Source organism: Xiphias gladius, chromosome 3 (genome assembly GCF_016859285.1).
Source record: "Xiphias gladius isolate SHS-SW01 ecotype Sanya breed wild chromosome 3, ASM1685928v1, whole genome shotgun sequence".
In the NCBI taxonomy this organism is placed as follows: Eukaryota; Metazoa; Chordata; class Actinopteri; order Istiophoriformes; family Xiphiidae; genus Xiphias; species Xiphias gladius.
This window is the reverse complement of record NC_053402.1, coordinates 18,768,335-18,839,503: the sequence shown is the minus strand read 5'-3', so window position 1 is coordinate 18,839,503 and position 71,169 is coordinate 18,768,335. Positions and strand designations below refer to the sequence as shown.

Sequence of the window (71,169 nt, the reverse complement as noted above, 5' to 3'; positions counted from 1 at the left end):
CTTCCATGCTTATCTAATGTAACTGTAATCTTAATCCGAAAGTAGCGACTTTAGTAACTGAAGCTGTCAAATAAATGCAGTCCAGTAAAAAAGTAGGCTACAATATTTCTTTATAATATTAAGTATAAAGTAGTATCAACATGGAATTAATCAAGTGAAGTACAAAGTCGTACTTCCGTACTTGAGTAAATGTACTCGGTAACCTTCCGTCACAGCAGGTCATAGAGAAGTAAGAATGTTAGCGCGAAGAGGGATGCTGAACAGTCGACATCGTGTCGGGATGAGCGACGGGTTAAAGTGTGGTGAAACTCAAGAGAGTGACGTCACACATGGAGGTGAGATTTAGTGGATCCGCGGAGAGCACCTGCCAGAGGTCAACAGCAGCACAGTGCGGAGGGAGAGTGTGATTCTACATATCTTGTTAGAATTATTTCAGGTCATCTCAGCCTCGTCTGATCGTCAGGGTGAGTGCGAGACCGGGTGAGATTTAAGGCAGGAGAAGACGGGATGTACCCGAGGGCAGATAACAAATGTGTTGAACCAGTGAAAATGATTGAGATCCACAGTACGGTAAGAAGATAATAATCACCGGAGCCCAAGCTCAATCACAAAGCAGGATCTTTCAAATAAAAATATTAACGGTTTACCTCATCAAGCACCTTGTAATTCCAGCATGTGCTCTCGGAGCTAAATGAAAACCTCTATCACAGTCTGTGTCTTTTTCCCTGCTCTGCCCTTCTCCATGTCTACTCAGTGGCTCTCTATAAATACATAAGTTGCTGTTTCCAAGGTAACAACTCTACGGAGAATTGGCCACCTGAAACCTAGATGGAGTGGAAAAGGACGGCGAAGAGGGGTCTGTAGGCTCTCTGATTGTCAGGAAAATACCCTCATCTTCACTGTCGATCTCGGTCCTGCGCCATGGCCCCCCGGGACCGATAGTCTTCATTAGCCCAACATGTCACAAGTCGTGCCTCCGGCGTGTGATAGAGAAGCGTGTCTAAAAGTCATTCCCATTATTGTCAGATATGTGTTTGCGGTCTGATCTGTGGCTGGGTTTGATCACTTGTATATCGAGCTTGTCTCAACTCACTGCCCAAAAATGCTGGAGTACTTCTCTCTACATCTCTTGTGTGAAGTTGCCAGAGCTGAAGGTCTCTCTTGAACTCTACCTGGAAGCTGTCGAGACTTACTTATTACCAGATTTGAACTCCGGACACGCTGCCAAACTGCATGTTATATCCAACTCATCGCTGTGACTATTACAGATTACAGTGGTGGAAAGTAACGAGGTACATTTACTCAAGTACAATTCTGAGATCCTTAAACTGCGCTTGAATATTTAAATTTTATGCTCATTTACACTGTCACTCCACCACATTTCAGAGTTATGTATTGTACTTTTTAGTACACTACATTTATGTGGTACCTGTAGTTACTTTGCAGGTGAAGATTTTAAAAAGGGTAAATCAGTGATTTGTTACACAGTGAATTAAACCAACCAATAAATCATCAATAAATATAATAATAATATAATATATAAAAATGTATCAATGCAAAACCCATTTTGGCTAAACAGTGAGTCATTTTACTTTTATACTTCAAGCACATTTTCTAAAAAAAAACACTTTTAAGATTTTGAATGCAAGAGTTTCTCTTGTAACAGACTATTTTTAAATTGTGGTATAGCCACGTTAATTGACATTAACTGTATGTAACATACAGAACTTATAAATAAAGGCCTGTTTTAGAAACAGGGGTCCCGTTTCTGCCTTCCAGAGATGAGTTATAACAGGGCAGACATAATAGCGCACTAACACTTCCAGTGAATACTCTCTCTTTCCTGAGTGCTTTATCGTGAAGGTTCAGCTGGAAGTATTAGTACGGTGTCTGTATTCAGCATCACGACTGTTTGCTGCCCTCAAGTCGTCACAGTGAGGAGCTCCAAGACTAAATTAAATTCTAATCTAACAAACAGTATTAATATTAGTATCATCATTGTGAAACTTAATATTTACAAGTCATTATTAGTGGGATGATTATAATTAACAGCAGTCAAATTAGTGCCTATGGTAACTGTTATAAATAAGAGCTTTCTGCGTGCGGGAGACATGTTCACGCCAGCATCAAGGCAGACATGGTTATTGTACTGTCACTTCTGGTGAATACCTAAACACACCACCAGACTTGAATGGTGATTTGTTCAGTAGTGGACGCAGTTAAAAGTCTTCTCCACATTCTACAGTGTCAATAATACAGATATCTATCCTGATTCTTAGCATTATTTAGATGCAGCAACAAGGATATTCATAATCATGTTAGTGGTTAAGTCAGGTCAGTTTTATTTATACCGCCCAATATCACAAGGGTGCCTCGAGGGGGCTTTTTACAACCTGCGCCGCGTGTCCTTCGACCCTCCACCCGGATAAGGAAGAGCTCCCCAAAATCGCCTCACTCCGGACAGACGTGCAATGATGCCCTGTACACAGAACGCACACAATATGGAAAATCAGGATGAAGTTATTGGTGGATTGTTAGAGTCTATGTTATCGTTAGACACGCACACAGCCATCAAACAAAATGCAAGCTCCTGCACCGTGCAGTGCCTCCCGATACACAGAGCTGGAACGAATACCGTCTTTGTGAGTGTTTCTGCTCACGTCCCAATGAGATACTCTGCAGTGGACGGAGTATCGGGCCCCCTGGCCAGATGTTCATTGACAGTTGAGCCGAGCGTGGTCGGAAATCGCGAGTGTTCGCTGCCCTCCAGTGGTCGCTGGCAGGAACTGCACCACTATGTTAAAACCATTTATTTAGATTCTTCGTTCAATTTCCGACGACCAGTGGAGTCAATATCAGTTTTAATAAGTTTTCTCGTGGGTAGACCTCTCTGCCTCCTAAGGATGTTCATACTAGTGTCGAGGTGGGCGTAAACAGCCCTGCTAACACTTAGAACTAACGTGACCCTTTAGGGCAGGTGATTAACCGATAATCAAAATAGTTGCCAATTAATTTTTTAGCTCATATTTCAGCTCTTTCAGCTTAATATTTTTAGTTTTGACATGTCTGCTTCTCCAGATTCACTCCGTTCAGGTTCAAAGTCTTGCTCGGGGCAAATGCCTAAAAGGGATCCGATCTTACGTTACATTAAATATTTAATGTGTTTTACTAAATTGTAAATAAAATTTCCGAAGCGCCTTGGTTAGTGTGTGTGTGCGCACGAGTAAAGGGTATGTCAGCAGAAAGGACGGGGTAAAAATATCCACTGATAGAGCCTGCCTTTATTCACCACTCGTTAAAAAGTGGTGATCAGTTAACTTCAGGTGTGCTGGCGGTGTGTTATCTTCGCACTACAGCTCTAGTGTGCTGTTACTGGGAAGAGGCTGGTTGGAAACATACCATCGTTCTTCTTTTCCAAGCCCATTGCATATTTACTGTAAAGACAGAATTATTGTTCTGAGGCTTTAATACTGCAATTAACATTAAAGAATTAAATCACCACAATTAGTTCATTGGTAGTCATATATAAATATTTTTTTTAAACTGATGGCACACTGGAAGGAAATTGAGATTAAGAGTGATGGGAGGAGCTGGCAGAGAATTGCCATTAAAGCTATAGATGCTGCCAGATTATCTTCACATTGTCAGTCTGATTTTACTACAAAAGAAAAAAAAAAAAAATCTTCTCATGAACATTTGCAAAGACCTGAGAAGTGCTGTGCAGAACTTTTCACAGGACTGTGGATTTTCCAGACAAATGTCTTGACTCTCAGGGGAAAGAAAATCTGAACAAAACAAAAACTGAAGTCTGCTGGAAACAATTTTTGCTGAACAAACGTTATTTGCCCAGTAAAAATAACCTCAGGGGACAGACCGGTATTGTTCAGAGCCGGCTGATTGACAGGTATTACACTGAGGATGGTGACAGTGTCGTTTTTGTACATTTTACTGAGCAGGAAAACAAAATCCAAAAGGCAGCTCCCATTCTTGACACCTGTCACGCCTTTGATAGGATCGAAAGCATTAGATATATGCCAATTTCTGTCAGGAGGGGGCTGATATGATCCACACTAAACAGAACACATGGTTTAACAGGTTAAAAAAAACAAACAAAAAAAACCATAACGACTAAGGGTGAATAGTTTAATTTTCAGTCAATCAGTGCTGTGATAATCCGAACTGTGGTATGACTGCAGACTGTGACTGTGAACCATCACTGTCATGTTCTTTATTTTGAAAGTTCAGTTTCTATGTGAATTTTGCTGACTGAACTAGAGGCATTTAAATGATTATATTCATCACTGTGATGGATGCATTTTTCATACAAACACCTTTAAATTTATTTTTCAATTAATCCAATGAGGAGGCCAGCGAGGCAGGTGTACAATAGAGATCTCTTTTATTATAGTGCATTTATCAGATGTTATAAGATGAGTTAAAAAAAAAAAAAAAAAAAAAAGCATAAAAGGTACTAAAGAAATACATATGCACATACCTTGTCATTTGTACAGAAACGGTCTTGAAAATTAAAGCTTCAACATCTGAATACGGGTAGGTGGATGATGTCATGTTAAAATACATTTTCTTACAGATTATTATATACATTTGTATTTCTTGCTGCATACCAGATTATGTAACGCATCTGTGAACTCTGAGGATGTTTAGGAAATAGCATAACGTAAGGACAAAGAAAGCCCAAAAGATTAGTAATTCAGTTACTCAAAATTTCCAAGAAACCATCTAAATATCCAGTTGTAGAAATACAAAAAAGGGAAAATTAATTTCCCTTTAGAGGTCAGTGTGATGTTATGACCTTAAAGTCATCTTCACTCAGTAAGGGGTGTGCATTGTTCAAGATTGTTTTCTTATCAATTGCAGAAGCAGTGGGGATCAACGGATGTGTGGGAAACTATTCTATCACTGGCTGAACTGGTGTAACATTCTCACTTGCAAATTTTAACTGTCTGCTGGTATTGAGCAATGGGAAGGGCTATCGTCTATGGGTTCACTGCAAAAGCTGATGGATAAACTGCTGTCCTCGCACAGGCCCTGTGTTGTGCAAGCGGCATCAGAGGGACATGATGTAAATAACACCGGGGGAAGCACCCTGGGTACATGCGCGGGAAAACATCATAAAGCCTGAAGCGTTGAGGAGGCATTTACAGTGCTGAATCATACAGCGGGCTGGAGCAAGCACTTCCAATTCAACTGTACCGTCTTATCAAAGCGCTGACAATTTTGTGAAGTTTTGGATTGGTTTGCAGGCGGAGGTGACCTCACATTCTGCAAACCAATCCAAAACTGAGTCCAAGTACAATAAGCCATTCCTGAATCCAACCAATTGGTCCCGAGAACATTTTACTCAAAAGGCTGCACACCTGGCGCGTCCGCTCATGCTAAAGTAAACCAGGTCATGCGTGCATCAACAGTGACATTAAAAAAAAAAGGAGAAAAAAAAACAACAAAGAAACTAAAATAAAATATAGAACACACCCTAACAAAAAGGACTACATACAAGAGAAAATAAGACTATCAGTAAATAAAAAGCCAGAGTGGGAGCAACTCAAAAAAAGAAAAGAAAAAAAAAAGCCTCGTCATTCGAATGGAGTGGATGTAGCTGGAACCCACACAGATGAAGCTGTAGCTACACTCAACACACCTCCACACATGTAAACACATCCTGAAAACATTTATTGCCTTTTCTAAACGCCGCTATTACAGATCTTTTTAAAACCTCTGTGCGTAGAACACGCGGCCTATTGAAAAGAAATATCAGGGTCAGGTAGACAGGACTAAAGTGGATTTAAAATCCTAAAATGGTTCAACAAATGTTGTACAGATGCTGAATACGACTGCATCCTGACTGTTAAGAGGACCTACAGGATATGGATTTAAGAATTCAATCATAAATTCTGAAAAATTAAACTGTAAGAGGGAATCAACAAGCATCCAGTGTTTGCTGCAACAGTTAAAACTTAAATCTGCAACGATTTATTTTCAAAATAAAGTGAACTGATCTTGGATGTCAGGCATTTTAATTTATCAAACATGACAGGTTACACTGTGGTATATTGTGTGTCATTGCCGGGCGACTACACATCTATCATTGTTTTTGTTTGTTTGTTGTTGTTGTTTTTTTTAAACAAATGTTCTTGACAGGTGACACACAGAACTCGCCCTGTGTCGTCCTTTGCTTTGTGGAAACCAGTACCTTTGGAAGTGCTGACACTGGAGGGAGGAGGTGTTTGAGAGTCAACTGTGTTCAAGGCACAGCAGGGCTGCTCCCACTCGGCTCACACATAGGAATACACATTCATTCATCCAAAAATACTCATCCAAACACACCCATACAGTACACAGATGCAGGGGAGCACTGGCCAAAGTCCAACTCTTCAGAGGAAAGAGAGGAAAAGAGTGAGTGAGTGAGACCAGGGCCAGTGCAGTCTCCCATTACACTGCAGACAGAGATGACAGACAGGAGGGTTAGTGATGGATCATTTTGCGTTTTTCAGCTGGCTTGAAAGCCAGTCCAGACCCTCATAGAGACCATCTCCACTAGTGGCGCATGTGGCCTGGATATACCAGTTACGGTGGCGCAGGGAGTGCAGGGTGAGCTTGTCTGTGATCTCAGCTGCATTCATGGCATTGGGCAGGTCCTGAAAGCAGAAAACACAACAGTAAATAAACGAGGAAAATAACAAACAACTAACATTCCCTGTTAAGGTTTGCACGATCTTTTTAAAGGCCACTTGCTGTCACCAATAGCTTAATAAATATCATAAGCAGATGACTGATTCAATACACTGGATCGGTATCAGTTTTTTTAATCACAGTTTTAAAATTGTAATAATGCAACTTTATGAAACCTCCAGCAGGGATGACTCATAACAATGATATAATTGAAATCTGCACAAGCCTGTCAAGTTTGTGAATGAGTGTCTCCACGCAAAGTTAAGAAGTGATATGCAATTCCAGCTACAACTGCAGCAATTAAGCTTCTCAAATGTGAATATTTTCTGGTTTTCTTACTCTTCTATGATAGTAACCTGAGTATCTCTGGGTTTTTGGAGAGATGGTCAGGGAAAACAATAATTTTTTAATATACATGTTTTAGACCAAATGATTAATTAATCAGCAAACTAATCGATAATGAAAATAATCATTAGTTTAAAGGGTCTAGGTCCAGACTAACATCACTCACTGTTGCCCAGTGAGAGTTCACACTGAGGAAGGAGCACTGGACTTGGTTCATTACTTAGTACTGGCCAATTATAACCCGGTTTCTGTATCAGTATCTGTATCAGCTAAGTAATGCTAATATCAGTACATCCCTACCGATGTGATCCCCCCCCCCCAACCTTCATTAAATCGGACGAGAGCTGATCACACTCACACCTGGGCCCTGCTACTCAAATGTGGTTCAACTAACCCGGGCCACCATATTGTTGTCAGGCTAAAATGCTCCTGTTCATTCTCATCCAGCTGATTTGGTTCTTGCGAGTTGAAATCGTGATCAGCATCCACGTGACTGGCTGAGTACTGAACATGTGTGACTGCAGTTACATGAGGTGGATGTGTTGGTAATGGTACTGGGACACTAGATTCATGGAATCAAGTCTGCTGGTGTTATTTTAATGTACACTGTGCGCCACTGTGTTTCCACTATCACTCTTCCCTAGTTTTTAATACAAGTAATTATTATGAGTAAATACGGTTAGACTGTGAGTGATGTCGTATGCACAATTAAGCAGATTTAATTTACTTTTCGTTTCCAATTTAAAAACTTCCAATTTTAAATTATCTTAGTGTTACAACCCACATAAATACAATATATCCTTAAGATGCAAGTTTAGTTCATAAATTTCAGAGTTCAAGTGAAAAAAAAAAAAAAATAATTAGATGATTGTTAAGACACGTTTTCTGTTTGTATCTGCCTTAACAGTCAGAAAAGTTTTAATTGAGTTTTAAAGTTTGTTCTTTTTTTATTCTGTTGTTTATCTCATCATATAGATATTTAATTATTTATTGTGAAAATTAAATTGCAATAACTCAACCAACAGATTGTAATAATTCTCAATACTCTGCATGTTCTCATCTACTACTTATCATACTAATGATTTGTTTCTACCAAAAGGGTTCATATATGGGTTTTTTTCTTTGATCATACTCATCAAATGGTAGTGGGCCAAACCCCTGTTCAGTAAATTCACTGGTTGACAATGATCAGTTGATGGGTTGCAAGTTCTCCCACTAATGATGTTTGTTTTGAAAAAAAAGGTATTGACACAAATTCACCTGTTTGTTGGCAAACACAAGCAGCACGGCATCCCTCAGCTCGTCCTCGGCCAGCATTCGCATCAGCTCCTCCTTCGCCTCACCTACTCGTTCCCTGTCATTACTGTCCACTACAAAGATAAGGCCTGAAAATGGAAAAGAGGCGAAGTTTGTATCAAGGAAGTGGATACCGGTCTATGTGCGTAATGGAGGATTCAACCGACAATGGGCTAATGCTGGTGCAACCGTAACCCTTTGAGAGATGTGGAAACATCAGGAAGACTCTTACCTTGTGTGTTTTGGAAGTAATGCCTCCAGAGTGGCCTGATCTTGTCCTGACCACCGACATCCCACACTGTAAAACTGATGTTTTTGAATTCTACCGTTTCAACATTAAAACCTGAGGATGAAGGAGGACAAACAGAGAGAAGATGAATTAACAGAATTAAAGATGTCTGAGTTTTCACACTGCATGGTCTTCTCACCAGTACCAAGTTATCGGTCACTGAAAGGGTTAGGCTCATGAGGATGCAGGAGAGGACTCACCGATGGTAGGGATTGTGGTAACAATTTCTCCCAGTTTGAGCTTGTACAAGATGGTGGTCTTTCCAGCAGCATCCAGTCCTACCATCAGGATCCTCATCTCTTTCTTGCCAAACAATCCTCTAAACAGGCTACCCAAATTCCCCATCCTTGCTCACCTGCAGAAGGACAACGGATAAATGTGGTACCACACTGCAAACAATGACAGAGGGATTATCAAAGGGTTTTAGAAGCTGATGTCGTTGTCTGTCTGCTAGGGACAGCTGGCAATGTTGCCACAGACAGCACTAAACACCACCTCGTATAAAGCCCTTCAAAACCGAATACAAATGCGTATGTGCATTTTAATGACTGTAGAAAATGCTCTTCTGCTATTTCTCAAGTTCCTCTTAGCCCTTCTTATGAAAAACACAAATCCCCCCAAAAATTTGCCCTCTGAGCACACTGCTGTGAATGCTCGTCACAAGCAAAACAAAGTGAATGAAAAGGCCACTAACAGATGGTAACAAGCTAGTGATGTAAGTGCTGAGGTAAACAAGTTAAACCATAATCCTTATTAATCTGCTGGCAGAGATGACTGTCTTTACATCAAAGTAAATTAGCCACTTTGGCAGTGCTAAGTGATTTCACTTAGCTTAATTTTTGACTGCATTTTGCAAAGTTTTTACGACCTATTTGGACAATTATACCCCTCTGTCACAGGTCAGCAGGTATGGAGCACTACTGTGAACACGTGCAACCTGCATTTGACCCTTTTCATGTGAAGACTCCTGTCATATGACATAAGCAAACTCCAGCCTGCAGTTCTAATTTCATAAACTTAACTGGAATACTACAAAACAGCATTAAGTTAAACAACCTAATAAAAGATTAAAAAATTAACAACCTATATTAGGTTCTTTAGTTTGTTCATCTTAAATTTCAATTCAGTTTCTCTTTTCTTATGTGCTCACGCTCTACCTCTTTGTCCAGATGTTATCAATAACATAGAAGAGCAGTCATTCAAATGTCAATATCTTTAAGCAAAGTTCCCATTTATGATAGACACCATCATCACAGACAGGAGGCCATGAACCCCCTTAATTGTATGAGCTATAAACCACCAGACAACAGGGAAAAATGGCCATCAAGATTTCTTGATACCCAATGTGACGTAATTACGCGTATTGTTTTGTCCAGGAAAATTACAGCAGAAATAAACAATCAATTAAGTCCAGAAGTAATTCAATGATCAAGTGCTGAATATATTTCTGTTGTGTTTTCCTCAGCCTACCCACATGTTTATTTTCTCCGGTGTTTTTAAGGTTTTTCTACAATGACTGGTAACAACTAGAGACAACGTGCCTCAGCTTGTTCCGCTCACCTCTGTATGTATTATCTGTAACGGTGGCGAGCGCACTAGAGATAAGCACCAGTAAGAAAAAATACAGTCTTTGAGCTCAGAAACAACAAGAATCCATAACAAAGAAAACAGCATGTCCTCTGGCAGTGCTGGATTCCAGACAACTGCATCTATTGTCAGTAAAGAAACTGATATCACTGCCTCTTCTACTACAGATTTCTGTACGATTGTTGGCGGACAATGCAAAATGTCCAAGCTAAAAAAGAAAGGTGGACTGACACCAAGACCTGCTGCTCATTATTTATGTTTTAGGCAGTTAGAAATTCTCATTTTACATAAGAAATATCGACATCAAATCACATTGTCTGCTGTAGAGCTACAACTAACAATTAGTTTCATTGTCGAATAATCTTCTTATTACTTTCTCTATTAATAGATTAAATTCATGGGCTTATAAAATGTCTGAAAAATAAAGAAAATCAATGTTACAATTTTCCCAAACCCAATTTCACATTTATATACTGTTTGTTTTGTTCAACCCAAGATCCAAAACCCAAAGATATGAGTTAAGAAGCAAATACTTATACTTGATAATATGCAACTGGTTTGTGCTTAAAGAAAACAATACAAAAGTTTTTTAAACCAGTGGTTCCCTCCCTTTTTGGCTTGGGACCCCTTAAAATTAAGCAATGTCCTTTTACGACCCCCTGTCATCAGTAGCATTTAGGTACCAGATGTGATTAGTTCAACCAAAAAGTTGAGTTTTCTTCATTTTATATAAATAATTTTTGGAGGTCGGGCAATGTAAAATATCTAGCAAATCTTACAGGAAAGACTTTAAAAAATTTTCATAACTGTGTGTGGCAGAAGTATATATTTTTTTCTGCTTTCCTATCCTGTTAATCATCTCGTAATCCCTCAGTTTTATCCGCAACCCCTTGTTGGGGTACCAACCCACAAGCTGGGAACCACTGATTTAAACAGTTTATCAAAATTGTTGCATTTAATTTGCTGTCAGTCAACTAATCCATTCATTGCGCAACTGTTTCTAGTCTACTGTAAGTGAAGGCAACCATGTTTTTTAGTCATCAGTGATAAAACAAGAAAAGCAGCTTTAAACTGGCTACAAAGCTGCTGAAGTGTGCTAATACTAACTTCTAGTTTGAAATCCATTATGGAGTGTTTTAAAATAACTTAACATCTATAGTATGTGCTTGTGACCAGCAGCTGAGGCTGATAGTAAAGCTGGCACAAATCCACCAGTGGCAAAATAATGTTTCCATTAAATAACTAGACATGAACAGAGACTGTTTTGATTTTATAATTTTAACTGTAAGAAGCAGCAGCAAGATGAATTAAATTGTAGTCATGAGCCTCATAATCTGAATCGATTCAAGAGTTTTGAAGAGAACAAAGTCAATTATGTACCATAAAAAAAAAACAAGATGCACTAATTTAGTTCCTACTCCTTAAAGAGTACAATGTTTGCAAACCTGAGTGAAGATAGTCGTTAAAATACTATAGTAATATGACCAACGTTAGGCAATTACCCAACGTGACTCAACCTAAACAGGTTAGCTTGCACACTAAGTCCATTGATCAAATTTAAGAGGTTTCCCTATAACTTCATCTTCAGTTTAAAGCTTCTGTGATGTATCTCTGCACTGTTTTAACGAAACACAGCTCCAGCAGATAAATAGACAATAGTAGCTCATGTTCAGAATAACACAATAATCAATGACGCTGTAAAGGAATTTTGTTTTATTAGCAAATAAAAGCTCCCACCGACTCTAATATTCTAAGATTGTGCTGAAGGCAAGAGGAGCTTGGAAACAATACTGGTCGTTTTTGGTCCAACAAATTAAGCATGAAACCTGACCTGTGGATCCAAGTGGTTTACATTTTTAGAAATCCAAAATATTCCCAAACAAAAGTTAACATCTGTGGGTGGGAAATGATTAATTAAATCACAATATAATATTCAAACCAAATATCAATATTATGATCTGCTAAATGAATTCAAATTGGGAAAAGACAAACATGGATCACAGGGTTTTCTTGATGACTATAAACCTCAGTCCGATTAAGTATCAGCTGACACAAACTATCAAACACAGTGGCCACACAACACCGGCTCATCTATTAGCAAAACACAAAATGCTATGATCAAGCAAGGAGCACCATGAACAAACCAGTGAGGGGGCTGACAATGATCTGTAGCTCAGTGAAAGGTACGCAAAAGGTCACTGATAGAAGAAAACCGAAAAAGACAACAGATCAGTGAAGCCTTGATACAAGACAAGTAACACAACACCTATAAGCAGAAGTGAAAATCTGAATTAACCAATAAATGGAATAAAATTTTTCAGTCAACCCACATGAAAACAACTCGGGTCTGATGTGTAGCGCCGAGGACAAGAATATAGTCCTGAAATGATTAGTCGATTATTTCGTAGATATCTGATTAATCATTTGAGTCATTTATCAGGCAAAAATACCAAACAAATGATGGCTTCAGCCCTTTATTGTGAGTTTTTCCTGCTTTTCTGTAATCATACACACAACATCTTCGGATTTTGGACTGTTGATTGGACAAAACAACCAATTTGAAGACTTCACCTTGAACTCTGGGAATATGTGATGGGTATTTTTCAATATTATGACATTTTGTGAATACAGTGGTTAGCTGCTTAATCACAGTAAAGAAATAATAGATTTACTGTTGATTAAAACAATCACAACCTGTATCTCTAGAAGCAAACCAGGTATGTAAGAAAATCTTGCTGCGTTTTATTTATTTTTTTACCTGAATCTGTGTTAGAATTCATTTCTGTTCTGATTTGACCCAATGAAAACATAGTTAACTCTACAAACTATCTAGGATTAGGCTTAGCATCCAGTTTCTCAGACAAACGAGGAAGTCCGGTTAAGTGGACGCTCCTTTAAGTAAACAGGAATGACAGGTTTCTGTTAACTCAACAGGATACAAGAGGCTTTTGGATAGTACTAGAGAATGTGTATTAGAATAACATTTTAATCCGACGGATGACTTAAAACCGACAAGATCATTTTGTAAAAATATAGTTGGTGTTCCATGTAAAAGTTAAAAATAACGAGCTATTAGAGCAGATACGGACAGGTACAGCATCTGTCCACATTCGGACAGACGTCTGTATACACATGCACGAGTCTATGTACACGTATTATGTGTGTAAAGTAAATTCAATTATAAAAGACATCTTGAATTTTGCACAGCCTTCAGTTATGGTTACGCTAGGCTCGGGTAGTTGACTCTAACGCCCATAAAACCCAGTCCTAGGTGTTAATCATCGCTTGAATTTCAATTCTAACAACACGTCACTGCCGTAAATGCTGTTTTAAGTGATATTAATGGGTAATCTTCGGTTAGCATGCAGCTGGAAAGCTAGCCTAGCTTTGTTTTAAGACCCGTCACCGACATTAGATTATAAAAAGGCATAGAAGTAACTCCATACGTAGAAAGATTACAATGAGTGAAAAATCTACTGGTTGTTGTTTAAGAGGGATTTGTATTTAGCGACCAAAATGTTTAAAACTTCTTACGCCGTGCTAAAGTTAAACTGCTAAGGAAACAGCTAACGAACTTTACTTCAAGCTCCAACGACTTAGAGCCACCTGTAACCATGAAGACATTAACAGGCTCGTGGTCTCTACCCTTATTTAAACGAAAATTATATCTATGGCACCTGGTTTGGTAAATGCTTTTAATGTTTGTACCTTTACTGACGCTTCTCGAGCCTTCGCCGCTGCTCCTGTTCAACAACAAAATGGCGTTTTCCGGCGTCGTCGTCGTCTTCTTCTTCTTCTTCTAATTCGTCGTCATCATCATCCGCCTCGTCGTCTTCTTCCTGGTTTTTTTTTTTCTTTTTTTTTTCGTTTTTTTTTCAGGCGGTCTCAGACATCGAAATGGTACGTTACCGCCATTGAACGGTATGGAGTGCAGAGCGGAATTACAAGGCACTACGCTATTTATGAGGCTGGTGATATATATTTTTTTAAATATTTTTGTTACTGTCAAGAGCAAAACCAACAATTAATGTATCGCCTGTAAAGCCACATTTTATTCCTCTGTGTCATGGGCCTCCATTGCTGTCCAAAAACTAAAAAAAAAACAAACATACTCTGAGTCACACTGTTGCACTGGGTGACATTTTCCCCCAATACCATTAAGATGTAGTTTATTCTAGCTCAATGCTATGCACAACATCATGCTACTCACTAGTGTATCAAACGTGTATTAATCCACAGCTGAAACTAATCCCCACCGAATGCACCATTTACCCCCTTATGAGTAAAAATGTAAAGACTAGAGTGCCCGGCTGTTTTGGAATAATTACTGATCGTTCCTCTTTTTTTCTCCATTTTTTTATTTTAAAAGAAATTAAACTTTATATATGACCCAGCTTTCAAGATTTATGTCCTCAAAGGGAACCAGTGGTTTTAGGGCCATACTGGTCAGGAGAGTTGTGAGAACTACTGAAAAACATTGTTGGGTTTGGTCTTTTAATGGCATTTGTTCATAGAAAGATTTTTAATTACACCAGCCTCATCCTTTAATTAATGATGCTTAATCTATGTTCAGATCTGTGTTCCGGAGACGACACATCCGTCATTAGAGATTATATTGGCTTCCTTTAGTACCAAATGCCACAAAGCGAAATGGAAAAAAAAAGAGAGAGAGAGAAAAGATTTGGGCCTGTTTCTAATTAACTGATTCGTCACTGCATGGAAAAACTGATCCCATTTTAAGATCCATCCAACAATAAAATCTGATGTTAGAGAAGAATTTAGGCCAACTTTTATTTCCTGTCATATCATCAGATCATAAACGGTTACGGAGCAGATTCCATGCTTTCACTCAAACAAACTTCTCTGTTGTTTATTGGACAACATATCACTTAAAGAATAGTGGGGCAAGCTACCCCCCCTTACAGGTGTGTGCACAACGAAACTCAATATATCATTTTTAATGTAGAGATTTATACTTGGGTGTTTTTTGTCTAAACACACATTTGTTGCCTCCTTATTCCCTTATTACCTTGTACCAACCAGTACGTACTAAGCATTTCATGGGTACTCACATTTACAAAATATTCAGACTGTAATCTAAAGTGTCTTTCCTCATCTGGATTTTGGTGGATAGACGGTCAGAAGACATTGTGCAGAGAGATCTTAGGTAGAGAACCAAACTGAAACTGTAAAAGTTCGGACGACAAATTAGGATTTTGAGAACAATGTCAGTGGAAGTTACACCCTTGTCTTTGAAGCAAGAACTGAGGCCCATCTCTCTCGACTCTCTGCTCAGAGGTTGTTGGCGATCTTACGGTGATACGAGGACATGTAGACCTGGGGGATGCTCCATCGCAGGCCTGATGCCAGTCTTACCAGTGGGACCAGTAGCTAGCTGGACCACTGCATTCGGTTAGTGGACCACTGCAGCCTTAGGCCGGTCAAGTGACTATAAACATACTGCGTGAGTAACAGCTGGTTTAATAAATACCGCTTTCACTCAAAAAAAACTGGTGGTTGAGCTATTATTAGACCACGACTTCCCGTGACAACACGAGGCTACAAAAGCATTTGCAGGAAATATAAAACTGTCACTTGATACTTAATAGTTGTTAAAATACTGACCGTCTGTGACTGTGATGGAAGCTGATTTGTAATGGAACTTTGATAATGAGGAGGACAGATGCTTTTTGGGGCTTCATATAACTCATAGTAACAGCTAAAGCCGCAACCATTACTTGATTCATCGAGGAGTCATTTGTTTAAAAAAGTAATCACAAAATATTCCAATAATCGATGAATCATTAAAGCCATTTTTGAAGCATCCGATTTCACAGTGGCGAGGATTTCCTGCTTCTCTCTGTTTGGGTTTTGGAGTGTGAACTGTGATGGACATTTTAGGATCCGTCGAGAAAATAAAATGAACCGATGGCGAAAATGGTTGGTTTACTCGCTTCTTTCAGTCTATCTACAGTGTGAATTCCAATCTTGTTGTCAGATTGAATTTCTATATTGAAACCACTAGATGGGGCTCCGTCCATGGTTGTTTTTGTTTGTCTTTTTTACTGGGGTGCCAAAACATTTTGGAAGAACACGGAGTGTGTAGCTTGATTGGAAGAACAGGCTATAGGCCCTTTAACATACTATATGTGTGCTTCCTTTGATTTCAGACCCCGTGGACCGTTTACTTCTCATACATTGGGTTCCCTTGAATCCTCACTGCTTTGCTTCGACTTGTTCGCAGGGTTGTAATGTAATAACTTCTGTGACAAAAATAGGGAAATTCCCTTTACACTCTCTTTCCTTCATGGCAGGCGATTCAACCTGTTGCCCGAGGACACTTCGGGGTGGATGTCTGCTGCCCTTTAAGGGGTTAAAGGGGTTGAATGCGAGTGTCAGACTCTAAACGCGAAACCACCATCCTGCTTTTCATTTGTGAGACTACCGATCGGCCAAATAGCGATTTATAAATAAATTGAATTTCATTTAATTTAATATGAGAGGCGAATTTTAACGGATAGTTAAAGTTTTTGGATTCGAGAGAAAGTGGCCACAAACTCACTCCTTCAAACATCAAATGAAGCGCGATGTGTTTAAAGTGTCCCGGCCCAATAAAAAAAAATGGCTCTGATTCGGTTTTGATTCCAGTGCGTAACCACAACTGCTGGAGACCCGAACATCCTAATGATGTGGGAGCGGGTGTATTCGAGATTTCTATCACACAGAAGGTAAACCCGGTCACTCCGCAGCTCCGTCCACCTGGGTGGCGTTACAGAGGGAAGGAACATACAGTAATACTCAGAGAGTCCAATAAGGGTGCGGTAATATGATGTGCCCCCCCAACACTCCCAAAGAGCCCTGCCTCCCAGCGGACCACTGGGCCAGGCGCACCGGATTCAAAGTCTGTGTGCATGTGGGGCCCCTTAAAGAGGTGCGCCGAGCAGACGGCACAGACTTTCTCAGCTGAAGAAACAGCGAGATGAAGAGCAGCGCCAACCCGGCACCATGCGCTCCAGGCTCCCGCGGACCGCCTGCCTATTGCGACTCATTGCACTCTGCGTCCTCCTTTCGCACACTGCAGCTTATTTTGGGTCAGCTAATGTCCTTTTTACTTCTGCCCATCATATTTATTGATCGCCTTTGTTGTTATAATCCTTAGAAAAGATCATAACAACAACCTTTACTAGCTTTAACCAATTTACGCACGGCTTAGATCTGCGCACAAACTATTGAGCTGTATTGTTATCGTGTTGTTGGAAACCTCTACAGTTTTGAAAACAGTTCTGCGAATTTGTTGCAATTAACCATACTCATCACTAGTGTTAATCTGAGATGTATCTCAGCCAAATTAAGATGAGTTATTTGGTTGTTTCTGACGCGATTTTCTTGGATTTGTTGGATTATCCTCTATTTTATTCCCGTACACTGATTCCTACTGTTTACAGTATGGACATAAAGCGGGGAAACGACAATATTATCCCCTTTTTATTTAATTTATTATCGGAGAATTAACATGTTCAGTTGGCAAGACTGCAGCATAAAGAGCATAAAACAAATCAACTGGGCTATATAATTTGTCATAGTCACATCTTCCCATCGGGAAATGACTTGACTGAGTAGCCTAACAATTGGAGAATATTTCACTGTTATAGTATTTGCCTGCAGTTGATTTCAAACGTAGGGAAATATTTTGCAGTTCATCCAAAGCTTAAAATTTCTGATGCGTTTCTTTCTTTCTTCTCCAAGGCTGACAGGTCGGGAACCCTTGGTGTTTTTACCCGGTCCGTTTTCCAGTGAACCTCCGACAGGTAAGGCCCACCTGAAGCAGTGCGAGCAGATGACTCTGACCAGGCGGCAGAAGAGACTGTGTCGCAGGGAGCCTGGCCTGGCCGAGACGCTGCGGGAGTCGGTGCGCCTCAGCCTCCTGGAGTGTCGGTATCAGTTCAGGAACGAGCGCTGGAACTGCAGCCTGGATGGCCGGGGAAGCCTTCTGAAGAGAGGTAAGCCATTCTCTCAGTCTATTTTTAGCAGTTACCCAGTCTCTTTATGTCTTTTATTCTTTATGTGTCCTTATCTGTGTTTACCTGAAGTGACACAGGTGCACAGCTGCTCGATTTTTTTTTCTATCTCCATCACTCACCTAGATGACATGTCGTATGTTTCATATTTTAAAGAAAATAAATAAATTTTAAAAAAGCATCAAGTGTATCTTAGAAGGACACAGCCACATCTGCCTGAACGGACCTGACGCTGATGGCAACATCAGTTTATCTTAAAACCAAGAGATTATAAGAAGCAAATTAAAAGTGAGAGGAAAAGAAATAGAATGAGCAAACGGGCTGAGCTGTTATAAAAGTTTGGGTCAAAGACTGGGGTCAGTAATAAGACATGATTCTTGTCTAGCTCGACTTCATACCGATCATTTGTATTATTGGTTTGACTCATAAACCACATATAAATGTGTCTCACGCCGGGAGTTAGTGGTGTGTAAACTTCTAAACTTGCCTCAAGCATTTTCGAATATATACCATTCTCAAAATAATTTTTTTTTTTTTTTTAAAGTCAGAAAGAAAATGAAAAAATAAAAGATTTTAGATTATTCACTGTTTTTAGTGGTTGTTGTTGTCTTACTTTAAACTTTAAACCAAGACCCAAATTTATCAACAGGGTCCTTACTGAATCACTGATTTTACAACATAGAAATTAGCTTCAACCAGTCAAATCACAGTAAACTGTCTCAGGAGTTGGGACAAAGCCACTGTGGTGCATCTTATTTAAAGTCACAGACATTCCTTCCTTCTCCTAGCAAATGTTAGACCAAAGCATATGTGACAATGACAAGAGTTGACACTTCTAAAGGCTTTCTCTTTTACTTTGAAATGACCGTATTGCATATAGCTCAAATCCCCTGCAGGTCTGCTGTGCAAAGAAATATGCTGTAGGAACTTCCAGGCTTTATGCATATGGATATGAGTGTGTGGGAGAACATGGACAGGTCAGCATAGAGGTAATGAGGGAGTAGAAAGCCAAGAAATGTGGTGCGGTGGAGAGCGCTCAAGCCCTGTGGTTATTTTTATCACGGGAAAGCGCCCATTCCCAGAGGAAAAGGGTGGTGTGATTACCCACTTTCATCTGGGAAAATCCTTCCCAGTCAAAATAATAATTAATTGGATCAAAATATACCATGGTGACGGCTCTGGGTGAAGCAAATAACAGTGCGAAACCAAAAGGAAAGGTCAGAAGAGGAATTATGACACATGAAAACTTGCAGTATAATGCTGACGTTGTTTTAAACCATGACAACGTAGTGAGCTCTTTGTAAACATTTTGACTTAAAGGTTTATTCAGTGGCAGAAAAGACATTGTGATGATTGTAAACTATGAATTAATCCCTAAAGCTATACGCAGTTTGCACTCAGAACACGTTTGTGATGCCAATAATAGCTCTTCCATTGAAATCACAGTAAAGTCAGCTCTTCAAATGTGTACGGATGAAACTGAGTGGATGTACTATTAATATTTAAGTTGTTCTTTATTGTTTTACCTTTTTCCCAGCATTCAAGGAGACTGCCTTCCTGCTGGCAGTGTCCTCTGCGGCACTGACCCATGCGCTCGCCAAAGCGTGCAGCTCAGGCCGAATGGAGAGGTGCACATGTGACGATTCCCCCGGGATCCAGCATCGAGAAGCGTGGCAGTGGGGGGTCTGCGGTGACAACCTGAAATATAGCACCAAGTTTCTAAAGAAGTTCCTCGGCCAAAAGAGGGTCAGCAAGGACCTGAGGGCTCGGGTCGACTCCCACAACATCAACGTTGGAATTCGGGTGAGTGTGAACAAATAAACACAAAGAGCAGAGTAGAAATATTACAGCAAAGTAGCCCCCTCTCCCTTTTATGACGAAGATGCCACCCAAGCCCAAGGCATCAAAAACATCAGCCATACCTGAGCCACACTTAGCTCAATTAGTTGGGCTGCAATTTTACGTGACAATTATACCTCTGACACACTCCTGCACCGTCAGAGGACACAGAATTGTAATCCCTCACCTGCAAAACTTTTCTCAGTGCCAGCCAGACAAACGCCCCCTTATTTACTGCTGTCGTTGGCCTTGGAGGATAATACAGAGGCAGAGGGTGAGGCAGTGTAGCGGGGAGACAACACTGCTGTGGGATCGCTGGAGCCAGGTGTTCTCAGGCATGATAAAGCTTGCTGTGCGGCCCTACAGAAAATTAAAGGTCTCATGTCAGAGAGAACGATTATAACTGTGGCCTCTTTTTAATATACGAGCGAGCATTTTTTTCCCCTTACAGGATCGCTGTGCTCTTCATAAATCCGACTAATGTTCATAAACACCACTGTGGAGCTCTGAAACAGCAGGCCCCGGGGTCGTACTCCTGAAGCTCACACCTACGTTTGAGCTGGTGGAGACAAAAGGGAAAAAAAACACGACAGGAAGCACTGAGGGCATCTATCTTATCTCATCTTGATGGAGTTAAATGTTTTCCTCACTTTTCACCAATGTGGCTTAGAGGAGCCGCGTCAACAAAAACATGAAGTGGTGCCCCCCCCCCTCCAATCTCTCAGTAATGGTGCTCTGAAGCCCCTGAGGCGTTCATACCTGCAAAGGGAGGAACTGAGCAGAACTTTTCAACCCAAAAGTACCCTCTGGCTCTCTCTGTATGACCTGTCTCTGGCCCCAGCCAAGACAGGAGGCTGATTGATCTCTCATCACTGACCATCAGGCTTAGTGAACTACTAACCTACATCACGGGCACCATCACAAGCCACTGCTACATTTTTTGGCACTTCTTGCACATAAATTCTTATCAATGTTTTCCATGAGCAGGCATGTACTAAAAACAGGGTGGAGAGATTCCACTGTCTGCACTGTTTGTCACCTGTGCCTCGGGCTGTCTGTCGGAAAGAGAGACAGAAGCGAGGCAGACAGAGCTAGTTTCAACACATTGACAAAAAGAAAGAAAAAAAAAAGCAATTGCAAGAGCTGTCCAAGTGAGAAATGTGAGGTAAATGAAATATGGCATCCTGCACAGTTCCCCTCAATCCATTATGTCAAAGTTTTTGACTAAGGTGAGCTAAAGGCACACTAGTTGCAGACCACAAGCCCTAAGCCTCTACCCACCCTGCAGGAAACTGTCTCACTCTGTCCAGATAGACCGCCCAGATAAGGGGCTCAGGTAATGAATCAAACTGAAGGAACTGACATCTCTCCCTTTTTTCCACCCGTGCATTTTTTCTCCCATCTCAGGCAGTGAAGAGCGGGCTGAAAACAACCTGCAAGTGTCACGGCGTCTCCGGCTCTTGCGCCGTACGGACTTGCTGGAAGCAGCTGTCGCCTTTCCACGACACCGGGCGGCTGCTGAAGTATCGATACGACACTGCAGTGCGAGTGCTGAGCGTCACCAACACAGCCACGGGGGAGACGGAGCTCGCGGGGCCCCGTCGTCACGGCCAGAGCCTCCGCACTACTGACCTGGTCTACTTGGAAGACTCCCCCAGCTTCTGCAGGCCCTCCCGCTACTCCCCGGGTACAGGCGGCCGGTCGTGTGCCAAAGACACCAGCTGTCAGAGTCTGTGCTGTGGACGGGGTTACAACACAGCCATGCGTCTCACCAGCCTGTCCTGCCACTGCCAGGTACGCTGGTGCTGCCACGTGGAGTGTCAGACATGTGTCAGGGAGGAGGAGGTGTATACCTGCAAAACTGCATGAACAGATGATGAGATAGAAGAAATGTAGTAGGAGTAGACAAAGACGTGCAAAGAAAAGAGTCAGTGGAGAAATGTGAGAGCGACAAACAGTCCATCATTGATCTGACATATCGACATGACTGAACTATTATCTCCTATAGACATTACACTGCTCTGATCTCACAGCAGAGCTTGTCTTGGCAGATCTCCATTCTGAGTTGCATGTTATTTTGGGAGGAATATACACTTATATCATTATATAATTGATGGTTATCTGCTAATCATCACCGATTTGATATGCAAATCTTACAGTAGGTGAGCGTGTTTTCCAACTACTCTGCTTCCCTCTCACTGGATGCACTGAAATACCACTCCTCTGGGACGGAGGGACACAAGCTCTTAAAAGCAGGTACTGGACTGGACTGGATGCCAGCAGCAGTACGACGTCAAACCCTGTCTGCAGGGGAGCTCTGACACTGACTTTGTTGTATTGTAATTATCCCCTTTTATTTGACTATTTATTGTATCAGTCATTGTGTCTGTTGTACTGCTGCTTTATACTTTAACCTTCTTATAATTGAGAATTTGCCACTAAGGCTAAAACGGCCTTAAAAGGAATCTACCTGTCTGTCTCTCTGTCTGCTGTGTTCTGTTTTCTGCTGTGGAGAACTTTTTTGGGTTCTTTTCTGAGTAAAAAGCACTTAAGTTGCTGTTGCTACATGTGATACAAATTTTAAAGTTAATCACAGAAGATAGAAAAAAATGTTTAGGTCTAAATATATGTATAAATAGAACCACTGGAAGCTTTGAGGGGTGGTTAATGGCCCTGATATACATTGTAACTACATGCATTAACCGGGTTATTGTGTAAAGAAACTAAATGGATTTCAGTTGCTCTTATGGAAATGCCTATGTAAATCTGTACTTGTAGCTTAATGTGTGCTAAGCAGAACAAAGGGAAATACCCAGTGTGAGAGCGAGGGAAACACCAAACACCATCTCTGAATGCTGCTGCAAACAAGAATGAAAAACACTTAATTTGTGAACATACCAGCTCTCCTCTTTTTTTTCCTTCTATTTATAGAGGCACACACTTTGCAAGACTTTCAAGTTAAAAATTTGCCTGATTGAACCATTTGGTCTTCAAAGTCTAATTTAGCCACATCTTTGTTCTCAGTGCCTTTGAACTGGGCCAATCATGCTCCTTATTTTCCCAAATTGCTAATCAAAGAAAATCGCCATGTTTACTCCCTTACACTCACATCCAAATCAGTGTGTCCATGTGTGTAGGTCAAAAGTGCACGTTAGAGCCAGAAGGTTTATTTTCATTGGCCAGTTTATGTTTTGTGTGAGCAATTCTGAACTGTATATATGATATGAATATAACTCATGTCAGGGCTCCAGGCGTATGACAAAGTGGAATCGTAATTTTCTACCTCACTTCATCATTTGGCAAATATCAGTGAGATTTATGAGCTATACAGAGTCAGTATCTCTGTAGATACATGTCCTTTCCTTTGCATTTGTTTTAAAGATCATATTTTAGATTTTTTGTTCTTTTGAATTTGGTAATATACATATCTATATATATATCTATATATATATATATAGATATATATAGAAAGATAGATATATATATATATTTCAAAAGTAATTGTTTTTCTTTAATCTTGTTGCATTACATTCTTATTTAAAAAAAAATAAGATCAATAAACGGACATACATTTGTAAGAGCTCTGTGTGCGTCTTGTTCAGTTGCCGCAGATGGTCACCCTCAACCGTGCTCTCTCGCACACATGCACACAACACTCCACACGCAACAGGGAGGCGAGTGCCATACACCTGCCTGAAACTCTGCACCCAGCATCTATCGAGCAAAAACCACTTCCTGCTGCTACTGCCCTGCCCCCCTTTTCATCTGAAAGGGCTGTGGTCTCGCTGCATCTCCCTCAACCGCGCTGTAACAGGCGAGGAGGGGGTGGGTGGGTGGGTGGGTGGAGCGCATGCTTACAGGTGTTGTGCCTCTGGCCAGCACAACAACCACGATGACAATCATAATGACGATGATGACTCAGAGGAATGCTCTCTTACAGAGCATTTGCCCCCCCCCCACCATTAGAAAGTTACAACCGGTCGCCCCAGTACGACAACGATGAGAGCAGTTTACGTGCTATTATCCGTGAATCATAGCTTTCCACTCATTTGCAGGGCATCAGTGAAGCTACAGCATACAGAGGGCTATTGTATTTTTAGTGTGTGGTCTGGTGCTTTTGATGTTGCTCTCTAATTACTATGATTACACATTATTATTCCTTATTAGAACATCAACTTGAGACCCAAGGTTTTGCAGAGAATTATGAAATCATTTTAAAATTACCAACTTCTTCTCACAAGTTTAATTACCTTAAAAATCTCTGTTATAGATGTACAGTACGTGGTATTATTGGTGCAAATTATCTCTCAGTGTGATGAGTATCCTGCATGTCTTGGGGGCAATCCTCGGCCATTTTGTTAATGTAACTTTCAGGAAGAAAAAAGAAAAAAACTGTTTCATGACAATACTATGGGATGAGCCAAATGGCACAAATTTCATATTAAAAAAGCTGGGAAATAAGAAAGGGTATAAAGTTTTGAAAGAGAGAATCATTGTTACTGCAGAAAACACATGCTGCTTGAAACCTTTCTCCGTCAGTGCAACACAATCAAGCGTTTCGTTGCTGCAGCCCTACTTGGTCTGGTATGACCAAAAGCAAATGGTTGCGGAAATGTTAGGTTATGTTAGTAAAATTCAGCTGGATCTTGCTCTATAACTAATTTAACTAAGACTGTTTGTTGACTTTTTGACCCGTCTCCACATTGGCAACAGCGTATACTGTTAAACACAATTTACATAGTCTCATTTTAAGTGTTCCTTTCTGGATTTAGAAAATTCTCCTATTTCTAAAGTTTAATGCAACATTTAAAGCCCCTTGGACTGGCTGAAAAATGTAGTGTGACAAAATTGAAAGCAGGGCTGATTTTCTTGGCTCACAAAAAGTTGACATTTTGGAGATTTTTCCGCGGAGGTTTTGACTGGACAGCAACAATTTGTTTTTGTCCATCTAATAACGGCATTCTATTACCAGTATAAACCTTTGCATGTATCATTTTTTCCAGTATTAATTTCCCTTCTCAGACAATAAAGTTGAAAACTTCAGTTCAGCGATGCACTCCCGTGTCAAGCCTCTTTCTGATGACTGAGGTCAACAAGTTCATATGGTGAGACTACTGACTCACCATATTAACCCTCCATATTATAATACTGCGGATCAATATTTAACTTTAATCAGCATGAATGCTATGTATTAAAAAAGCCACCTTCTTCTCAGCAGAGCTGTGGGATAAAGAACAAACAGAGGAGTGTGTCGTGGGCAGTAGGGTGGACCCGGGTTGAGATATTGAAGGACATAAAGGAAAAAGATGAGGATGGAGGGATGAGAAGGGATAGTTTGTGGCCCCAGGAGGCCTATCCCCTGCTGCTGCTGTTGTTGTTTTATAATGAACTCCTAAAGCCTTCATTTCCCTCACTACCCTGAGTGGAGGGGGTGCAGCGATGGGGTCTGCTGAGTCCACAGCCGGATTCGCACGCACAAGCCCCGAGGGTGGCTGCTTTGAGCAGAGTGGGGGGTTGGACGGAGCAGGGGTGCGACATGCAAGCTCCTGTGTCTGTGTATGTGTTTGAAACAGTCCCGACAGGAGACAGGTGAGGGCCGAGAGGTTTTTTTGCATATGCGTGCGTGCATACTTGCTGTGTGCACACCTGTGGTCACTTCACTGGGAGTGATATGTGAGTGTGTTTGTAGTGAGGTTTTCCCGTGCGGGTGGGGGCCACAGTTGGCCTGCTGTATGCTGGAGCTTCTCTGTGTCACCCTGGGACACTGAAGGACTCTGATAATGTAGGGTGATGCTGGCGGTAACTCTATCTCTTGTGTCTGCACTGGTCTGGTTCAGGTAAAGGTTACTATGCCGGGCTGGGCTGCAGCATTACACTGTGCCCTGACAGATGAAGATGAATTGAAAGACTGAGGCCGGGGCAATTTTTTCAGATATGTATTATATGTGCGTTGCTTAGCAAAAAGATATTACCCATAGAAACTTACATAGCTTTCAGGTTTATACATCACTCATTCGTGTAAGAACAGTAGATGTTAACTGAAGCGTGGAAGGCTTGGTAGATACTTTGTTCAAGGACACAAAGCGCAGTCACGTCCTGTAATCAGAACCTCCGAGCCCCAAGTCAAACGTCTAAACCCCGCAAGGCGTTCGCCTCTGAAGAGAAGGTACTCGGATTGCGTCAGTGCTGGGCCTAATCCCCACGCCCCGACATCGCACGGAGAGAAAATTAAATGATGAAGAGAATGTTAGAGAGATGGATTTAGTGCAGAAAAAGAGGGAGAAGAGAAAGAGAGACAGAGTTGTAAATACGGCATGGGGTAGGAATTTGGAATGTGAAATGACTAATGCAGTTGCTCAACCCACAACAAGAACATGCACTGCCTAGAGCTATGACAAGGCTGAGTGCATACCTCTATGGGGGGGCCCTAGTTCAGAGGCTGGGCCGGACTGGGATGGTGGCTGAGCTCCTCGCAGTGGGTGACGAGACGCAGCGGTGTAGAGACAGTGTATACAAGTGTGATGGTCAATTGAGCAGGCAGCAGGGTTGAAATGATGGATTTTCACCTGAGGTCGGAGGAACTAACTGTACTACACCATGAATACTCAGAGGAATAAGATAAAATGCAAAAATGAATAAAGCAGACAAAAAAGAAGGATTAAAATCATCCCTCTAAGAGTTGAGTAAGCCAACTGCCTTCGTGATAAACAACCTTTTACTGTATATGTGTTCTCTGTTTCCAGATGCATTGTGGCATCTACCAGAGTTTAGCCTCTAAGTCCTGGATAACAGGGGATGTGAGGGTTCCTCCGTGATGCACAGAGTCTTCCTCCTCACTGTCCGTACCGGAGCTTGAATGATTAGTTGATTAATCTGCAGCTATTTTGATAATCAATTGATGGTGCACAAAAAATATTTGTATATTTACATTCAATATTTATAAATATAAATATTTGCTGGTTTTTCTTTCTCCTCTGTGATATTCAACAAAATATCTTTGGGATTTGGCCTGTCGGCTCGGACAAAACAAGCAGTTTGAATATGTCAGCTCGGGCGTCTGGCACTGTAATTGTGATGGTCATTTATAGCCATGCTAGTGGCTTGGCTCTAGGGATGGCAATGTTAGTCTGTCTGTTGTTGCGGATTGAAATATATCTCAACAATTATTGGATGGATTGCTATGAAATTCTATACAGACATTCATAGTTCCCAGAGGATGAATCGTAATGACTTTGGTGATCACCAAAGTCATTAGACCTGACGATCTAGCGCCATCATCAGGTCAAAATTAAAATTTGTCCAGCTGAGCTTTAAGCAAATACCTGCAAAAACGAATGATATTCCCATCATTATCAGCTGCCCTTTGTGTTTACCGCTAATTAGTAAATGTTTGAAGTCTAACACATTAAATATCACACCGGTTTAACAACAGCATGTTAGCATTTGGCTCGAGGCACTAATGTGGCTAAGCACAGCCACACAGAGCAGCTACCGTGGCCGTGGACTAGCGATCTGTGCTAGCTTGCTTTGTTCGACAATAGCGTATAAAATTAATGTATTTGAAAGACGTATCCAAGTAACACACTTGCCAAGCGAAATCAAGAGAAAAACAAAATGGTTTGAAATTTGATTTCATGCTGCAAAGATGCCTTGCAAATGTTTACTGGAATCCCCGCTTGATCAGTCCAACAAACACCTCCCCCCCAAAAAAATCCCCACCCACGCCCTTCAAATGGGAAACACTTTGTGGAGGCTGTTCCCATGCTGCTCCACAGAAACACCTGCAGCGCTAACAGCAGGGTTTACATTGCAGCTGCTGTGATAGGACGTGATAAGACCTCGTGCACCTTCAGGACCGATTCCCCCTGCTCAATGTATGGCACTCCTCTGCTTTTCTCTCACAAAAACACACAGCCACCGACACACACTGACCTCCATTACAACCGAAACAAAACTTTCCCAGGTCAGCAACGTCCAAGAGAGAAAAACACAGATAAAGGGCAGAGCTATGTGTTCTCTCCATCAGCAACATTTCTGAAAACAAGTCTGGAATCTAATCTATGATTATTTTTAATTTCTACAGCTGCACAATTATGCCGTCTGTGGGATTTATTTCCAGTGCTCGCACTTATTAAATCATCACTGTCATTAAAGGATTCAAATACACAATAACGTGCCATCCAATTCCATTATCTTTCGAGCTCTGCAAATCACACACCCTGGCTAACTGTCACATACACTATGACTTAATCACGACTTTGGTTGAGAGTGGGTGCATGACTGTGGGTAGGAAGCTGTCATGCAGGGGAAACCCGGTGTAGCACTCCGTGCCATGTTGCTGTTTGTGTTTCCATCCCGGCTAAGCCGTCATCCAACCACAGCGGTGGCCCAGCATCTCTCATCCTCAGAGGTCTGCGTGTCACAGGTGGTATGGCCAGAGGGCTGTGTGTGTCTGAGCGAGGCTCTTTGAGGTCAGAGGAAATAAAGCTGGCAGGAAGAGCGAGGGAGTGTAGCAATAAGGTTGATCACTTTCTCTCATTGGGAAAGACACACCTTTTCCCCTCCAGACAGAAGCAAATAAGGTCAAAGCACCCCTTCGAGGGGCTACACAAGAACAAGACACCCAAATTGAGTGTGATCGTTATTGCATCTCTTTGTATTGATTTTGTGTGTCTTTGTGGTGATTTTGCATTTTATGGTTGTTTTGCGTCACTTTGTTGTCTCTTTGTGGTTGTTTTGCATTTGTGGCAACTTCTTTAGATAATTTTTTAGGCATATTTGCCTTTATTAGACATTCTGGAGAGAGAAAGGAAAAACAAGGGCGGAGAGAATGACATGTAACAGCCGGGAATTGACTGTGGACACTGCAGTTTTGTGGAATGCACCTTAACAATTAGGCCACCGGACATCTACCATTTTGTGGTCACTCTGCGTCACTTCGTGATTGTTTTGCATCATTCTGTGATTATTTTGAGTCTCTTTGTGGTCCCACGTTTCCCACCAGAACCCACTGAGACACAGGGAGCTTATGAGTTTCTCCTGTCATCGCTGACAGGCCCTCATTTGCTTTCATTCAGCGTCTCATCATGGCTTCAAAGACGAGTTGATCATCTCCCTCAGGGGGAGTGAGAACATCAGTGTGCCTTCAAAAAAATGACTGGTATCCAAAAATTGTTGACCCAAGGCAGTTTTGCTCCTCATAATTGGCTTCTTCAATCTGTCTGTCTTGGGCAATCATTGGAAAGTTATGATGTATTATATTGCCTGGAAAACATCATTAAGTATGTTGTGTAAAAGTGATTCAATAACATATCATTTTCCTTTGATGAACAAAACAGTGTTATTGACGGGGTAATCACAGTTGACACCGGGTGCCCTCTTCACCTACCGAACAGTAACTCCGTTGCCATTTTGTCTAACCAGTAGACGGAGGTTGATCCAGTCCTAGATTTTGTTTGGTTCCAGCTGGAGAACCCAAAGCAGCAAAGCCTGGCATCAGGAAATAACCGTCTTTGATGATCCCAGTGAGGCGGCCACGCGAGCGCACACACACGCACACACACGCACACACACGCACACACACACACACACACACACACACACACACACACACACACACACACACACACACACACACACACACACACACACACACACACACACACACACACACACACACACACACACACACACACACACAGAGACAGACACGCACACATTTCCATAAATCTCATTCGGACAAACATCCCGGCAGTACAGCGCACTATATTTGTTAAACTTTTAGTGTTAGAAAACACCTAGAAATTTCTACATCTGTATCCAGGTCTGCATTAAAATACACATAAGCTAGACAATTATAGGATGTACATGTATCACTATATGTTTCTTTTTTCATTCAAATAAGAGAAGTGGTGGAAAGTAACTGAGGGCATTTACTTAAGTATTGTACATAAGTACAGTTTTGAGGTACTTTACTTGAGTAATTCAATTTCATGATACTATATACTTCAACTCCACTACACCCGAGAAGGAAGTTCGTACTCCACTACATTTTTTTGAGAACTTTGGTTACTTTTCAGATCAAGATTTTATATGTAAAAATGTTTTCATTTTATGAAATATACATTGTTATAGACTAAACTAACAAACACCATATAAAGTTGTAAAAGTTAGTTCTCCCGTGACATTAAAATATTGCTTACACATAAATGAAACAGGCATATATGATAATGACAACACTCTGAATGGGACTGTTTTGCTAATGAATATTTTTGATCTTTTGATACTTAAGTACATTTTGCTGATACTTCTGTAGTTTTACTGAATTAAGATTTTAATTGCAGGACTTTTATCTCTAATGGAGTATTTTTACATTGAGGTTAACTATAAGTAAAAGATCTCAATACTTTTTTTTTTTTTTACTTTTTTTGTTTATACTTCTTACAATCCTGGATCTGTACCAAAAACTAATATCCATCCATATAACAAATCTGTAACAAACTTTTTGAGATACACTGATAAAGTCAGTCACGCAAACAAACAAATGGTTCCTGAGACGTCTTCCTCAGCAGATTAACAACTGGAATGAACAGTAACTATGGGCTATAAACACGTATTAGGGTACAACAGTGACATCAAACTAGGTGTAACCACATGTGATCTCTCGGTCAGCCAGCCTGGCGTGATTGCGCTCCACACCTGGAGTCTGGGTTCCAGTTTGTGCCCGTGGTGCTCAGGTGTGGAGGAAGACCAGTAAGCTCATCTCATCCTTTCCCGAGGGCTGAAAGATAAAGGACAGACAGACAGAGAGAACCCCACGACCTTGAGAGAGCTAGACGCGCCTCGTGTACTGCTGAGAAATGGTTTGACGGGGGCCTTATTTCTCCTGTTGTCTACTTCTTCTCTGTTCTGGGCAACAGTTTAAAGCCCTGCACATCCAACCACTGCCCTGGGGATGTGTTATGACAACCAAAAATGGTGAACAGCCAGAGCAAGAAGTGGCATGAACAGATCTCAAGGTTTCTGACATGTGGGGGAGGGTGAAAAAGACCTCTGTTTGAGAAGTGTCTAGCCTGAAGATACAACCATCAACTCAAGTACCATCAGGCAGCCATGGAAAACTGTCTGGGCTGACTTCTGATTGCTGTGCCGGGTGAGGTAAACAAATACAGCTATGACCGGCAATTGGGAGCTTGTAACAGCTCACTGCACTAATTAGGTTAAAGGATGCTTGAATTTGCGCCGCTTGCATCTGGTTTTCATCGATTCTTCCCTCCCAAGTTAGTGATGGAGGGTTGGTGAGAGGTGATTGAGATGCGGTTTTGTTGAGGTGCCAGGCAGCGCCCCAGGATGATTTTCCTCCCACTAAATCACCAAGGAACCTTTGTGAAATTTCCACAGCTCGTTCCGGGAAATCCTACCTTGCCATTTTCACACAGTACTCCATGACGGAGTCATTGTTCGACAGGCAACTTCACAAACAACCTGTCTCCTTCCTCAAACATCCTCTCCACAGGGATCTGTGGCTTGCAATCTCACCTCACTATGAAAAGTTCGATATCATTAGTTTTGGTGTCTCTGACCGCGGGCAAGAAGGAAGCCTCTGGACGGACAGACGGGAATATTCTGACACCTATCTGTGGAAAAAGAGGATCGGCTAATTAGACCGAGTCAGGGTGAGCTGACAAAAGCTACCCCCAGGACATGTTTCACGGAGTCTTTCCTGTCAAATGTCTACATGTCAACAGATTATGCTATAGGCTCTCAGAGCTTGTTTTAGTAGGGGAAAGGATCTCTGCTGTTGCACCTGTCTGCTATTACGTTGAAGAGAATATCAAATATAATGGAAAATGTAGCCTAAAGCCGAGATTTAAATTTGTGAAGTTTAGTATCAGTTGAATAAACTGAAGGAAATGTTGACTTGTCCATTATGGGCATGGTCAGATCGACCTTCTAGGGGGCACTGGGGCTAACATTTGTTGTCGGGCCTCGATCGATCTCCACTGTACTTGGCAGTTTCATTATTTCCCCAGGCATCCAGAAACCAACCAGCTGAAATGACAGTTTGATTCTTAGTTGAATAATTAATTCGTCAAGTGACTGAAAATTAAATGGCAACATCCTTGATAATTTGTTAATTGTTTAAGTCATTTTTAAGCAAAAATGCCAAAAATTCACTGGTTCCAGCTCCTCAAATGTGAATATTTGCTAGTTTTCTACGACGGTAAATGCAACATTTTTGGGTTTTTGACTTTTGCTCAGATGTAAAAAAAAAATGTGTTGTGTTAACTTGGGCTTGAGAGATTAATGATGGCATTTTTTGCTATTCTCTGACATTTTCTTGACATAAAAAAAAGATCGATTATTAAAGAAAATAAAAATGATAATGAAAATAATTACTGGTTGTAGCCTTACACGTCTCCTATGATGGAATAATATGACCTTACCCCAGTTTCTCTGTGTTAATTAAAGCAGTTTGCTAAAACAAACTTCACACTTGAGCTCAATATAAACTGAAACAATGACGGTCTTAAAACTATATTTTGACAAAGGTTCCTTCTAAAAGACCAAGGCCAAAAGATGGACGATGGAGGACATGAAGTAGATGAACAAAATTATGTAGAAATTAGAATAAAAAAAAAAAAAAAAAGCTGGGGGGGTTTTGTGGCCCCTAGGGGTCTGGAAATCCAGCCTTGATTGTGGGATGTTGTCTAGCCACCGTACAGGATTCAGTGTTCGCATGACATTCAGTGCAAACATTTGGTGTCCTATCACAGCGTTTAGGATTTAAAACGAAGAATTAAATAAACAAAAACATTTCTATTAGGGTTTCTTATCTGTTTGCCTGCTACTGAGCCATAGTGACACTAGGTGGTGTTTCCTCGGCATTTTCTGTAAGCCAAAGATCTTTCATTGACGAAATATGTAACAATATATGATAATTAATCAAAAGTGGGTTCTAACTACGGTATGAATGATAGTTAATAAACTTTAAAACTCTATTTACCTCACTCACGAAAGTATCAGAGAAATAGCCGTAAGCCAGGTACAGACGCTGAGGTACAGACCGGGTGCTCAAATGCAATGGCGTTTTCAGTGTCCGAAAATCCAGGCGGAGTGAGCGCTCTTCGCTCTCTCGGGTGACGCAGCGGAACTTCCGCTTTCCCCTTTTTCCGTACACAAACGCTCGGCTGATGACGTGTACGCTCCGCTACCGTTAGCTAGCCCGCTAGCTTAGCCACCTGTCGGAATAAAGGTGTTACAAATAAACGATTAAAAAAAAAAAAAACAACACACACACAAGGGAAGCAAAGCGTTCCGTTAGATCAGGGAAAATGGAGACGCTTTACCATCAGACAAACAAGTGAGTGAGTCTGTCTCGCGGGAGAACTGTCTTGGAGACGTGTAGCAGCTAGCTAAGGAGTTTAGCTAATACATCTAATTCATTTAACTGTAGTTTAACTATTATTATTGGTCATTTAAGTGTTCCCACCGTTGGGGATTGACGATCGTAGCCGTCCAAAAATTCACTGAACAGTCGAGTTATATGTTTGGTTTCCTGTGTCGGCTCCCCTTCGCTGATTTAACGTTATGTTTGTTCTAAAAATCAGGCAAATCCAGGAGGTTCAGTCTCTGATGGGAAACCTGGAGAAGACAGACCGTCAGTCGGTTCACTGTGAGTAGTCAGAGCTGCTGATACTCCTGCTGCTCGAACCTGCTTCTCCTAAAACAAAACCCGATAACAGCAGTCCAGCCCTGGATCCCCAGCCGGGCAAGAGTCCCAGGTTCACTCCGCGTCATTTGGGTCTATAGAATTTGATTAATCACACATTTGTTAGAAACCTAAACCGCTGAAGTACAGTATCTGCAATGACTTGTCCTCCACGTTGCAGTTCCAGGCCTGTAGAGGGACTCGAAATGTGTCGAAACCTAGTCTGAAGACTTTCACTGTTTTACTTTAAATTTGTCCTCATTTGGTGTAAAGTTGTGTTTTATCAAGTTGCTTCACATTTTTTCCCCCTTTGTGTCAAGCAATTAACACAAAGGAAATCTCGGGTAAAGTAGTATTATTCCATCACAGGAGAACTTAAAGGCTGCAACCAACAGGTATCATATCATTATCAGTGTGTCTGACAGTTTTTTTCTTTAATTATTGAACAATTGTTCAGTGTGTTAAATAGAATATAATGAAATGACACCTATCCTTATTCCTGGAATATGTATTCAAACTGTTTGTTTTGTTTGCCCGACACAAAAACAAAAAGATGTTGAGATATACTGTCATCAAAAACTAAGAAACTAGAAAATATTCACATTTGAGAAGCTGGTACCAGTGATTTAAAAAAAAAAAAAAAATCAATTCTAATTTCTATCAACACACCAAGCGATCATTTCAGCTCTAGAGTATCAGTTGGCTTCTTCTGAGGGCCCCTCAGGAGGTTCATCCCAATGACTGTAATATTGGTACTTTATTCCAGAAAGACTCGGTCTCTTTTACATGCGTAATAATCTCATATCCATTCTTAACTGGAAGAACATCTGGAATTTACAGATGTAAATTCTAAATTTGATGTACATCTAAACTTGAAGATGTCACCTTGGTCTGTGGGAAATTATAACATATAACATATATCACAACGTAGCTTCTTTTTATAGACAAAGATATTGATTAATCAAAAAAATATAATATTATATTATATTTAATATATATTATAATATTATCCAGATTCATGGATAATACTCACATACTCACCCTGGATTTTCCCTTTCTTTTGAACGTGTGCATTGTTTGGTTTTACAAATAATTATTTTGTTAAAGCTGATGAGTTGTTTTTTTTTTTGCATTAATTAGATTTTATTGTTGGCAAAAACACACATCCATAGATGTGAAATTCCCCAATCACAGACCATCTTTCTTAGTATCTGAAATAGATTGCAAGCAGCGCATCCAAACGATGCAGTGCTCTAAAAACAAGAAAGCTTACAAAATGCTAAACGTATGAACTTTATTTAACATTTTTATGTCCTATTCTTGTCTGCTGTGATGTCGTTGTGATGTAGCCTTGTTTGTTGTTGCTGTTACTTGTTCAATAAAAGATAATTTATGTGAGGGTCACATCCAGCTCTCCCAGCTCTCCCTCTCCCTGCTCTGTGTATGAGTCTTGTTAGATCACTGTTGATGGCACCACTTCCCAGACCATTCTCCTTTGAATGGTCTCTTAATTTCTACTCAGTACTCGGTCTTTGTTATGGCTGCCTTTTACCCTCTCTGACATAATGACTGTAGGGGGGGCTGGTGTTTCCCTGGTTGATTGCTTGCTGTGGTTGATGCCCGCCTGGTCAGTTCTGGGCCAGGCTGGTGCCAGGACAGGAAGCAGTAGGGTGGGTACAGTGACAAAAGCCGGGAGGGCTTCTTCTAGATAATGGTGGGAGCCAGGCAGTAGACACCCCCCCCCCCTTTCTCCTTCCCAAATTATGACATCAACTTGTATTTTAACGCCAGGGGGATGTAGCATGCTAACCTCATAGAGTTACTAATGAAAGATGAAAGAGCCGGTATATATCTTAATATGGCCAGGTGTGCAGGTACCCAAAGTCTCAAATTAGGTTGGAAAAGCAGTGGATCCAGATTTCAAACAAAACGTATGATTTTCCTCCAACAAGAGTCGGTTTTTGCCAAATCGTTTGGACGCAGAAGGGAAGTGTAAGAAAATCTGACATAGAGCTGCAACTGTTAGTTGGTTAATCGATCAGTCAGTCGCCAAAAAAAATAATCTACAACTTTTTTGATTGATTAATCATTTTTAGTAATGTTTTTCAAGCAAAAATGCCAGACATTTGCTGGTCACAACCTCTCAAATGTGAGTATTTGCTGTTTTTTGGTGATTTCTATATCAGTAAACTGATTATCTGTGGGTTTTGGACTGTTGGTTGGATAAATAATTATAACCATTAGCTGCAGCCCTAATGTGATTTAGTGTGTTCCTTCCTATAATTATATCAAATTAATTGTCATTTTCTTTATCCTTCTTTATTTTTTCTCTTTCTTTTTCTCAACGTACAAGTGTTGGAGAATGACCTGCAGGCTAGAATCGACCAGATCTTTAACCATTTAGAACGCCTTGAGATTCTGGCCAGCAAGGAGCCACCAAACCGCCGTCAGAACGCCAAATTGTGAGTTTGGAGTGAGTCAATTGATGGTGACCCTAAAGCCCCAGAGCTGGCAGGGCGAGCCATATCTCATAAAGGCACGGGGAGGGATGTAGAAGATGAGACAGGCAGCCTTGTCCTGCCCTGTGGCGACGTGGCTCTATGAAAACATTTCCTCAGAAACCCCGTCATCACCAGCATTCCTGCTGCTTTGGGCAAAGATTCATTTCTAGGCTGGGTAAACAGGCCTTAGGGGACACGGTACACCCCATCCCACAGCACTCCTCTGATCTTAGTAGAGCTCTAGTGGGGCCTGAGTGAAGCTCAGGAGAGGGGGAGACTGCGAGAGACTCTTCATTCCAGCTGCATGAGATGTGAGGGAAAAGAAATGTTCTCATCGACCACAGCAATTATGAACAGTAAGAATTAAGATGTGGTGCAATGAGCAATGTCACAAAATACATCAAGCAGGTGCGTGAGTGTCACGGTTCCCTGCCGGGTTCACCAGTTCACCAGACTTTTGAAGACCTTTCTAATACCACACAGAACGCAATTTAACATCCTTTTCACAGTCATACCGGTCAAAGAACGATGGAAAACCAGTCGGGACAATAAGGCCTAGAATTATTTATTAAGTGCGCAAATTTATTGACATGTATATCACACTTTTGTCAGTTCTTTACAGCTGTATATAACAATAATTCGTAGTAGTCATTAACAAATTGATATGACCTTGACCCCGATAAGCGGCAGAAAATTGATGGATGAATTAACCAATAAAAAAATGTAGGTCCATTTAAGTTGTTGCTAAAATTGACACCTGCCCATCATGAGACAATGAGCTTCCTATCTACTGTAGCTAAGGATTAAGCAAGCCAGCAGTCAGCATGAAAAAACAGTTTTTCTTTTTTTTTTTTTTTGTGTGTAACATCTCCTGACACCCCACAATCGGATGGAATAAGATGTCATTACTGATGTTACTGCCTAAGACTTTTGTAAATGAAATTTTAAAGTTTTAAATACCTTTTCAGGCCTCTTTCTTTTTTTTTTTTTATGAAGGAACTGAATTCATTGCTTTGTAAGACTTCAGCACCTGCAGATACGCTGGTTTGAAGTGTAATAGAGAATGTTTTGCGTAATTTTAGAGAAAGCTTTTGTCCGCGTTATATAAAAAAGTTCAATCAACACAGTTTAACTGTAGTCTTTGCTTTCCCTCAGGCGAGTGGACCAGCTGAAATATGATGTTCAGCACCTCCGGACCGCTCTACAAAATTTCCAGCACCGACGCTACGCCAGAGAGGCCCAGGAGAGAGAGAGGGAGGAGCTCATGAGCCGTACCTTCACGACCAACGTAAGTCAAATGAATCGTACGTCCGCATCGCGGTGTAACATACAGTATGGATGTCTCAGTGTCAAGCTGATGTGGAATTAAAAAGTCATTGTTCTTGTTCAAAAGGACGCAGATACCTCCATCCCCATAGATGAGACACTACAGTTTAATTCCAATTTGCACAACGCACACAGAGGCATGGATGACCTCCTGGGCAGCGGCAGCAGCATCCTTAACGGTCTCAGAGACCAAAGATCCACATTGAAGGTGTGTGTGTACGATTTTTACACAGACTCCATAAAGAAAGACTCTCTATCTGTAGCGGAGCAGATGTGTTCTAATTGTTGTTTTCTGAAGGAAAGAAGCAGTATAGGCATGTTCCCCTGACAGACACAGGTCCAAAGCTATATTCCCTGACCCAGTTTCTGGTTGTCACATTGATCCCAATAGTTTCATTGTTAGTGTGCTCAGCTCGAGGGTGAGTCCTCGTTTCCAGGGAGGGGATGGTCTTCCTGGTTTTGCTTCAGGCCTCCTCTTATCAGGGTGTGTCTGTTGATCAGCACTCATGGCCTGGGTGTCTAGCCATGAGAAACTTCTGATGGAGCACCATGTCAGGGAGGGTGTTGGCACTCAACCTCTCCCAAAATCAGATGAATTAGCGAAGATAATTACAATGTCGTCATGTATTGCCCCCATTTTCCAAAACATTGTGCGTTTTTTTAATGGCTGTTTATATCCTAATCTAACGCGTGATCATTACTGTTTGGGCTCTGCACAGGGGACCCATAAGAAGATGCTGGATGTGGCCAACATGCTGGGGCTGTCAAACACGGTGATGAGACTGATAGAAAGACGAGCCACCCAGGATAAGTTCATCATGATTGGAGGCATGCTGTTGACCTGCGTCTTCATGTTCCTGGTAATCAGATACCTGGGCTGACCGCCATCCATTGATCAGTCTCGGACATTTCTGCAGCACATTGTCCCTCTTGATATGGAAAGTGGCAGAGCTGACTTTTTAAGATTAGATCAGACTAAAGTAATTTTTATAAATTGTGCCATTACAGTTTGTTTTCCACCAATTTAATATTATGGGAACCTGCAAAATGGTGAGTTTGAAGAAGACCTTAATTACAGACAGTATTTTATTCCACTTGAATCTCCAAAAGGGCATTGGACTTTCTGCTGCTTTACACAGATTACTGCCACACATGCATAATCTTTTTTTTTTTTTTTAAATCAAAACCACTCTGTAACTACAAATCACTCTTATTACTGTACCAAGATGGCTCTTTAAAAATACTTCAACCAGATATTTATACTCAACTTGCTTTTGCCTCTAGCGAAACGCAATTTTTTTTTTTGTTCCTTAATCTGTCACTAATATTGTCAAGTGTCATTCTGCCTCGTTAAGCATGGTTCAATAGAGAAATTGAAATATTAGTGTAGAAATACTCATAATGCTCCATGTTTCTTTACAGTACAACTCAAAAATATTTCCTGGAGACTCTTTTTTTATGTGTTACGATGTACAGTATACTCAGTTTCTTACTCGTTAATGCAGTCTAATACAACAGCTCTGCGATAAATCCCACCTTCTTGATGGTTATAATGTTAAGTTGTCGTTTAAATAGTTTTTTGGTTCAACTTTATCATCAGTAGTTTTGTGATGCTGTTGAACTGTATTGCCTTACGCAGAGAGGTGTTTGTGTTATTTAGCCTGCCCTCATTGATATAAAATAATAAAGACAGCCCTCTGTCTAACACAATACAGTTCAGCAGCACCACAAATTGCCGCCTCCAGTGATCACACAGTTGAATCAACAACTCCCTAAAACAGTTTCAACAAAAACTGAACATTACAGCCTCCATGAAGGTAGCATGACGTTGTATGAGATTGTATTGAGTTTAGCTAGGTGTACCTAATAAACTGGCAACTGAGCATATTTGTAGCTGAGATTATACACCAGCGACAAGATGGCAACAAAGATCTGCTGAGAAATGTGATGGAATCGACAGTCATTTTGTGATTGTCATATACTTTCTCTTGGATTTATGCTTGGGTCTAGTCTCACTATGTGAGTGATTTAATTCTCTTAATATAATAAAACATGTTTCATTTTCTTGGTATCTTAATCTGATGAATCTGCCGGAAACACTGACATGTTTCAGTCAAAACAGACTTTTGCCAGGCAGCTCTTATTAATAAGAGCGTTCCCTTTCAATGTAGGCAACGTTACTGGTAGCTAGGGGTGTTAACTCTGTTGATATACATGTGGTATTTAGCGCTTCTAAAAGTCTATTCAATGCAACTAGGGCACCATCTAGTGTTTCTTGTTCAACACTGACCTCTGCAGGGACTGCTCGCCTGTCTGACCCAGATGAGGTTTATGTAAATGTGGCAAGACCTCCTCATTCGTGTGACTGAGTGTTTAGATCAATGAATTTTATTAACCCGCCTACATATTATGGAAAGAGACACGTGAACTCAAGATTTTATTTGCTGAAAACAGAGTAAGTCTTTAAAAAATACAGAGTTGCTACTGTTTTGACAGATCACTATCCCTTGCCATCCCGGCCCATGTTAGCCGGGGTAATTTAGAAACAACCTTGATAAAATACACAGTGTCCGTCTTCCATTTAACTTGTCATTTTGCTTTTTTTTTTTTTTTTTTTTTTTTTTTTAAACAGCAGGCCCAAACCTCTAGAATGTTAATCAGTTAATCTACAGCAGTTTTATTTACAAAATTACACAAAAGCAAAACACGGCCCTTCCTTTGAAGAGCATTTTGGAAAATAATTTAAAAACAGAAAAATACAGTTATTGCAGTATACTACAATCTTATTGTTACATGATGCAAAAGCACCATCTGGATGTACAGATTTCAGTGCAATTCATTCAGGTGTACCCTCACCACAGGGAACATGAGCTTTGCCTCAGAGCATTAGGGATATTAAAACCCCCACATCACATTTCCACTCGCTTAGACAGGGAGTTCCTAAGTGACAATGTCATACCGATTGGGACACCATAGCTGTAATTTCAAATGGTCATCATTGGTGGGATTCTTCACATTACACACTGATATATGTACACGTTACTGCATTACAAATTATTTTTAGACCAAGGATCCAATAGAAAGCAAGTAGTCAATATGAGAACAGAGAGCACGCATAAGTAATTATGAAATAATACATCTCTGTAGTTTACAATACAGAGTCCAAACTCTTCATCTCTAGAACAAAACCACTTCCTCCTCCCCTGACATGATTCTGCTTATAGCTTCAGCCACTGCGTCTCTCTTTGGCTGCCAAAATGAGCAAAAACTGACAACATTTTTATGTGAAAACAACACCAACAACAACAACAAAAAAAACTCCAGTGGTTTCTCTGATTTGTCATCAAAACAAATGGGTTCTGTTAATATTCCCCCTACATCGAATATAAACCAATGTCTTGAGGAAGTCTCCTTAAATCGACACCCTGTCTTAAAAATTCAGGGCAAACCATGAAAAAAATCTCACATGAGCCATAAGAAAATGTTAGTGTCAATTTTAAAGCCAACACAGGCAGCACCACTTTGTGGCCACAACTTGCTGCCACTGTGTAGGCCAGTAAAATGGTGGTTTATTGACAAGCTTCCTGTCTCACAGACTGCATGTTGTCACAAAGACTTCATCTAAAACCCAAAACCGAAACAGTTCAGGTTAAGTCTTTCCCCCAGAGCTGTGAATAAACTCCTTCACTGGCATCATTACTCAAGAGCCATGGTTAGGTGGGTGCTGGAGGTCCTGCCCTGAAAAGATTGGGTGTAGGAGTGGGTGGAGCTGGAGAGCTGCTGCTGCTGCAGCCTGTGAGGGCCGAGGTGTGAAAAGTGTTGGGTAGAGGGCAGTATGTGGGACGTGGTGGAGAGCTAAAGGGGTGTGGTGAAGTGCAGAAGCTGGGATAATATGTATAGGCTGACCAGAGAGGAAGGCTGTTGGGTGCGCAGGAATCAGCCCAGCATGTCCCAGTGAGTGTCCCAGAGAATGACCAAGGGAATGGCCCAAAGGAGACAGGGAGATGGGGGTAAGGTGGTGCTGGGGAATGTGGTGTACTTGGGCCAACTGGGCATGTGCAGGGTGTGGGTGGTGGGGATGCGCTGGATGGATGCCCATGGCTGCAGCAGTGGCAGCATGGTGCTGCAGGATGGCGTGTTGTACTGTGGTGATTGACGTGCCGGAGGCCACAGACACAGTTGGCTGCTGAATGTGGATCTGCTGCAGAGCTGGTGGAGGGGGAGCTGGGGCCAAGTTGGCGGCTGCTGCTGCGGCAGCTGCTGCAGCGGCAGCAGAAGGAAATGTCTTGACCTGCTTCGCCAAAAGCTGCTGCTGAATGTGCTGCTGTGCAGCCTGTTGCAGCTTGCTGTATTTCTCCATCTCCTCTGGTGTGAACGTAATAGGCTGACTCTCCAAAGGAGCCAGCCCATCCTCCTCTGCCTCCATGCCATCCTCCTCCAGATTGGGTGGTGGATAAGCAGGGTAGGCATGCATTGGAGGCTGCTGCTGCTGCATTTCTGGCATGAGGGTGTCCATCATGGGGTTCTGGGAAGGGTCCTGTCCCGCATCTCCTTGATACTGAGGCTGCATCATCATGGAAGGCTCCTGTTCAAACAACTGCCGGGGTTCTTGGTGCACTTGGGTTTCTGTAGTGGGGTGCTGTGTCTCCTCTTGTACCACTGTGCTCTGTGGGGCCTCCTCAACCTTCTGAACAGGTGGAGCTGGAGGTGGTGGTGGAGGAGGAAACTCCCTTATAGGCTCTACCAGGATAACCTCTCCCTCAGCCTCAGAGCCCTTCCCTGGTCCTGATTTATCTCCCTCATCAGGTCTGGTTAGGGGAATCACTGGTTTCTTCCCTGCCTGCAGCTTCCCAAAAAGTGGTAGCATGGCTTTATTTCCCAGGGTGGGGGGTAGTTTGGGACCAAAGTAGCCCTGTGGTGGGTCTTTAATCTTAATGCCAGATTTTGTTCCTGTGGCAGAATCATCAGTACTTTTTTTAGACTGGACCTTCTGCAGAAGCTGGCGTGCAGTAAGGGTGTTTTTCTGTTCCCCTGCATCTCGGGACCCTGGCCTCAGAGCCTGTGAGCTGGATGAATGGGTGTTGCGGTTAAGGCCTCGTGATGAAGATGACCGCGGAGACTGGGAGCGGTAGATGCGAGAGCGGTTGAAATCTCTGCGATGTGCATCGCTGTCCCCTCGACCCCTGGGGCCTCGTCGGTGAGGGGAGCCTTTGGCTGAACTGGAAGAGCGGCTGGCAGAGCTGTGGCTTCGGCTGTAGCTGCGCCGCCAGGATCTTGCACTGGTGCTGCGGCTCCAGCTACTGGAGCTTCTCGAGCTGCTTCGATGGTGCCGCCGGTGCCTTTTTCTGCGGCTGTAGCTGCGGGACCGTGAGCGGGAGTCATCTGAGGAGGAAGAGGAGTACTGATGTCTCCTTGATCGTCTACGTCCTCTGCTACCCCTCCGCTCATACTCCGAGTCTGATGAACGTTTGGAGCGCCGCCGTCTGCGACCCTCTGTGCTGTAGTCACTGTAGCTGTCCGAGTAGCTGCGGCTACGGTGGCTGTAGGCACTGCTGCCTGCTGAGGAGCGCTCAGAGCTACTGGAGTAAGAGTGACTACGGGAGGTTTGGCCACGATGGCGCCGACGGCTGCTGCCCCGTCTTTCCCCTCGTCTTGATGAACGACTGCAGGACCGCCCTGATTCCTCACTATGGTGGCGGCGTTGTTCCCGCGGACTTGACCTGTGATGACGTGAGCGTTGAGTGGTAGAGCCCCCTTCTTCTTCACTCTCACTGCTGGGGGGTCTACCAGGACCGGGACTCTTTTGGGCCGAGGTGGAGCAGGAGGCACTTTGAGGTGCACTGGAGTCCGTCTTTTGTCGCTTGGTGCCACTGTGCTCCTCTGAGGAGTTGGCCTTGTCAGTGCCTTTTCTGGCTCCTCCTTCCTCTGCTCCAGACTTGCATGGCACTTCCTTAGTAGCACGTTTTCTCTTCCCCAGTTCTACCCCTGTATTTCCCGAAGCTCCTCCCCCTCCAGTTGTCAGTTGAACAGAGGAGGAAACAGATTTATCTTCTGACTTTGGTTTTGCTTTCTCCTTTTCATCACCTGTTGCCTCATCTTGATCTGGAGCTTTGTTTTTGCTCTTCCTCCGTTTGTGTTTTTTCTTCTTTTTGGGCTTGTCTTGCGTTACCTCAGTCTCTCCTTCTGCATCTTCTGCTGCTCCTTTTTCTTTTCCTTTGCGTTTTGAGTGCTTTGAAGACTTCTTATGCTTCTTCTTTTTCTTTTTTTTCTTGGCACTACTGCTGCCAGTTGCAGGCCTTTGCTCATCAACTTCTGACTGCCCGGGCTCTCCCTTCATCATTGGCTTATCTTTGTCAGTACTGGTCCCAGGTTTAGTATTTGAATCTACTTCAGCTGTTGAGGCTGCTGCCTCTTGTCCCTTGTCATCAGATTCTTCACAAGGCTTAGGGGACTTTGCTGCTTTCCCACCACGCACTCCTTTGTTGCGGGACAGCTTGAAGTCAAAGTAGAGGGGATTACAGCTGTAAGACAGGGAAGGCTCAGCTTTTGTAAATTCGAGGAGCTCAGAGGGCCACTGCAGGGTAGTGCTCTCATCTTTGCTAAGAACAGGGAAGAAGGGACCATTGGGGATTTTAGGGCCCGAATTGGTATCCAGAGTACCCTGTGTGTTCTCTGCTTTTTGTGTAGGTGAAGTGGGTACCATTGAAGCTGTGTCTGCTACGCATGAAGAGACATCCTCCGTCTTCACTTTAGGTGTCAGAGGAGTTGCCTCTGGGTCGGGGGTTGAAGTCGCATTACCTTGTTCTTTTTCAGTCTTACACTCTGTAACGCTGGGCTCTGTCTGTTCAGGACTATCTTCAACCTTTTTCTCCTCCTGCCCTTCTTCCTCATCTTCCTCTTCTTTGCTCTGACACTGATCAGTGGCCTTCATGAACAACAAAAATTGGAAGTGAGGCTTTACCCGGCAGTGAGCTGGAGGTACATAGTGATAGTACTGAGGCTCCTGTCCAGAATATCCTTCCTCCTTTTTCATCATCATCTTCAGTTTGTTGAGTGTGGAGGCTAGAGAGCCTCCATCATCGGGCTGCTGCACCTCTTCCATCCCTGCCACACTAACGCCCTCTCCTCCTTCACCTCCTCCTGATACTCTCTTGGGGCTGTCTGTGCCACAGCCAGATATCTCCTCTTGTCCGCTGGCCTTTTCCCCCTCCTGGCTCTCCTCTTCCTCCATAGCCTCCTCACCATGATCAGCAAACACTGCAGCTGCAGTCTCCAGCTTTACTGGAGCTTTCTTGGCAAAAGAGAAGGACACACTGACTTTGGATGCACCACTTGGGGTTGGGGAGGAGGAGCTGTTCTTTCCCAGAGAGAAGCTGATGGCTGGGCCAGGCTTTGGGGACGCTTGTCCAGTTGTCCAATCTGTCAGTGATCCTTCCAGGGCACCATCTGTCAAAGAAGGGTTCTCGGGCGTCATGTTGTCACCATCTTCGGCCTTCTCTCCGTCCACAGCCACTGTGGTAGTTTTGAACATGGGCCCACTTCCTGGAGTACTGAAACAAAAAAGCATGATACCAATGTAATGTGGGAACAATGTTTCCAACTAAAGAGATTATTGATTAATTTCAGCGACAGTTTAAGAGGATAATCGAATGCTTGTTGTGTTTGTTTATCATCAGCCTGACAGGAACCCCATATTCTTTAGTATCAGAATTCAGTTTCACCTGCTGTGAGTTTGAGTTAATGAAATAATATTAAATCTATATTTTTTGTTTTTAGTGTGTGGTCTTTGTTTGGCCTAACAGGTTGAACACTGATCATTTAGAGTTCAACAGACTTTGTGCCATTGATAGAATGTTTTTTTAAATGTTGAATCCAGCCAGCAGAGGGCACTCCAGTAGTAAAATCTTACCGGTCCTGGAGTTTCCTCTGCTCAGCCAGCTCATGCAATCTGCGCAGCATCTTTTCTTGCTTCTTTCCATCTTTCCGGGAACGCGATGAAACATTACGAGCAAACTCTCTCTGCTTCAGCTCTTTAAGCCTCTGCATTACACAAAAGTGAGACAATGACAAGACAGGGAAAAACAAAGCTCATCAGGATCTCATCATTTCTCGTGTTTCAAAGCAAAACAGATATCCATTTAGAGTACAAAAACTGACAGTAAGCAGTACCTGCTTGTGAGCGTGGTCATAAGAGTTAATGTGGTTGTCAAACTCCTGGTGTTTGGTGTACTGTTTGTCACACAGCTCACAGTAGAAATTGGCTCTCAGGTCTTCCAGAGCCTTTGCAATAGCTTTCTCCTTTTCCATCTGGTCCTATAATTGGCCGAAAATTGGGTGGTGAATGAGTGAATGAATCTTAAATTGTGTTCAGAAAGTAGAAGAAAAAATACCCAATTACAGTAACTACAGTACTTGTCACCTTACACTTTTAGATGGGTTTACACAGTAACCAAGTACAGAATGAACACAAATCATTAGCATGACGAAAGGCTGAAAGCCCTCACCTTGTATTTTTGCCGCAGTTCCTCTGTATCCTCTTTCTCCACTTCGAGCACTCTTCTCTTCTCTGTGGCATCCTCTGCATAGTCCAGCTAAAAGGACAAACACAGCAGTTACAACACAGCAAACGAAACACTCCTAACTCAACGGCAGCAGTCCTAATTCATCTTATACTGTATGTATTTCACCACTATGTGAAAAAACTATTATGCTGTGTTGTCAGTTTTTCCTAAACTGTAATGCATCTGGGCCACACAGGCTATGGAGATACCAGTTCACCTTGCTTGTGTTTTTCCGACGTGTTTCTGATGCTGACAGATCACTGATAGTTAAGACAGGAAGGATTGCAGGAACATGTAGACATAGAAGCACAAATCCTCCTTATGACCAATGATATTCAACAAAAAATGTGAAGGCCGCATGTGATTGAACGCAAGAGCTGAAATTCCAGAAACTTCAGAGGCATTTTGCAGGCACCAGATTTGAAGCATATGCATCTTTACTTTATCTTTTATCATACTGTATTTTCTGTTTCGAGGCCTGTTCATTTCAAATGGGGTTTTGAAGTCAAGGCTCTGCGTATGGCAATCAAGATCTTTAACCAACACCTTGACAAACCCATTTTGCATACACTATGCTTTGTGGACTGGATCATGGTCAAGCTGAAGTGGTCAACAGAAAAGCATTAGCACAGAATAGTCAGTGCTGTCGACTTCTATTCAGTGGAGCTAAGGAACTTAACCCATATGATTTTTCTCCACTGACTGATTTGCATTTGACACCAATCATTCATTCAGGTAGTATTCACCTAGCGTCCAGCACACTCAAGAGTTGTCTGTCGAATGCCAGTTGGTGAAGGGTGATTGATAACTTCAGACAATGTTTTCACAGCTCCACAGTCCGTTGCTCCTGAGCCTTACATGACTCCAGCCCAAACTTGGCACTAGGCACTGTGACTACTGCTCTTAGGCCCATATGTGGTTTCTGAAGGATTCTTCCATAGGCTGTCTAGAAGTCAGTAGTGAGTGATGCAACCAAGCACATGCTTTTTTTTTTACTTGGCTATGAGTGTCAGCATTTGGTTATTTTGTCCTGTGTCCTTCTGTTGCTAGTTGCCCAGGACTCTGTGGCTGAACTGCTGTTGCTCCTAGTTGTTTCTACTTAACAGTAACAGCCGTCACACTTAAGCGGGAGAACTTTGACAAATGAACCTGTAGTAGTTCCCAGTACCATGCTGAAAGCCAATGAGCTACAACTAATAGTTGTGAGATGTCATGACTTTGCTCTTTATTTTATATACTTCTCAGTAAAGTGGTTGTTGGGAGTGAAATGAGGTTAGGGATTACAGTGGTGAGAGCTTAACCAAGAACAACAGAGTAGATATCTAGTCAAATGTTGATTAAATAAAATAAACATCAAGCATCTTACCTCCATCTCCATCCGTCCCATCCCCATGACATCATATTTGAGGATAATGGGCACAGGGTCGGTGCGTCCTGAGGGAAAAGAGACAGAGAAAGGACTAGGTGAGTTTTTGAGACTGGGACGGAGGGCCAGCTCGGAGACAGCCTGCTTTTAGAGCATTGGGTGCTGGGGTTAGAGAATTTTGCCTTGAAGTGCAAAGAGACCAGAAAGCTACAGTGAACCAAACACCAGCCATTCTCACAGCTTACTGCAGCCACCAAGTACAGACCAATTTATCCTTCCTGTTACAGTTGAACTGGCTGCTGATTTGCATTTTGAATGAGTCAAATTAGCTGCACTTATTGTTTTTCTGGTGGATTAAATGAAGTCAAGGGCATCAGGGTTGTTCAGCTATATGTCTTACTAGAAAAATATTAAGTTCACTAGAAATGAGATTGTCAGCTTTGAGCTGATCTGCTTCCATATTTTTTCAGTGTAGTTGTGCCACCCACTACCCCTCCTCCATCCATTCATTGCTGCAGTCCTGTTAAACCAGAATGCCAAGTTTATCAAGGACCCTATAGCTTGAGGGACTGCATGTGATGGTGGCGTCTGTGTTTGAAGGGAGTTGCAACAGGCCTGCACAGCTGGTGCCACTGCTCACTGAGCACCACTGCGACATCGTCCATGAGGGGAACGAAGCCTCCCAACATTATCTAAGGCCTATTGTATCATCTCTTTCTGAACTGTCTGCAGGCTGGCTGACCCTTGCAAGCCCCTTTCACTGTCCTGAGGTCCAAATCTGTTCCCTTATCCCAGGCCCCTTTCCTCATCAAGACTGGAGCTGAAAGATTATTTTCCTTTGTCTATTTAAACCATGTTATGTAAGCTGTGAAAAGAGCTAGATCAGAAGGAAATTAACTGTAGAAAAATAAACAAACCAAAGACAACCAAAAAAACAGAATGAAACATTAAAGATATAAAATGTATAAAAATCAAAACTACTTTGGAGATTGACACAGAATTGCTTAATCCACTCATAATCAGCCAAACAAAGCAGAGAAAGACAGAGTAAAATTAAAAAAGGACAAGCACTGAACTACAGCAGAGTGACGTCACAGGCCAGGTATCGCCATGGTGACAGTGCAAGGGATGGGGATACTTACCTGATAAAACATGGGTATGGGTAGGAGGAGAAGGAAGGGGAGGACAGACAGACAGATAGACAGGGGAATCTCAAAACAAAACGCATAAAAAGAATTTGGACTAGTCTGCTGCTCCTGTTGCCAGCCAGATACAATAATCCATCTTACTGATAGTGATTATCAATTCAGTTTGGTTTCAGTTTTTTTCCTCCCACATATTCAAGTAGTTTGTTTTTTTTCTCCCATGAATCAATTTTCTATGTATACCATTGGGCATATGGAATAGCTACAAGCACTGGGCTTGGAAATGTACAAGGCTTAGTTATTGTGATACCTGCTCCAAGTAAGGCAGCTGGTTTAAATTTCTTACCAATTTGATTAAATTAAGGGTTTTCTCAAAGAAGGCTAATAATATCCATTTGCCATTGTCCTGTCAAAGTAATATTCTGAGCCAAAAAACAGCCCACAGACAACGTTCACGATGTATTAAATATTAATGCATTTGAAGGCTTTTAGCTTTCCTTAAACTATGAATTTATTACTTTAAATTGGGCTACTTCCTGGCACATTCTTACCCTTCTGGACAGAGAAGGGTAAGAATATTATTTGAGGTAAATATCTGTGTCGTTCCTGTGCTTTCCTTGAATAATTTAGTCATCACAGCCCAATGACATAGTAATTCTGAAATCATAGACGCATGGGCATTGTAACATATAGTGGCCTGCCTGGACTCTCAGTCCCACTGCAGTGTCTGTCAGCTGGGAGGCCTATAACTGAAAAACTAACTCTGAATTTACAATTGTTGAGGCCTTATTCTACAAAGGAAGATAGAGGAGAGGACTGATTGTGTGATATCCAGATCATAAGACTATCTACTGATATACGTGTGTGTTCATGCTGTTTGCCCAACAGCCATAGAGAAGTGAAACCAAAAACAGGGTTTGGTCTGTTTGTCAGCCACTGCAGTGGTTTGTCTGAATGGAGTCACAAGCCAGGCCCAGAATTAAAGTTTAGAACAATTATAGTCATCCCAAACTATCACCAATCTTTATACACAGTGACAATACTTCCACATTACCCATTCCAGTGGAAAAGAAAGGGACCAGACAAAAACAATGTGCATCTAAATCACAGGGTGTGAATCACAAGGTTTAAAAAAAAACTGAAAACAAACAAAATGACAATGTTCTAAGAGTAATACATATGCATGATAATATACAAGCAGCAGAATGAGGACTAATACAGAAAGAATTGAAAGCCTATGTAGCATTGGTGCTCTGATGAGAGGAAAACAAAAAATGGGAGAAATTAAAACAAAAAAAACAAAAAACAAAAAACAATTCAATTGGGGGATAAAATAACATTTACCACTAAGTTTACCATCAGCACAACATGGGCAGGATCAAATCGCTGTAAAAAAGAAACACCAATTGGTTAAGCAGGAAGATTGAGGCACATAGAGAAGGGAGGGTGGGGTTGGGAGTGTGGTTGTGGGGTTCAGGGGGGTTCATTACCAGAGGGGCTTCAGTGTGCCACCCCCCCACCCCCCTCATCCCTTCACTCAGGGCTAGGTGCTTACAGGGATTTACTCTCACCACTCTCTCCCAACCACTGGTCCCAGTCCCCAGGCCCCTAACCTGGCATCATCTTGCTTTCTCTCAACCACAGACAGAGATGACCCAGGGTAAAGTACACCTAAAGTACTTTGGAGGATTTGTACTGGGTGAGGGAATGATTAAAATAAAATTAAAAAAAACAAAAACAGTCTGATGGTATATCAACTCTGACAGTAAAGGAAGAAAGGAAGCGCATCATCTAACAAGAATCATGAAGCAAAAGTAACATCGTACTTTTGCAGTGTGTTACAGGGAAACATTTGTTCCTTTTTTAACTTGTGGTCAAATATATAGTCTTAGATGATAGATGCCTCTAGGGACGACCACCATTTTCCCCCTTTGAGCTTTTTGCCTCGCAGACGCTTGTCAGCCCAGTTAGCAAATCTCCCCGAGATTCTTTCATTTCCTCGCTAGCCTACAGCCAGGAAGCTTGTTTTGGGATGTGCTTAACCCCGGAACAAGTGAACACATGACACACATAAAATGTACCTGAGGAAAGAGCCAGCAAGGCTTTAAGCAGTGCTTAGAGCAAGTTCTGCATTGCTATGGAACGGCAATTTTTTTTTTTTTTTTTTAAATCCAAAAGTACACTTAAAAATGTGAACCGTGCACCCATCTGGAGTGTTACATTTCACTCTATCATCTGAAAGTAGTAGTTCAGTGTGTTACCTCCAACACTGTTTAAAGCCCCAGGTGAGTGTGACAGTTTGAGGCAGGAGAGCACCTCTGGGACAAACATGCTGTGCGGGAAGGGCAAAGAAACGGGGAGGATGGGAGCGTGTAACCATGGGGACAGAGAAATACGGGGTGTAGAAGGGTGGTGAGTTCTTTCCCTGTAAGTTGACTCTATGGCCCGGTAGTTAACAGAGACATACAAACGCATGTGCACGTGCGTACACACACACACACACACACACACACACACACACACACACACACACACACACACACACACCTCAGTCCCACATAATGACCACACGCATACACACAAGTTTCACAGGTTTGGAGGTAGAAACAGGCAAACAAGCGGAGGGGGAAAAATGTGACTACTCTGCAAGCCATTCAAAGTCTGAGCCGTGGTTACAGCCAATCAGTTACCCGACAGCAGCCACGGAAACTCAAAGAGGAAAAAAAAAAGAAAAAGAAAAAGAAAAAAAAATCTAAAATGAGTGGAGATGATGATTCTAAGGGATGTGATGGAATCATAGCTTCCTAAATCTACCTCGATTTCAAATGGATTTTTGTTCTTTGTTCAAATCGAAGCACTTTACTCTTGAGCAGATTCAAATAAAGGTTTAGTGATTATGAAGCAAAGAGGAGGAAGCTGACAGAGGCCATTAGCCTACGGTACACTGTAAAAGGGGTGTTACATTGAGGTCAACTGCAGAGTGGGAGAAAGAAAACACACCCACACACACACATACTGACATACAGAGGGGATCCAACAAACCTTACCTAAAAAGGGGCAAAAAGGACAAAAGAAGAATAAGAACAAAGTCAATACAGTTTAAAACTTAAAAAGGGGACACAATGCTTTCACTTCAAAATTCAACAACCTTCTCTTCTGGCAAGGAGGACAGGAAAGGAGAATAAGATTATAATGATTATCCAGCAGACTTGAGATGCAAGGGTGCAACTGTGTTTTGAGCCTACTCCTAAGTGCATTAGCAAATTTGAACACAGCAGTGTGGGCTCCAACACTGGGCCACTAATTCCTACACAACTGGACACACTTTGCCGCAGTTTCATCTGCCCACAAAGCAGGATGCTTATATAACCACACATCAGTGGTGCCAGCGGCAAAAACAAGAGCACAGTCAGCTCCTCCAACTTGTACTCTCAGCCACACAAAGCACACATCCTTATCACATCAAATAGATTGCTATTCAGCTGTTCAAGACCAGATAGAAATAAACAACGATGGACACCGAATGCTAAACTCAGAAATTTCTGCTGTGTTGTTAGCCTCCATACATTTGTCAGCCTGCCCAGAATGAAGCAGCTTCCTGGTCTACTCTGGTCGCTGGCCATTGTCAGGCTGAGAATACCTATGAGACGACACTGGGAAGCAAGGCCATATATGTACATGAACGAGAGGTGCTAGGGCAGCAACGACACAGCTTTACAAACAGTCATCAGATCTGTCTCTCTGGAAGCTCACCATTACACACAATCGACATTTTGATGTATAAATCTGGAGAGCAGCTATGAGTAAAGGTACCAGTGGTTTGATGCAATACCTGCCTGTAAGACCACACTGTGGCAAATAAATCCGACACTACTTATATGGGAAAATACAGTCAAGCACACAACTCAGGAGTTCTCCTATAGGCATAGTTTTCAGTTTCTATCGTCAGACAACTGTGAAAATCTGAAAATCTCATTCCCAGAAGAATGAACACACCAAAGGCATTGACTTGACGGAGGTAATTTCCATAATCTAACTACGCAGCCAACAAATCCAGTTAAGGAGCACAAGTCTGAACATAGATATCTCTGTATCTTTTAATTTACGGAATGAATTTAATGACTCATATACTTTGCTAGTTCTGCAGAGGCTCTTGTATGTTAAAGTGTAAGGCTGTAACTTGTCCAAAGTTTGGGTGTGTGCTGGAAACTCAGTTTTGTCATCACAGTTTCTCATTAAAATGCTGATATTGAGCACAGATGTTACTGCTGGGTTTACAGGGAGAGCAATGCACTTGAGGAAGAGCTGCAATTGAGAAATAAAAAGACACTAGGGTCAGAAATTAGTGCATGAGAGTTATATAAATGAAACAGGTAGGTATGCAGTTAAAATGGGATGGACCAAGAGGCCGAAAAAGGTCATGGTGAAGGAGGTAGACAAGACTAAATGTTAGAAATTATGTGGAAAAACAAGCTCTTAGCAGACTGAAAGGACTCATTAGCTTTCCAGTGATTACATCACTCATCGACAATGCTATACATCATCTTCTTTGGAGAGAGTACTGGCAAGGGTGAGGCTATAAGGGAGAGTTAAGAAAGCAAGAAAGATAGAGAGAATGAGGATATTGATGGGGAGAGGAAAGCGGGTGAAGAGACAGGAAGAGGCTCAGTGGAAACATGCCAGGCCTCTGCACCACCGCCTCTGAGCCAATGAGCCCATGAGCACAGCAGGGTTGAGCTAATGAGATGCTGACGTTAGCCAAGGCCAAACCACACACTCAGCTCTGTTCAGCCTGCTCCCTCTTCCAGAGAGTCAGTATTGACTAGACCATTCAATTACAGTTGTCTCCAGAAAGTAAAGCACTTTAAAGCAGCTTTCGAGCTGAAAGCCTTCGACATTGTACGGAAGTCATTAAATGTGCAGAGTATATGGAGCATTTTCAATTGTACATCTTTCACTACACTCAAAGGCAAGACAACAGTCCTCAATCTTAAACTTAGAGAGGACACTACTAGTGCCAACATGATGTTATTCAGATTTTCTAGACAGTGGATGTCACACAGACTATAGATAATCTTGTAGTGAAAACTGATCTGATGAGATTCAACGGGGTTCCAGCCCTGCGTTAAAACAGCACATGGGGCTGAGGTGGTGGGGCATGTTGTTTAAGGTACCAGTGAAATAATGAAATATGATCCAAAAAGTCCAGTTGGAGTAAGAGATAAATGCATTTAAAGACCTAACAAATGCTAAAATGCTGTACAACAGGTTTTAATACTCTCAGACAGGATTTTTACAACTGTGAAAAGCTACAAAACTATTTTATCTTCCTTTGAATGATCAGGAGGTGAACAGTATAAATAAAGCATTCGTGTTATAAAGTCTATACTATCAGGAATGTGCAGTTAATTGTATTTAATTGGCCAGTGCAGCACCAGATGACATTACATTGCATTGCAGCAAACGTTCAGCCTGGTTTAAATTTTTTTGCCAGACGCCCCTATGTTGTTTGGCAAGCGCCCCGTGTTGACACCCGCCACTGAGCTGAGCTCAAGTTCGTCTCAATATGGCCTTAGACTGGCACTGCAAGTCTAGTAACACCTTAGGACACGATCTGAACAGTCTCTTAAAACCAGACCCTCTAGTTTATCTTTGATCTTGGGTCCAATTTCATGCCACAAGCACCAGGTCTGCAACTGCAAATATAACTGGCCCAGACCCAAGAACAGGCTCGTATTTTGCCTTTTAATTCAAGTGCTTTAAATTCCTGCAAAGACGCAGCCATGTTGGTGTTTTCAGTCAAGCATGTGCTCTTCATTATGTGCATCACTGCCCCAAAAGAAAATAAACACCCATGTTTCAACTTGTATCTCCTGTACCCAAGACATATCAATCCAACCATTGAAGTTGATCAGAGCTGACGTTTGTTTTTAACCGGGCGGTTTAGAGCAAGATCTGGAGAAGGTAAGAGACTAAATTACTCTAAAGATAAACAAACTAGCACATCAGAAAATTTTAAGTGCAGAACCACTGTTTCTCAAAACTGGCTAAAACAACTGGATATGAACAACACTGTAGCCGATTATACTACTTTGGAAGGGAAAAATCCCATTTTAATCAGAATTGTTATAAACTAAATGTATCACACGAAGACAAATAAACACTTCACTTCCGTCTCCAAACCCCCCGGGATCCCTACTCTCAGACTTATTCCTTTTACAAGGCTTCCAGAACATTTTCCTTCCTCTTCAAGTTCGAGGGAACAGCAGCACAAGAGCAAGAGGAACAACTGGGATTACATTTGTTTAAATAATAATCCATTTTACCCAGTAACAGATACAAAGGATGAGATAAGAGAAAGGATGTGAAGAAAAAAGAAAAGTTGCTAGTAAAAAACCCTGGAAATATGAGAGAAAAGAAAATGGCATAAGGTACTGGCCCAGTACCACCAGCATACATTGAACACAGGTGTACAGGAGAGTGAGTCCTTACCCTGCATGGTTTTGCCAAGGCCTTGTCCCAACTTCCAGCCATGTTTCTGTAGCAGCCGGTGCCCGATGTTATCCTAGCAGACAGAACAGAGGAGAAAAAAACCAAAAATATTCCAATAATAAGAGGAGCTTTTCCCCGTGGGCACGGGTCAAAAAACAAACAAACAAAATAAAATAAAACACTCAGATCACGCTATCATCATCAGCACAACCACCACCACCATCACCATCATCATTATCGTCATCCACATCACCTACAGCGTGTAACATCAGTGTCTTCCAGCACAAGGAGTGGTAGTTGGGGGTGGGTGTGGGGAGATAGAGGGTGGGAGACTGGGAGGAAGGGTAGATTTCCACTATGATGAATACATGAGGCTATGTGTTGCCTGTAAACTATAGGATACCTTCCTACAGTGGGAGTACAGTTTAAAAACCTTTTAAAGGCAAAGAAATTGGGCATGAGCATTTCTATTTTTTGGGGATGATAAAGATAACACATCAAGTCACATCCACTAACTGAGAAGTTAAGAGGAGGAGGAGGAGGAAGGAGAGGGCAATATATGTATCACACACATACATATATGAACCACTACAGAACAAGATCTTAGTACACAAAGAAAAGTGACACAGAACAGGTATGGAAATCTTGCATTAACAAAACGAAGACCAGAAACTCCAAGCTTGCTGTGATTCCGTAACCATGACAAGGGGAGCACCATGAAACATGTGCAGCTGTCACAAAAAAATATAGCAGGAGGAAGAGACAGAAGTGGAGCTAGTGGGCCTTGGATTACCATTACAAGGCCCAGGGTGGACAGAATAAGCATGTCTGAGGGGATATGTGGGTGTGCAGGTGAAGAGAGGGAGACATTGTGTGCATGTAGCCCCATTAGATAAACTAGAAATAGCTGCCGTGCATGTTCTTGGGACACCTCCAGCATCTTTGGTCTGTTATAAATGGTCTGGTCCCAACCATGTTCACACTTTTGATTTTAGAATAATAATTTATGCTGTTAGCATGCCCCTAATTTGACCACTCTCAAAAGATATTATTAGTATTCATAAAATAGAAAACCAACTACACACTAGATGGCCTTTACAAACTGCAAGGTAGTTTTTACCAAGCATAAACGTACTCACAGTAGCTTTACAACAAGCTCATCAGAGACATTTTTCACAGAGGACCCCCAAAAGTGTGCAAATGCAGTGAGGCCATTTGCTATAAAATATTTATTTTTTGCTTTACTTTATATAGCAATGATTGCTATGACAAACACTACACAACGCACAATGTGTACAAGACCAGGCAACTGATAATGAATCAGAGAGTCTAGAGAGGAGCGAAGGAACATACACAACAGGAATTCCTAGCACACCGTGGGGCCCAATGTGCATGTCTGAGACTGTTTTATCACTAGTGAGGGTCAGCAAGAAAATAAAAACATTAAGTGAAATGCAAGACCGTCCCACCACTACACACTACAGTACATCCTCAAGCACAAATAAACAGGAAACAATGAGATTTCTTAATAAGCAGTGTTTTTTCTGTTGTGATTATAACTATTCCAAGCTTGTCTAACATTCACCAGAGTGCTGCATTCTACCAAAAAAAACATACAAACCAAACAAAAAGGATATTTATAATCACAAAGAGATTGACATCAACTTTCACAAACAGAAAGTGAAGGGGTTGGAACAAAACAGAAAAAAACAGCATGCAGCTTTTTGTTAAAGAGTTTTAACAAAAAGGATCGTCGGTATTAGTAGCGCACTGTGAATAGTACACATACAGAGGGGTGGGGAGGGCTGGTGGTGGAGAATGGGTTAACAAAACTCCAACTGTGTTAGTCTCAGGTGAATCAGGCACAGAAGAGGGTGATGGCTCAATGGGGCTCAATTAGTTCTCTTTGACAAAAGAGAAGGTCAGGACAGGGGGCAGAACAGAGCAGGCTGAGCCATTGTGAAGGTGAGTTTCTAGGGTGGTGGAGGTGAGCTGGGCTTTAATGGGTTAGTGCACATGAAGGGGAGTGGTAGTCACACACACAGTACACACTGCATCTCCGCCCACAAGGTCTCAATTGGGATACATTTGGCTTAATGCTTTTTTTCAACTTCTGTCGGTATTTCAGAGCAAACTGTTGCCTTCCTTTGCCCTTTTTAACATTTCTGGAAGAAAATTACTATATGTCAGTTGCAAAAACCATGAAATGGCACTTCACCATGATGACTAGAACAAATACATCCAAGACATCTGGCTGATGTGTGCCTCTAATACCCAAGAGAGAGGCTAAACTGCCTCACTTCCTGTTTCTGTTAGGGTTTGGTATTTTTTCCCCTTCATTTCATCAGCGTTTGAGCTGTGTGACTATCAGATCCCTTCCGCTGTGGGACGAGATAAGAGAGGAATCTATGCTCAGCCTGACATGGTGGGAAGAGAACTGGAGACAGCCTGCCTGTATCAACTCAACTCAACTGGGACACTGAAGGCTACATTATCATACTACCAATGTGCATGACTTGTCCTTGCCAAGCAGCTTCTGGACATTTCATAAGATGCACAGAATTAGAAGCTGTATGGCTGGTACAGTGCCTTTCCTCCTGCCTGGCGGACAACGTGTCCCCTGACTTCATTGTGTAGGGAAACACTGCAAAATCTGCTGTGGTGACTGCCTCCCCTCCCACGGACATTGGGCATGCTTCTGTCCCTTGTTGCAATGTTAGGGTGCAAAAGCACTCTGCACATGAACATTTCTATTTGGGGGAGGGGAGGCCGAGGTGAGGGGGTTGGAGCAAGAAGGGAAATAAAACGCATCTGAGAAATACTCTTGCTCAGCCTCTACACAATCCCAGTTAGCTGATCTGTTTATTTCTCTTAACCAAAGTCAGAGAAGTCTTACCAAAGGTTTCACAGTGAAACGTAAACCTCTCCGAGCTCAGCGAACATAAGCCCTACCTTAAATTAAACATGTTTCCTCTTTCCAAATCTCTCCCAATTTTAATTTTATCTCTGTGAGATTTAAAAACAAAATAAAAACAGGAAGGGCAGGTTGGATGAGGCACCAGTTGCAACTGCTAACACTAATAAAGAGATTAGTTCAAAATGGACTCAGGAAATGTCAGAGGGCGGAGATGAGGCGCAGACTGCATGTTGAACAACAGATGAGTGCACCAAAAGAATAGACAGACAGACGGATGAAAGCAACGACGGCGAGTCCAACAGCAGTGCAAGTGGAGTGAAGGCATTTCCATACGAACCTGGCTTTAAAATACTGGGCTGTCAAAAAAACAGTCACACGTGACACAACGTAAGAAACCAGCCAAACGCTTTCAACTGCAATTCTGCTAGCTTCTCTAGTTCTTAACAATGCAAATCTCTCTCTGCTTTTAAACAAACACAATACTGTATACAAACAGAAAAGGTAGGCATGTCAATAAATCCACCAACTGACTGTTAATACAGGAGAAAGAAAAAATAGGAAATGTTATCCAAACAAAAGAGATCTACAAGAGGGGGTGGTTTTAAAAGTGTGCACTGTGCTGTCATTGGCACAGTGCATGGCAAAAGATATGAGTAAGGGAAGTGATATGCAGGGGACCCTCACCTAGAGACCTCAGAGTATTTAGGAGTCTTATTATTTCAGACTATGCAGCCATTTGTGTGTGTACAGTATGGGTGTGTTTGCATGTCCCTGTGTGGCTATAGGAAATTTCTCTGGTTCAGATTACAAAAGAGGACGTTACATGAAGCAGGCATACTAATCCATCTAAACTACTAAACCTAAACTAACCAAAACAAAGCATTTTTTGTAATTTTTCTTGGCTGACTGCTCAAACAGATCTGAGATTATGCACATTCTGAAAAAAAGACGGAGACAGACTCTTCAGGGATCTGTCTTGCAAGAAGTGGGCTGCTGCAGTTGCTCATCCTCCTTTCTCATGTCCCTGAGGAATGTCTTCTGGCAAGAGCTGTTAGCCGACAGGCTCTGCTGTCTACTGCTCCTCATAAACTCTTGCAGCTTCCTTGTGTTTGGTGCTGTACATTCCTGGTGTGTCTCAGCTAATGTAGGTGTAACTAAATGGAAACAACTGTCTCTGTGCATCAAGAGGCAAATGACAAAAACAGAAGGCTCCTACGTCCCAGTAAACTGTGTCAGATCTAATGTGAGTGGATTAAAGATTTCCTTAACTAAGTGGGGGTAAAATTAGAGAAAAACATTAAAGTCCAATTAGAATAAATTTTAATTATAAATAATTTAAAAACACATACTTACCTCATAGTTCTGAAGGACCAATTCATCATGCGAAAGCTTAGCAAAGGTAAGTAAAGACACTGAAGGCCCCAAGATTGAGGGGTTTCCAACTTCTTTAAACAAAGACTGCAACACTTGCATTCCCACTGAGTTTGAGGGATGGTGGTCGGACTGGTTTACAGACAAATGCTTTTGTGTTTTTTTGTTTTTTTGCGGATTGTTCATTGTTTTGGTTTTTTTTTTATTCTTTTACTTTACTTTTTTTTAACATTTGAAGGGCCCCAGCAATGACCTTGAACCCATCACACCCCTGCTGCTCACTGGGTTAAGACCGGTGCTAAATCAAGATGTTGAGGTGTTGTATTAAAAAAATAAGGGTTGAGAATTTAAAAGGGTTGGGTTTGACCTTTTCCTTGTGTTCTTCTTACAAACTAAAAGGTGAAAGAAGTCTAACAGTTAACAGGGAAAAACAGCAGTGTCAAATATTGTTTGGCTATATAGCAAAAGGCTACACAATTCAGTAACAGCTGACAGGCTGACACCTTAAATGTCCCTTTTCTTTGCTGATCCACTTGATGTAACCAGGTCCTGTTGGGCCTCAGTAACTGTATTAGGGATAAATAGCAATTACTATTACCTGGATAACAAAACATACACAATAAACTTTTTACCAAGAAATGAATCTTCCTGTGGCCTGTATCCGTGTATTTCTTAGATTTCTGTTGTGTATGTGTGCTTTCTGTGGCTCTGAGGCTGCCCGCTGCATATCGCTCTGGGACGGGGGTCAGGTAAAGGGAAGGAGAAGGAGGGTAGATTTGAGGGACTGGAAGGGGCAGGAGATGTGGTAGGAAATGAGTTTGAGAGGGAAAACTGTAGTAGTGATTAGGAAAGAGTGTTGAGAGGAAATAGTACTGAATGCTACCAAGTTAACACATGCAATGCAAAAACAATGTTAGAGAGAAAAAGCAAAGACCAAAGGGGAAAGGGGAAAGATAGAAAGAGAAAAAAGATCCCAATAAAGTACCACAGACCTCTAGCTGCCTATAGATCACACACAGTAAGTGGCAGGGGAGGGGCTCGGAGAAGCTGGGCCAAAGCATTCACCAACGGCTACACGATGTAACACTTATTTACAACTGCCACAAACCCTACCCCCTTAGAGGTTGCACTAAGGAGGCAGGGACAGTCCTGCGTTTCTCAAAACATGATTACATACGTAACAATGTATATTAGTCAATGTGTTTCATCATATAAAGTAACATACTGAGTCTCCATTTAAGTATACTGTAAATAATGCCTGAAAGTCCACTGTACATATTTTGAGGCTAAACAGGTATAGATTATGTTCTCTTCTTCTAATGGTATTTTGGCAAACGCAATGACGCATTTGACCTGTACGTGTTATGCATTTTTCCTTTTAAACAGGAACTCTGGCTTTTTTTTTTTAATGAAAATGTACCTGATGTCGCAAAAGGTGTTGTCAAATCCACTAAAATGATCTTCAGGATTAAAAGTTTTAACTGGCAACTAATTTTCCTGTTTAGTTGCCTGGTGATAAAAAGTCTGCCACCTTATCTGGACATGCACTTTCCAAAGTGAAAACATCAGGTGTGCAAGCATTACTATTGGTGACTAAGTGACAGTTGACGGCACCTCTGATGTGGCCGTCGGCCCACAGATGTGTCAAGAACTGTGTGATGCTGAAGCGCGGCCCTCAGTGCCCCTCCACAAATAATAGCGCAGGAGCAAAAGAGCCACTCAAGCCAGGTGAGCAGGCCACCTCTCTCCCTTCCTCTTCTCCCTCTCCACCACCCACACACAGTGGAATGTTTGCGCGCATGTGAGAAAGTACGTCATACCAGGATATAAAAATTCGAATGTTCTTGATTCACTGGATTCTAGCTATTAAAAACACATGTTCAGGCTACAGATAAGATCTTACTGTGTAATAAATAAGAAAATCGTATGTATATGGTGTATTTCACGTTCTGTACGACAGAGGAACAGCAAGGATGTCTGAATTTCCTCTGGCTGCACCTCAAAGACTCAATACAGTGTTTGTAAAAAATGCCTTGCATGTTTAGTCTCACTTATTTTTTGATGTCCTCTAGAAATTGTTTGATATGCTCACTGTTTTCAATTTTTCTTAGCCAGTTATTATCTCAGTTGTTATACCATTTTTTTCATGATACTAAGAATTTACTTGTGTTTATTCATGACTCAAATATCTAATTTACTTGCAGGCCAAAAATGTCAATTGTTTAAATATATCATTCATTGATGAAAAACATGTCCTTCGTATGTTATAAGCTTTTAATGATTAATCAATTATTGATCGTTAATTTGCATGAGTGTTAATTATACATTTATGTTCAATACATCTGTTTGAGACTGAAAAAAAATTACAGAAAACTACAGAAAATTATTTTTTATCTATACGATGTTATCTGATTGGCTAACAAGGCACATCCATAATGTGGAGGAGAGGTGACCCGATGCTGTGGAGGTAAGAGGAGTTTGGGCCTGCTCACCACAGTGCTTCAGAGACAGGCGAGGGGATGGAGAGAGTGGGAAAGACAGAAAGAAAAGAGCTGCCTGCGCTATTATTGATGTGCCTCTTCAGCGAAAAATGCAGTCCCAGTTGCACAAGCACCATGCCAGCACAGAATGACAGAGGGTACTGTACACCGAATCACTGTGTAGTAGGGAGGGAGCGAGAGAGAAATAGAGGTTGAGAGAGAGAAAAGATGTAGAGTGTGACAGTAGTGAGAGAGAGAGAGAGAGAGAGAGAGAGAGTCAGAAGCGTTACAAGGACCCTAAAGATAGGAGTAAGAAAGCAGAGCGTGCAAATACAAACCGGGTCATTGCTGCTTAGCTAATAGGGGCCAATTCGCTGCAGGAGAGAAATGTCGAACACCCCAAGTTGTGTACAATAAGATAACTGTCCTATAGACACAAACACTATACACTAACACATGAATTCTAAAGCTACATAGACACACACTCACTCAAACACAAATGTAGCCATTCACACCATCTAATGTGTGCTCTCTTGTTTGCTAAATGGAGTGGAATAAGCACTGCCTACTTTTTAGATTTGAGCCACTGCGAACAATCAGATTTACGATGGTAAACTCTATCTAATCAGACTATTTCTAACCCTGAATCCGAATGTGTTTATTCTGTTTGTTCTTGTTTGAGAGGCATGGAAGAGAAACTGAATATTAGGTTGCATAGGTAGCTCACTAATGGATCATACTGTAGAAAGATAACAAAACTGCAGGGCTCTGTATACCAAACCTCACTCAAAGCAGCTGTATCTAGTATCCAGAATAAAATCCGGTCATTAGCAAACATGGATTTTTCTTTTGATTTAGTTTAAAATGCATGAACAGCTCGAGTATTTGGATCACAACCATTAATGACAGTGCTTTATCCACTTCATGCTTTCACAGTCATCTCATCTCAGTGCTAAGATGACTAACAATGACTAATGGGAGACTGATACAAAAATCAAACTTTTATCTTTTGACTCTACGTAAAAAACAAGAAGATCTAGCATATACATAATCATTTTAACTGTCACACAGGAAATGGAGTAGGCAGAGGACATGGGAAGTGGGAGGGACTTTAGGGTATTAATAGACATGAGACAAGTGATTCTACAGGTTACGTGGCAAGTGTGTTCAAGAAAACACTGAATGCATCTACATGGAAAGAATGAATGGAGTAAAAAGGTGTGGTTCTTATTCCTCCCTGGACCAATCATATCCACTCTCACAGCTGGTCCAATGGTTTGGGATAATGGATGTAGCCTTACCGATTCAATGGGCTTGTCCAGGGACGCCTGCTCCAGCTCCAGCTGGCCCTCTTCATACTGGTCAAAGTGATTCCCACCCTGAGTGACACACATCACACACAAAAGCTTATTTTAGAAATGATCGGGAACAGTCTTGCTTGATTAGCTGTACAACTTGTTGACTAACAGATAAATAATTGGCATCTATTTTGTTGACTGATTAATCAGTTAAATCATTTTTCAAGCAAAAATGCCAAATATTCCCGAGTTCAAGAGAATCAGCTGTGAAGACTTGCGATTTTTTTCTGTCGTACATGATAGTAAACGAAATACAGTATCTCTGGGTATTTTGAGAATCGGCTGGACAAAACAAGCGATTTGAAGACATCTGGGAAACTAATGAAAATTTTCCATTTTCTGACATTTTATAGAACAAATGATTAATCTGTGAATTGAGAAAATAAATGGTAGTTTAATGTACAATAAAAATAATTGTTGGTTGCAGATCAAACATGTAGAAATCACAGGAAGAGATTCTGAGGAAAAATTCATCACTGAACACTTTCTTTTTCCTTAAATTTAGCAAGACACTGAATGAGTTTATTTTTATCTTTGTGTTTTCAAAACAATGAGACAGCACTGTGCAGGAAGGCATGCCTACTGTCTGTCATTTGCACTGAATAATACTCATTCAACACTGAATAACAGTCAATCACACAAACTGAATAGCAGGGCTGGAAAACTTTGTAGAAATTACAATATATACACCACAAGCATGTTAATCAAGACCCAAACTTAGGTCAGTATCTCAGCCGGTGCTGTGTTGACTGACCTTTGCAAGCTGACCTTTGCAAGCTGTCTGCATGCAATGAGAAATATATTTTTTGTCGGTCACTACATCACTGAAGTTGTGTGTTTGATCATGCCTTATCTCGGTCAAAATTATCCTAACATGTGCTTTCTTGATACAACTTAATTATAAAATGAAAGTACAACAAAAATTACATTAGCAATATACTGGTTTCTATATATAAAGAAATATATAAATATACACTATATTAAAAACACATATACAGAGAAACACCCTTATAAAAAGCTCCATGCTCCAAAGGAAAAAGGTACACAGAGAAGGTACATTGCTACGACTCAAAATATGTGACTATGTTTGTCCCTTCAAGGCTAAGTATTCCCTCTTAACCCATCCCGTTTTTCTGTCATTTTAAGTTTAAAAGGGCATTCCATTTAAGGTTTATATTATAACTTACATTTTAGTAAGGAAATACTCTGGTTTATTCAAAGCCAAAGCTAAAAATTTACTTGACATGATTGCTTTCAGTCTCTTAATTTCTTGGTACATTTATTCCAGCAGTGATAACAGAGAAGGAAGACTCCCTCAGGCTATTTGTAGTCTGTATCTGAAGCACAACTTTACATATATAAACTAAGCATTTATTTTTAAGGCCATGACCTGGATGGGACAGAGAGTGAGTAATGGGCTTGCTACCCCGACCAAAAGGAGTGTGTTTATAGAGCTGTTTCTGCTCTGAGACAGATGGCTTCCTCTCTTCTGTAGCAGAGGAGATACCAAGGTCATGTTTGTGAGCCTGTTTTCTCCTGACCTTCACACAAGCAGAAAACTGAAAGATTCCAAAAATAGATCACGCTGTTTTATTATTAACTAGCTGCTTGCAGCTACCGGCAAAAGGACGTGTAAACAAGTAAAACTAATGTAACAAACTATATGACATATTGAGATCCATTTATGCCTACTTAAGGGATGGGAAAGGCACGGTAGGATATTTGCTTTCTGCAGTTTAGAACATTTTCTGATTATTCTGTAGAACTGTGAGGCAAGCATTCCTGTAAAAAGACAATGCTAACATGGGCAGGGCCATGCAAGAGGCTTTACCCGCCACATTCTCTAGGGAATCTAGTTTTGCAGAGATAAGCAACTGCTCAGATCAGCCCACAATAATGAGGTGATTTGATGCCACACTGGCAGTCATTAATTGACATGAAACAGGATCGTGAATCAGCAGTGAAGCCAGGGATTATGAGAAGGGTAGATGCTGGGGAAGAGCAAAGGATTTATTTATGAACAAATCGATGGCTCCCCACCCCCCCACCCATGTCTCCTCCTCCTGGCTTTCTGGTCAGACCACTTAATATGCTATCAGCACAGCCCCCACCACAATGACTGCTTATTTTCGCTGCTGCTAGCTTCTTCATCACCCTGACTCTAGTACACAAACACCACATCAATGCTGCATAGAAATGATCTTTGCTCTGACCTCTGATGTGCCTTAGAACCGTAAATTTCCATCTGTGCTACAACAGTGAAGTGGATGCTCCAGTCCACCCCACATTATGAAATGAGAGAGCTACTGCTACCCAACTGTGTGGATGCTTATAAATTGCCTCGTGTATTTCTGCAAATCAAGATTGGCCACATGCTAAAGTTTCCAAAAAAAAAATGTAAATCAATTGAGCAGTTGGACTGGTTGTGCAGTAAATATTAGGTAGACCATCTATGGGTGTTTCCTGTGACGTGTTGCTTGGCAGAGAGCTTTAGTCCATGGAGTCATAGAGAAACTTTCTGAATACTGAGCATATGAATGCCTTCACAGCAGATCTCACACACAGAGCTCCACTGTGCTGAGCTGGAGCTGCTCTCAACAGACTCATTGAGACCACACAGCAATTCACCTCTCACTGAAAAAATAGCAGAATACTGAGTTCCCACTTGACACCAACACAGTGGGCGTAGAGGAAAAAACACAAACGATTTCACAAACTGCTCCTTACACACATGTTTAAACTTGTCATGGCTTTGCACTGCATGTCTGATAAGTTGCCTATTTCACCGCAACATTGCTGCAAAGCGTCACTGGCATCAGTTTCTTTGTTCAGAAACACTTCCCATATTCTTAGCGGGGGCATAAATTACAGAACAAAATGTTGTCATGAAAATATAGGGAAGTGGGACCTAAAAGACCAAAAGAACATAGGCACTTATCTCTGGGTTTGTATTTATATTACTCATCTTAGTCCTTACTCTGACCCAGCCCGAACATCGCTGTTGATACAGCAACTCTCCACTTCCTTCAAAAATCACTGAAGGTCAGCACCAGTGTTCTTGTTGGAACCCAAATACATTTTCTATCTATTAATTTTCTTCACATTCATAATATCATCTATGTTTACACAGAACAATATAAATTTATTCCAGACGGATCCTGGTTTAAATATTTTGAAACTAATAAGTACTGACACCTGAGCCTGAATGGGTACAAAAGCCCCCATGTAATCACAAAGCTCTATGTATGAGGCTAGTTTTATTTGGCAAATCCACTTCAAACTACTGCAAAACACTGTACCATCGCTAACAAAACTAAATAATTGTTAGACAACAGGTGCAATCACAATCACAATTACAAACATGGATGGTAAAACAGTTACTTAAGATGTTTCACTTGTAGTGCCAGTTGGTAGATTAGGCAATAACAACTATGTCAAAAAGTGGGCAGTTCCCAAGAATTAAAAACCTGTTAGGTGTCTTAAAAATGTGGGTAGATACAAGGTATGACTGAAGCCAGGTAAAGCAGGGAGATTATGTCATCTGAAGGATTGAAAGAGATTACCTGTGATGAATGACATGTTATGGGGAGAAAAACCTGCCAACTAAGAAACTACAAATATGGATTAAGTTTATTTTGTAGTCTAGTGGGTAATGTTACGTTTGGCTTGTACTGTTACTGTAACTGATGGGTGTGGTCTTAGATCACAGATAGGCAAGTGAAAGACAAACAGCTTTTAGAAGGGTTGTGAAATTCAGAAACTCAACTCTGGCACTCATGTTGTAAATATACAACCTGTAATCATGTCACAAAAAATGTGTAATTAATGTGCAGTTGGGACAGATTTATTAGTATAACTCATAAATAACTACACACAACTGGATTAAAATAAGAACCCCTTGTTAACATCCTAGTGTGATCACCCTACTTTGTTTTCAGTGAAGAGTACCTTTAAAAGTATGTAAATGTTCAACGTTCAAGTCTTTCTTAAAAACAATAGTCAAATTACCATATTTATATTGAAACAGGTTTTTCTTACTTTAATCATCCCTTCTGTTCATAGAGGCCATGTGCTTTCATTGAAAATGGTGGGGGGACAAAATCTACAAAAATGTATTCTAAAGTTTATGTGAAGCAGTTATGAGGCTTCAGCAGTCTGAGTTAGAACAATTAAAAACCTAAAGTTATTGTTTTTACAATAAAACAACCTTTAGGGAAGAGAAATTTAGAGTAAAAGGGTGTTAGTTGCTAGATACCCAACTGATATGATTAACCAAGTCTGCCTAAGACTCATAGTAGTTTCACAAAAAGTCTGGAATACATTTCAGCACAAAAATTGGACGTTGGATTTTGTTGTCTCTTACACTCAAAGTGCATTAGAAAGTGGATCTTTTAATAGCCAGCATAAACAGGACAAAAGATTAGCGTAGGACTGCAACTAACAATTAATGTTGACTTCTTCAGCAAATGTCTTGTTTTGTGTGAGCGACTGTCAAAAATCCTTTCCAGTTTAAAACCATGTTTGACACATAAAGAAAAACATGAACTTTTCACATTTGAGAAGCTGGAGCAGGTAAATATTTGGCATTTTTGCTTTACACATGACTAAACTGATAATTTGATCATCAAAATAGTTTTAGATTAATTATCGGTTGATCAACTAATCGTTGCAGCTCTAGATTGGAGGAGCTAAAAACTGTTTCAGTGTTCACAGGGCACCTGACCATCGTTTTAAGACAAGCATGAAAAACTGCGAACCTATCGTTAATCTTGCATTATGGAAACAAACAATATCAAGGCGTAGTAAATCCGACAACAACAATAAAGACAGCAAAAGAAAAACACAAGTTATACACCGACTGATGGGGGGGGGGCAAATGAGTGGCCAGGGACATGTTATTTACGTAAAATCTATCGTCTCACACTTGTGCTCCACGCACGTTTAAGTAATTAAACTAGATATTAAAGGTAATTTCATGTAATACCATCCAAAAACTGGACCAACAGATAGCTGACTAGGTTAATTTAAATGTGCTAACTAGCGGTGGTGGTTGTATTCCCAGTTGTCATAATGATACAGCCGTTTCTGGCTAGCGCTACAATCCCCCAATGTGCGTACAAGTTAGCTATCTGCTAGCTAGCGATCCATCGTTAGCATATGTCGATAATTAACCAGTCTATCCAAGGTCACTAACGAGATAATTTGACTTCAGCGTCTATTTGTCTGTTGCATGGTTAAGACGGTTAACGCGGACTAATGTTACAGTTCACAACCCGTGATAGAAGTCAAATACACCAGACGTAAGGGAAGTTAAATTCAAAAGAGCTGCAGCGCACTAGCGTTAGCTTCGCTAGCTTGCAGTACTAGCAAAGGGACATCTACGCCGAAACGCACGATGCTGTTTGTACTATGTCTTCACTGCCCGTCGCGTTTAAATCCGTACGTGTGTAAAGAAACATCTAGACGCGTTGGAGGCTATGCAAACCCTAAATCGTTTACCGTGCATTACCTGGAAATCACGCTCTTCGTTGAACCTAGAAAATCTGTCGGCCATTTTCTGAACCAAGCAACAGCGGCTTCACTGCTCGCTCCGTCCGTGTCCGACAGAAGCGCGCTGTGGTGGTGATGCGCACTTCGCAACCGATTCACTGCGAACTGACATTTCACGAACAATTTCCACCAAGATGTTACAATGTCACCTATGGGAATATGGTTAAGCCGTGCTAATGGTGTATTGTCTGTAGTTTATTTGTATGTTTACAGTCTTAGTCTACTGACAGAACTGACATATCTAGTGCTGTAAGATAATGGATGTAGTCGACACTGGATTACACAGTGCGTAAAGGAGGCAACTACCCAGTGGCCCCAGACCCTCAGGGGCCTTAAAAGTAGCTATTTAGCTATCTAATAGTTTTTTGTTAATTTGATTAATTGCAAATTTGTTTGGAAATTTGTAGTCTTGTCTTGTAGTGGGGCAATGTTTAAAAATGTAGTTTAAGACCATTGTTATTTAAATTCTGAATGCCTACGTTGATTTTAGTTTATACTGAGCTCATTTGCTGTAAAGTTGTGTTGGTTGGTGTTCGGGGGGCCTGGGGAACGTTATTATTTTAATTTATGTTGTGCTCATGTGTTGTACACCTAACGACAAACTAACTGACACATGGGAATCCTGCGGGGACAAAATTTAACATCGCTGTTGTAACATGATATATCGTACAGGTTGGTGTCTGGGTCTGTGATCATATAATGAAGCTGCCATGGATAGTCTGTTGTGTGCACTGTAACCGATGGGTTCCAAACAGAGTCATTGCAAAATGTGCAGTGGACTGAAGTTTAGGATCAGGCATCAGTATGGAGGGCCAACATCTAACAAGTTAATCTAGCCACGGATGTGGGCATTACAATCCACCAGAGATGGAAACGTATTATAAATCTTTCCGGCTGATAAGTGTCAGGCAATCTTGTAATAGCCTAAGAACAGTTCTAGTGTACCTGTGTACGTGAAATTACTGATGAAGTGTTTGCTTAAGTGCCTTTCCTTTAGAAACTGGGCAGGGTGTCAGGTGATCTTAAATTTTCTATTTATCGTTCACACAAGAGCAGTACAAGGAGCGAGTTTGCTGTTCTTCAGTCAATCCTGCCCGAACATTTGTATATACTAAATGAGTTGTAATGTGCCTGTTCAAAACATGAGCCAAATTTTACTCCCCGGTTGAATCCCCTCAGACTAAGATGTATTGTATATAGCATGTCCTGATTTAGAACATGGCCATCTCATTGGTGAAACCATCCATAAAATTTTCACACATAATAAGATCTATGTAGCATATGAGACAAGACCAAATGTTAGCTTCCAAGGTACCTGACCTGACAAAGGGATCACTTGTTTTTTTAGAGAAAAAAAAAAAAAATCTAGAAGAGCACGTGTAGTTTTTCCTGTCCTTTTAACATATTGCAGAATTATTTCCTCTTTTCAAATGATAGCTTTGTGCCACGGATATGTGAGCTTTCATTCAATTTGCAGACAGAAATTCTCACATTTCTTGCTTTCATATTTTATGCTCCAAACAAATGCTTTCCCAGAGTAAAAGTCAGAATGAAATCTGCTCTTCTGCTTGCTTTGTTTAAACAAAATACTTTCATGGTTTGCCTGTAGAATCTCTTGGCTTTTGTTCAAACAAGTGTCACAACAAGAAGACATCCAGGGATTTTACTTGGTATTGAAAAAAAGGAAAATTAACAGATCATCGTTATCCTCTTTGGCACATGACACAGACACAGAGCATCCAGCACATTTCTGGACGAAGCTGCTCAAGCAACTTAAAGTATGTCCAAATGATACAAGGAACAGAGATCAGTTTTATACCAGCATTTACCACTGTTTAGTCAGTACTAAGAGATTAACTAACCAAAAGCAGTTTAAAACAATGGTTGTTGTGATAGACAGTCAGGTTTACTATGGTCATGTTAGTGTTTTTGGTCAGATTTGGTGGAGATTTGCAAACTTGCGCATTTTTAAGTAACTCTAAACAGTGATAATTGGTTTTTACCTCTAAAGCAAACATTATGCCTTTATCAAAACCTGACCTGAAACTTTTGGTCATATCCTGCATAAAAAACGCAGAATAAGATCATCAGTGCTGGACAGAACAATTTCTTAAGATGTTTAGAAAATTCTTGAGTACGAAAGACACCAATACTTATTAACTAAATAGGATTTACTACAGTTACATGTGATAATATATAATTACCTTAGATAGCACATCAGACAGTCTATTATGTTACATGTAAATCTAAGTAATAGTGAGTGTACTAAATGCCTTTAGTCCGTAGTTTATGACTCCATCTTGTGGTACTTTTGTGTCAATACAGGT

At 41.4% G+C, this 71,169-nt stretch overlaps 4 protein-coding genes across 7 annotated transcripts; 2 read left to right on the top strand and 2 right to left on the bottom strand.

The window, feature by feature from the left end:
* Positions 1–4,443: 4,443 nt before the first annotated feature.
* On the bottom strand, positions 4,444–14,042 carry arf2a (ADP-ribosylation factor 2a). The gene is made up of 5 exons (XM_040118525.1): positions 13,916–14,042; positions 8,821–8,975; positions 8,564–8,674; positions 8,296–8,420; positions 4,444–6,656 (listed from the first exon to the last, which is right to left on the bottom strand). Exons 2-5 carry the CDS (start codon positions 8,963–8,965, stop codon positions 6,495–6,497), a joined length of 543 nt encoding a protein of 180 aa, XP_039974459.1. The 5' UTR covers positions 8,966–8,975; positions 13,916–14,042; the 3' UTR covers positions 4,444–6,494.
* A 3,086-nt stretch (positions 14,043–17,128) lies between these two features.
* On the top strand, positions 17,129–23,474 carry wnt9b (wingless-type MMTV integration site family, member 9B). Its single transcript, XM_040154360.1, has 4 exons — positions 17,129–17,298; positions 17,954–18,207; positions 19,763–20,028; positions 21,472–23,474. Exons 1-4 carry the CDS (start codon positions 17,213–17,215, stop codon positions 21,931–21,933), a joined length of 1,068 nt encoding a protein of 355 aa, XP_040010294.1. The 5' UTR covers positions 17,129–17,212; the 3' UTR covers positions 21,934–23,474.
* A 9,729-nt stretch (positions 23,475–33,203) lies between these two features.
* On the top strand, positions 33,204–39,304 carry gosr2 (golgi SNAP receptor complex member 2). Its single transcript, XM_040124226.1, has 6 exons — positions 33,204–33,427; positions 33,675–33,739; positions 36,129–36,237; positions 37,432–37,564; positions 37,670–37,810; positions 38,322–39,304. The coding sequence occupies exons 1-6, from the start codon at positions 33,399–33,401 to the stop codon at positions 38,481–38,483; spliced, it is 639 nt and encodes a 212-aa protein (XP_039980160.1). The 5' UTR covers positions 33,204–33,398; the 3' UTR covers positions 38,484–39,304.
* Positions 39,305–40,270: 966 nt separating this feature from the next.
* Positions 40,271–69,118, bottom strand: gpatch8 (G patch domain containing 8). 4 transcript variants are annotated; one of them, XM_040124220.1, is made up of 10 exons: positions 63,236–63,313; positions 62,273–62,308; positions 58,421–58,439; positions 55,167–55,239; positions 50,019–50,060; positions 47,530–47,597; positions 46,107–46,193; positions 45,772–45,915; positions 45,512–45,642; positions 40,271–45,152 (listed from the first exon to the last, which is right to left on the bottom strand). In XM_040124220.1, the coding sequence occupies exons 6-10, from the start codon at positions 47,554–47,556 to the stop codon at positions 41,303–41,305; spliced, it is 4,239 nt and encodes a 1,412-aa protein (XP_039980154.1). In that variant the 5' UTR covers positions 47,557–47,597; positions 50,019–50,060; positions 55,167–55,239; positions 58,421–58,439; positions 62,273–62,308; positions 63,236–63,313; the 3' UTR covers positions 40,271–41,302. The 4 variants fall into 4 exon arrangements, with proteins under 4 accessions (XP_039980154.1, XP_039980152.1, XP_039980151.1 ...); XM_040124218.1 differs by lacking the exon at positions 50,019–50,060; XM_040124217.1 differs by lacking the exons at positions 50,019–50,060; positions 58,421–58,439; positions 62,273–62,308 and adding an exon at positions 68,802–69,118.
* Positions 69,119–71,169: the final 2,051 nt, after the last annotated feature.

What these genes read in the sequence shown, in the direction of transcription:
- arf2a (XM_040118525.1), bottom strand. Translation starts at nt 8,965, where the DNA reads ATGGGGAATTTGGGTAGCCTGTTTAGAGGATTGTTTGGCAAGAAAGAG. An exon ending in TACCACAATCCCTACCATCG is followed by an intron (nt 8,675 to 8,820) that starts GTGAGTCCTCTC and finishes CTTCATCCTCAG; the next exon opens with GTTTTAATGTTGAAACGGTA. An exon ending in TTACTTCCAAAACACACAAG is followed by an intron (nt 8,421 to 8,563) that starts GTAAGAGTCTTC and finishes TTCCATTTTCAG; the next exon opens with GCCTTATCTTTGTAGTGGAC.
- wnt9b (XM_040154360.1), top strand. Translation starts at nt 17,213, where the DNA reads ATGCGCTCCAGGCTCCCGCGGACCGCCTGCCTATTGCGACTCATTGCA. An exon ending in GGGAAGCCTTCTGAAGAGAG is followed by an intron (nt 18,208 to 19,762) that starts GTAAGCCATTCT and finishes CCTTTTTCCCAG; the next exon opens with CATTCAAGGAGACTGCCTTC. An exon ending in ACATCAACGTTGGAATTCGG is followed by an intron (nt 20,029 to 21,471) that starts GTGAGTGTGAAC and finishes CTCCCATCTCAG; the next exon opens with GCAGTGAAGAGCGGGCTGAA.
- gosr2 (XM_040124226.1), top strand. Translation starts at nt 33,399, where the DNA reads ATGGAGACGCTTTACCATCAGACAAACAA. An exon ending in CGCCGTCAGAACGCCAAATT is followed by an intron (nt 36,238 to 37,431) that starts GTGAGTTTGGAG and finishes GCTTTCCCTCAG; the next exon opens with GCGAGTGGACCAGCTGAAAT. An exon ending in ACCAAAGATCCACATTGAAG is followed by an intron (nt 37,811 to 38,321) that starts GTGTGTGTGTAC and finishes GGCTCTGCACAG; the next exon opens with GGGACCCATAAGAAGATGCT.
- gpatch8 (XM_040124217.1), bottom strand. Translation starts at nt 68,846, where the DNA reads ATGGCCGACAGATTTTCTAGGTTCAACGAAGAGCGTGATTTCCAG. An exon ending in TGGACAAGCCCATTGAATCG is followed by an intron (nt 55,240 to 63,235) that starts GTAAGGCTACAT and finishes TCTGTCTGCTAG; the next exon opens with GATAACATCGGGCACCGGCT. An exon ending in CCTTGGCAAAACCATGCAGG is followed by an intron (nt 47,598 to 55,166) that starts GTAAGGACTCAC and finishes CTTTTCCCTCAG; the next exon opens with GACGCACCGACCCTGTGCCC.